The sequence below is a fragment of the Triticum dicoccoides genome, chromosome 5A, assembly GCF_002162155.2.
Source record: "Triticum dicoccoides isolate Atlit2015 ecotype Zavitan chromosome 5A, WEW_v2.0, whole genome shotgun sequence".
In the NCBI taxonomy this organism is placed as follows: Eukaryota; Viridiplantae; Streptophyta; class Magnoliopsida; order Poales; family Poaceae; genus Triticum; species Triticum dicoccoides.
In genome coordinates, this window is record NC_041388.1 from 674125997 (window position 1) to 674194155 (window position 68159).

General features: G+C 43.4%; 2 pseudogenes; one reads left to right on the forward strand and one right to left on the reverse strand.

Moving 5' to 3' along the window:
* Nucleotides 1-29918: 29918 nt before the first annotated feature.
* Nucleotides 29919-31816, reverse strand: LOC119298395 (annotated as a pseudogene).
* Nucleotides 31817-33061: 1245 nt separating this feature from the next.
* On the forward strand, nucleotides 33062-35283 carry LOC119298397 (annotated as a pseudogene).
* The last annotated feature ends 32876 nt before the right edge of the window (nucleotides 35284-68159 follow it).

Sequence of the window (68159 nt, forward strand, 5' to 3'; positions counted from 1 at the left end):
GGACCGGCGGTAGGGAGTGTTTTCAGGGCGGGCGGGGCAGCGCACCGCCGGCCGCGGGCGGCGGGGGGCTATTGTTTGGCCGGTGGTGGCTGGCGGCTCAGGGGGTGGAGGTTGAAGATGAACTGCAGGCCATTGATTTCGTATCCAACGGCTGAAAAATCGACTAACCAGAGATGAAAAAGTCGGTCGACTGACTTGTAGCCTCACCTCTAGTGCGTTCTGTTTTGACAATAAAATTCAGTTTCAACAGTTATGTTCAGTTTCCATAGTTAAATTCAGTTTCGACAGTTAAGTTTAGAGATGAGCGGCTAATGTATACATCTAGCAGTTTGTGGTTATGTATTTTACGTCATCTATTGGAGATGCTATTAGAATGCCACTCAGGTTAACGTTGTCTCTCTTGTCCTGCTTCAGCCTCGGCGTCGTATAACTCACCAGAGCTGCTCCAACAATGAAACCCTCCATCACAGCAGAGCAGTACCTCGGGCTCCATCTCCAGACGCCTAAGATCTTCTTCCCCTCCTCTGACAGCCAAGTCAGCCAGAGCATCCTCACTGGCCAACCCAATCACGCTTAGATTGACATGGCTTCGCCAAAGAGGTTGTACACTTCTTGTGGTTTTACTTAATCTCACCATGCTTCTTTGCATCCTATGATCTTCCAATTCTCATGAACTAAACACCCAGATTGCAGAAATCCTGTGTTTTTAAATTCTTTGTTTTGCACGTGCATTCCTATCCTATTCCTGTCTATTTCCTATCCATGCATTATTAGAATCCTCAAATTCAAACAAGCCCTTACACAATTACTTCTGTTACAGATATGTGTCAAAGAAAACCTTGTGTGGTTTGTCCTGCTCCTGCAGTGCTGTGTTCCACCCCAGCTCAGCTGCTCCAACGATGGAAGGGTTCACCACAGCAGGGATCCGCTCTCCAGACTGTCTTTCGTCGCCTCAGATCTTCTTCCCTGCCGCCGGCAGCCACGACAACTGCATTACCATCATCAACTGAGCAGATGACCTTGAGGACTACACGGGTCCGCAAGAGAGGTCGTACTCTTCCGTGTCTTCTTACATTATGCATCGCTTAATATGATGACATGCTACTTTATCATCGTGTTCACCTATTAGACTCTGACTCAGGCCCAAACTTATGCTTAAACTTGAGTTTTCAAATGGTTGTGGGGTACATATTGGGGCAGCAATCAGTTCTATCTGTCTACTATCTGGTTAATCTCGGGTGTCTACTATGAGTTTCATGTTGGGTTCAAACAAACATTAAAGGAGCCATTATTTGTATGTTTTAACTAAAGCTATTATCTGCCTGCTATCATTGGTTTTGGGTCTATCCATAGTTTGCTACCTTCACTCTGGATTTGTGCATGCACTCCTTACATAATCTCACTATGTTTTAGTCCTATGCATGTCAGTTATTGTACACAATGGAACTGAACATGTAGAGCAAAAGAGACGAGCCTTGCATGGCAATAAAATTTCATGCAGACGTCACTCCATGGTGGGCGCAAAGGAAGCCCCCCTCCACCCATTTCGGATCGTAATCAAGAGGAAGATAACTGTTCTGAGGGGGATTCAGAAGCAGAAAACCACTCCTATTTACCCCATGAGGTCTTCGCTCTAACTTGGCATGCTGATGTTGGTAATATCATGCATATGGTGCCTTGCATTGCTTACTGTATACATCAAAGATGTCATCTGCTTAGTTTAGACACGCTTTGTGTCAATGCCACCTATTTAGTTTCTTTATCGTATATGTGATTCATGCAATGCCATCTTGTTTAGCCACGCATCATATATGTGAATTTTGTAATGCCACCCTAGTTAGCCAGTCATCTTATATGTGAATTATATCATGACATTATTTTTTATTACGTGTTAAATTTGTCAACAATTTTAGTACATTCAATTACTCTTCCTGTGCATCAGCCATTCGGCACGGTCATGGAAAAATCTGGAGTGGAAACAATGTTTTCAGAGCAGACAATGCTATCTGACGAAGCACATGTCTTGCTGGTTACAGATAGCTCCTTAGAGGAGGATTCAGAGACAGATGACCAGTCCTCCCCCCCCTCGAGGTGCATGCTCTAACTTGGCAGGGTTATGTTGCTCATATCGTGCGTACGGTATCTTGCATTGCTATGTCATTTGCTTAGTTTAGACATGATTTGTGTGAATGCCACCTGTTTAGTGTCTAATTACCATATATGTGCATTATGCAATGCCATCTGTTTGCAAGACATTATATATGTGAATTATGCAATGCTATCTTGTTGCAAGGCATTATATATGTCAATTATGCAATGCCATGATGTTTAGCCAAGCGTCATATATGTGAATTATATCATGTCGTCCTTTTTTGTATTTCTCATTGCTTTTGTCGACAATGTTTGTATATTCAACTGCTCTTCCTGTGCATCAGCCATTTGAAATGGTGATGGAGAAATATGGAGTGAAAACAAGGTATTTAGAGCACACAATGCTACCTGGTGAAGCAGATATGTTGCTGGTTACAGATAGCTCTTCAGAGGAGGATTCAGAGGCAGATGACCAGTCATATTATCCCCCTAAGGTGTATGCTCAAACTTGGCAGGGTTATATTACTCATATCATGCATATGTCGTATTTCAATGCTTAGTTTTTACATCATATACACGATATTGAATGCCATCTCCTTAGTTGACACATCATATATGCGATTGCCCTCTGCTCACTTCCTTGGTATATAAATCATATATTTGAATTATATCATGCCATGATGTTTACATAGATAGCATGTATCTTAATTATGGCATGCCAAATTGCCCCATGGACCGAACCCTTCTTGGCCTACCTTAATAGACGAGAGCTCCCCGAGGATCAGAATGAGGCTCGATGCATCGTTCGGCGTTCGAAATCCTACAAGGTTCATGAAGGAGAGCTCTACAAGAAGAGCGCGACTGAAATACATCAAAGATGTATCTCCGAAGACGAAGGATGGAAGCTCCTGGCTGAAATCCATACTGGTCTTGGTGGTCACCACGCCGCGGCTCGGGCTCTTGTAAGCAAGGCCTTCCATACTAGTTCCTTCTGGCCAACGGCCCGAGCAGATGCACGGGACCTTGTCCAACATTGTGTGGGATGCCAACTTTTCGCCAATCAAAGCCATATGCCGCCTACCGCCTTACAAACAATCCCCATTACTTGGCCTTTCGTGGTCTGGGGGCTTGATATGTTCGGACCCCTTAAAGGGGGAAGCCATAAGAAAAAATATCAGCTAGTCATGGTATATAAATTCACTAAGTGGATAGAGGCCAAACCAGTTAAAACGGCTGAAGCCGGACCAGTGATAAACTTTATATCCGGTGTCGTACACCGTTACGGTGTCCCACACAACATCATCACCAATAACGGCTCCAACTTTACAGCCGACGAAGTGAAAACATGGTGTATTAACCTGGGCATCAAGCTCGATTACGCCTCCGTCTATCACCCCCAAACAAACGGTCAAGTCGAACGAGCTAATGGGCTTATCATGAGCGGCATTAAGTCTAGACTATTACGGTCTTTAAAAGAGTCGGACAAACACTGGGTCGAGGAGCTCGACTCTGTACTCTAGGGGCTGCGGACCACGCCCAATCGCACTACCGGTTACACACCATTCTTCATGGTGTATGACGCGGAGGCTGTCTTGCCCTGCGACATCATTCATGACTCACCTCGAGTGCGCATGTACGTAGAGAGAGAAGCTGAGCTTGATCGGCAGGACAGTCTAGATGTCCTGGAGGAGGAGTGCGACGTTGCAAAAGCCCATTCCACATTCTATCAACAACAAGCTCAGAGATACCAAAGCAGAGAAGTGCGGGCCAAGACTTATAGTGTTGGTGAACTCATTCTACGCTTGCCAGAAAATAAAAAGGACAAACTCAAGCCCAAGTGGGAAGGTCCCTTCATTATAGATGAAGTTCTCACGGGAGGTGTGTACCGTCTTCATGATGCATCGGATAATCGCTTAGAGCCAAACCCGTGGAATGCCGCCAGACTCCAAAGATTCTACGCCTAGAGCCAGACTCATTGTTCGTTTTCTTATTCTCCTCTTTTCATTTTCTCTCTCTTTAAATTTTTTCTTTAGCTCTATAGCTCATGTGCGGCTAGACCGCACACTTATGAGGTACACATCCTTAAATGTATACGCCCATAATACTTGGGGGCTTCTTTTACAGAAGCTTAATTATTATCATTTTCCGAGCATCAAGCTCACCACATATGTGTCCTTTTATCATATATACCTTTTATTCGCCATTATATGCACCTTTATGACTTAAGTTTTGCCAAGCTGGGTTGCCTGGCTCCTATGCTTATGCCCTATGTTCCCGTTTGTTCGGCTAGGGCATAAAGGGAGCACCTTTGCGATTGTTACAACCGGGTCATCCAGACTTGTACCTCAGACTGGGTGAAGCCGAAAGATAGCGTTCTTAAGGGAATAATCGGTCGGCGGACTAAAGACATTTTACCTTTGTTGCACCACGAACCTCTAGATATTATATATACTGCGATTTTTTCGAGTCACACTTTGGGCATGCACACTAATGCATGTTCACCCAGGGAAAGGAACCCTTAACGGAACTATTCTCTCTGGAAGATGTTTCTTACAATCAACAGGTAATATAACATAGCTAGCCAAATAAATCTTGTCTGTTCAAGCAACTATGACCCATATGCCTAGTTTCCACGCATGCCCCTGTATTAATCGTTGGTCCGGTATTCTGAAACACTCCGCACCTTCGGGACCAGAGGTCGACGCAAAAAGGTCGTCCATGACAATTGTTTTACAATTTGGCTAGGGACAAATTTGTCAATTGAAGTCATAGTCACTTGGACTCAAAAGCTTCTTCCTCTATACCGTCTAACAGGATGTCTAGCTTACAATCCTGTTGTGAAAACTTGGCGGCTATCTTTACTTGGTCATATACCAAGCTCACTGGAATCTTTTGTCCATTTGACCCCCGAGGTCCGACCCGGGCCATATGATTTGGATCAAGTCGGGTGTAACGTGTTTTCACCATGGCCGAGGCCTCTCGTGTGCCGTCCCAGCAAGCCGATTGTCATGGCCGACCAGAGATGCAGATGGCCATAAAGCCTTGGCAACACTCCGCATCACTTGTGACAGCTCGCTCACGCACTTGTGACAGCTCTTGTAGCAGATCGCCTTGAGCTTCGGACATTTCCTCTTCGGGCAGGCCAGTTAGCATACCTGCAGACATATATCTGTTAACTCATTGTTTACCACACTACATGAAGGTAAGTTCAAAAGCATACTGAATATGCCGCCCCATAGCTTCCTGTTCTCTTTTACGGCGTCCACTAGCTGGCCTTGCACGTCTTTTAGCTCTTCGCCCAGCAGGGTGTTGGAATCCTGCAACTTGTTCCTATCATCCCTGGTCCGTGTCAACACACGCTCGCCAGTGGCCAATTGCTTTTCGGCCTGGTATTTACTCGTCTATGCGACCTTCAGTTCCTCTTTCAGTTGATCTAACGATCCTGCCATGGGAAATACAAAAGTGTTAATACTACTGGTGTATGATTAATATTTTTCTGGACAGAGGAGAACATTACCAGGTGGTGCCTCCTTGGATTTCTCCAGTTCGGCGGTAGCAATAGCTAGCTGGGTCCGACACTTTTCCAGCTCATGGGACAGCATGTTGTTCTTCTCCGTGAGTGTCTGATTATACAATGATCTTTAAATCAGTTGTTTCAACTGCTTCAAGTCTTGGGGGCTACTGGTGTATGATTGCCAGTTCTGTACAATGCATACTTACCCGCATATCTTTCAAATGCTAGTCAGTGGCTCTGGCAAGCCCATCCCGAGAAGCTTGGGTGTACGCATCAGCCGAGCTGAAGGCATCGGACGCCTCATTAGTAAAGCTGGGGTCGCGAAGAGTGGCCCTCCGTTGCCAATGATTCATGGCGCTCTCTACTTCAGAATTCGTGACGGATACATCATCCGAATCCCCTAAAGGAGGACAATCCGGCGTCACTCTCGTGTCAGCCCCCGCCCTAGAGGCAGGTTCTGGAACCTAATTGGTGGAGGCATGACCGGCAGGATCCCCAGACATAGTACGGTGAACACTCTTCTAGATAAAACACAGCGGACAATGTCACAGTTTGATGTGACTGCTAGGGGCGTATTCGAAACCATACCTCTTTGATGAAGGCTCGGCCTGGTTGTCATTTTCCATCCTCTTTGAAGATTCGCCCGGCGCAGGCGCCGCTCTCTTACGAGACGCTACTAGTGTAGCATGGCGCGCCGAGCGCCTCCCCTTGGGAGCACGAGACAGTGCGATGGGTGAGGCATAATGAGGAAGCTCTTTCGGAGGAGATGTCTCCTGACTACTTACACATGGAGGCAGGAAGGAGGCTAGGATAATCAGCCATGATGGTCACTTCTGTGCCATCATAGCTCGCCTGGTAGAAGACTCCCTCTTTGAGCTCCACAAATATGTCCGGATCCTCTTCGAATCCGAGATTGAGGTCCCGGTTGTGGTTCTCTCGCCGTGGAGCGGGCCTATGCATCCCCGCGATAACCTTTTGCCATTCCTGTCAAAAATGGACGGGTTAATGGTCATATACCAAGCTCACTGGAATCTCTTGTCCATTTGACCCCTGAGGTCCGACCCGGGCCATATGATTTGGATCAAGTCCAGTGTACCGCGTTTTCACCATGGCCCAGGCCTCTCATGTGCCATCCTGGCAAGCCGATATCTTCCATAATCCAAAGCGGCACCAAGCTCCCTTGAATAGCTTCACAAGCTCCTCCATACATCCTGGAGGAAATACGGATGGCCATAAAGCCTTGGCAACACTCTGCATCGCTTTCTGAGCTCGCTCGTGCACTTGTGTTAGCTCTTGTAGTAGATCGCCTTGAGCTCCGGACATTTCCTCTTCGGGCAGGCCAGTTAGCATACCTACAGACATATATCTGTTAAGTCATTTTTTACCAAACTAAATGAAGGTAAGTTCCAAAGCATACTGAATATGCCGCCCCGTAGCTTCCTGTTCTCTTTTACGGCATCCACTAGCTGGGCTCACACGTCTTTTAGCTCTTCGCCCAGCAGAGTGTTGGAATCCTGCAGCTTGTTCCTATCATCCCTGGTCCATGTCAACACATGCTCACCAGTGGCCAATTTCTTTTCGGCCTGATATTTACCTGCCTTTGCAACCTTCAGTTCCTCTTTTAGTTGATCTAACAATCCTGCCATGGGAAATACAACAGTGTTAATATTACTGGTGTATGTTTAATATTTTTCTGGATGGAGTGTAAGGGCATATTTATCCCTAAGTGTTTTGGTGATTGATGACAATGCATTTGCGGACTAATTGTGTGCCTTGAGTATTCCAGACACTTCATTGCTAGGCACAAGACGATTAAGTGCCCCACGAAGACTGATGAAGACGACGTCTTTTCTATGTTTCTTTTTGGTGGATTTGAGTCGTAGGAAAGCCGTACTATTAAGAGGGTGTCCGCATTGGAAAGGTTTGGGTGGAATCATCACGTACACGTCTCCTTCTTGTCCCCTCCTTTTCCTTGGAGCTTCCTCCGTTTTCTTGCCTCCCTTGTCTGGCTGCTGTGGTTGGTCGTGGTAGTACTGCTCCCAGGAAAACGGTAGTACCGTAGGCATCTGCGGTAGTACCACGCGGTGGCGTGGTAGTACCGCTCCCCTGGAGCCGCACTACCGCTGCCCACCAGGCTAGTGCCGCCCCTTTGCGGTAGTAGGGGCGGATGTAATTTTTTACATCCGCACCTACCGTGGTAGTACCGGTTTCGCCGAGCGGTAGTACCGCGCTATGCAGTCAGGCAGTAGTACCGCCCCTCGGTAGTACTACTATGTCAGGTTTTTGCTACTTCCGTTTCTTTGCGGAAGTAGGCACGGAAGTTCCCTTCCCCCTGGCTGGAGTGTTTGCCTTGTGGTAGTACCGCAATGAGGGGCGCGGTAGTACCGCGCGTGCGGAAGTACCGCCCCCAGCTCCTGCGCGTCTGTTTATCTTTTCTGTTGCTGGGGTTGCGGCAGTACCGTGGGTCGGTACGGTAGTACCGCACAGCCGTGCGGTAGTACCGCTTGGTTGCAAGCAGCAGTACCGCCCGCCCTTGCGGTAGTACCGCTGGCCGCGGGCTGTTTGGTGGGTAATGGTTGGATCCTTTTCTCACACTATATAAGGGGTCCCCTTCTTCCCTGTTGACTCACCTCTTCCACCCCCAAGCTCCATTATTGCTCTAAGCTCCATTTTCGCCCGATCTCCCTCCCTAGCCAACCAAACTTGTTGATTTGCTCGGGAGTGGTTGAGTAGGCCTCGATCTACACTTCCACCAAGTTTGATTCCCCCCACTAATCCCTTGCGGATCTTGTTACTCTTGGGTGTTTGAGCATCCTAGACGGTTGAGGTCACCGCGAATCCATAGTCCATTGTGGTGAAGCTTCATGGTGTCATTGGGAGCCTCCAATTGAGTTGTGGAGATTGCCCCAACATAGTTTGTAAAGGCTCGGTCGCCGCCTCCAAGGGCACCAATCGTGGAATCAAGGCATCTCGCATTGTGTGAGGGCGTGAGGAGAATACGGTGGCCCTAGTGGCTTCTTGGGGAGCATTGTGCCTCCACACCGCTCCAACAGAGACGTACTTCCTCTCAAAGGGAAGGAACTTCGGCAACACATCCTCGTCTCCACCGTCTCCACTCTTGGTTATCTCGTGCCTTTACTTGTGCAAGCTTATTTGTTTCATATATCTTGCTTGCTCGCGTTCCTATCCTTGTTGCATCATATAGGTTGCTCACCTAGTTGCATATCTAGACAACCTACTTTGATGCAAAGTTTAAATTGTTAAAGAAAAGATAAAAATTGTTAGTTGCCTATTCACCCCCCCCTAGTCAACCATATCGATCCTTTCAATTGGTATCAGAGCCTTCTCTTTATTAGGACTTTACCGTCCAAAGAGTATGATTGATACCGTAGACGGTGTGGAGGAACACTCCGGTGTGAATCCGACCTCGTCTACGGGCGATGGGGGAACCTCGGTCTCTCGTGAGGAGTTCAATGTGGCCTTGGAGACATTGAAAACCTCCGTGACGACCAAAGTTGAAAGCATGTTTACTAAATTTCTTGAGGGGCTTAAACTATCCACCGCACTGTTGAAAGTGGGTGACCCCGCTGACAAGGTGACGAATGCTATCCCCGACAAGGGGGAAGCTAGTAGTGAAAAGGCTCCTTCTTCTAGTGGTAAGAATGGCTCCGGCATCTTTGCCCATGTGGAACCACCACTTGTTTATGGTGGACCGGTTCCTTCCACTCATTTGAATCATGCCGGTCCTCCCCCTAAGATTGTGAAAAATGAGGACTTTGATTCTTGGGTTTACCGCTTTAAACGTCATTTAAATCATGTGAACACTAACCTTTGGAGAATCATTAAAGAAGGTTTCTATCTCCATGATCCAAGCAACTTCACTCCTCGAGAAGCCGCGGACAATCAATTCAATGAGAATGCTCTCTTCATCATTCAAGATGCAATTCCACCCGAAGACCTACCTCATCTTCGTCCCTTCGCCTTGGCCAAAGATGCATGGCATTGTGTTGTCTCTCTCTACCAGGGAAGCGCAAGCATTCAACGCTCCAACTATGAAGTGGTGCAAGATGAGGCCGATGATTTTGCAATTAAAGAAGATGAAGAACCTCGTGAGCTTTATCGGAGAGTAACCAAACTCGCGGCCTCACTACGAGATCACGGGAGCAAGGACACGGATGACAATTGGATCAAGCGCAAATTCCTCAAGGAAATGATGCCCTATCACAAGGCCATGTCCTCCGTCATTCGTCAAAGACCGGACTTCCACACTTTGACCTCAAGCGAAGTGTTGGATGAGTTTGTGGCCATGAACATTTTGGACAAGACCACCGACAATGCGGTGCCTCGTTCTCAAAGGGCAAAGAAGTCTAACCTTGCATTGAAGGCCAAGCTCACCGTTGAAGAAGAAGAAGAGGAAGAAGAGGAGATCAACCCCGAAGATACGAAGTATGCGTATCATGAACACATGGCACTTGCTTCAAGGCAATTTTGGAGCAAGAAAAACTCGAGGCCAAACTTTAGCAAAAACAACTCAAGTGGCACGAAGAGCAAGCAATGTGTAAGGACTTGCTACAATTGTGGCAACGTGAGTCATTTTGTTGCGGAGTGCCCGTATGAGAAGAGGGAAGACAATGGTCGCAAGCTCATCTAAAAGGACAAGGCCAAGTCGTTCCCCAACAAGAGCAACTTCACCAAGAAGACTCCTCCCAAGGCATTGGTGGTACAAGAAGAGTACAATGAGGAGGATGATGATGATGAAAGTGATGATTCAATTGCCATGGCCTCCGTTGCCATTGCGACGACTCCACGGGGATCTCTCTTCGACTCACCCAATGAGAGCATCACCGCCAAGTGCCTCATGGCTAAAGCCACCAACAAGGTAACCTCCAACATCAAAACTACCATCATTAATCATCCTTCTCCGATGGATAGCATTAATGAACTTGAGGAAGCTAATGTGGAGGCTAATGAGTTTGAGGCCTTTATGGGCAAACTCAAGGGAAAATCCAAGAAGCACTTTGTTGCTCTCTTGGAACAACTTGGTGAAGCCAATGACATGATCGAGGCTCATGAAAACACCATCACTAAGATGGAAGGGCATAGTCGTGACTATGCCGATGAGATTTTGGATCTTTCCAATGCTCAAGAGGAAGAGCGTGGTCTTCATTTGGCTCTTGAGGAGTCACACAACATTGATCATGCTAAGTTAAAGAAAGATTATGATCATGTCCTCATTGTTTCTCATGTGCTAAACTCCGAGAAGGCCGAACTTGAGGTTGATTTTGCTAGACTCAAAGAGGAGTTTGATCTACTTGACAAGGCTCACAAGGTCTTGAAGGGTGCTCATGCTAGCCTCAAAGAGTCGCATGATCAACTTCAAGTAAAGCTAACCAAGGAAAAAGCCACTTTCCCTCGTATGATGTTAATTGATAATGCAAATGCTACTAACCCGTGTTGTGAGCATGTGCATCTCGTTGAGGAGAACGCTAAGCTAAAGGGGCAACTTGAGAGAGGTCTTGCGACTTGCATACAAGGCAAGAAGAACCTCAACGATCTCTTGATCAACCAAAAGGGAGTTGTGGCCAAGGAAGGGGTTGGGTATGTGCCCGACTCCAAGAACAAGAAGAAGAATGACAAGACCAAACGACCTCCTCCTCTCATGCAAACCTTTGTGAAGGAGGGAGAGAGTGCCTCCGAGGAGAAGAAGAATAACATTGCAAAGGGCGGCAATGTCAAGAAGGGCAATGCCACCCCTCCCATCAAAGCCGGCGATTTTAATCCTTCTTATGTGTTATGCCGTGCTAGTGATGGGCATGTTTATGCCAAATTTGTTGGTTCTCTTCATGAATACATTGAATGGTCTATTTGGGTTCCAAAGACCCTTGTTACTAACATCAAAGGACCCATTACAAAATGGGTACCTAAAACCAAGCATTGATCTCTTGTAGGTGTTTGCTTCCGGTGGGGGATCATGGTTGCTTGATAGCGGAGCTACAAATCATATGACCGGAAGCAAGGACTTGGTGGTGGACATGCACAAGGTTCCATCTATGCCCACCAATGTCGAGTGGGGTGACGCCTCATCTTCTAAGGTATTGGGACTTGGCAAGGTGGTCATCTCTCATGATCTCATGATCGAGAAGGTCATGCTTGTTGAGTCCCTTGCATACAATTTACTTTCCGTTTGTCAACTTGCAATCATGGGCTTTGCCACTTTCTTTGATATCGATACCGTGGCCCTCTTGTGGAGCAAGACTCTTAAAGTAGCCTTTGTTGGGCATGTCGAGAACGGTCTATATGTGATTAACTTTTTGGAGCGACCCACTAAGACCGCGACGTGCCTAATGGCTAAAGTTGATGTGGGATGGCTTTGGCATCGCCGTTTAGCCCACGTCAATATGAGATCTTTGCAAAGTCTCCTCAAGGGGGACCATGCCTGTGGATTAACGAATGTTAATTTTGCTAAAGATCGTGCTTGCAGTGCGTGTATCGAAGGAAAGCTACATGAGAAGGCTCACCCTCCCACAACTATCATTTATTCAAAGAGGCCTTTGGAGCTCCTTCACATGGATCTCTTTGCGCCTCCATCCTTCGATAGTCTTGGAGGTAGGAAGTATTGCTTGGTGATTGTGGATGACTACTCAAGGTACACGTGGGTGTATTTCTTCAAGAGGAAGAGCGAGACCCAACAAACCGTCATTGACTTTGCAAATGAAGCACAACGTCAATACAATGCAAAGATCTTGACAATAAGAAGTGACAACGGCACCGAGTTCAAGAACTACACCTTGGATGAGTTTCTTAGTGATGAGGGGATCAAGCATCAATATTCCGCACCTTACACCCCTCAACAAAACGGTGTTGCGGAGAGGAAGAACCGGACGTTGATGGATGCAGCAAGGACCATGATGGCGGAGTTCAAGTCTCCGTACAACTTTTGGGCCGAAGCCATCAACACCACGTCTCATGCATCCAATCGGCTCTACCTCCGCAAGGGCTTGAACAAGACTCCATATGAGATACTCACCGGTAACAAGCCCAACCTCAAGTACTTCCGGGTGTTCGGGTGTAAGTGTTTCATTCTCAAGAAAGGTGTTCGGTTGTCTAAATTTGAGGCTAGAGCTTATGAGGGTATATTTGTTGGTTATGCTACAAACTCTCATGCTTACCGTGTCCTCAATAAATCCACGGGACTTATTGAGGAGACGTGTAACATGGAGTTTGATGAGAATAACTGCTCCCAAGTGGAGCAAAGTGGCACTTGTGATGTAGGTGATGAAATTCCTCCCCAAGCCATAAGAAGAATGGGTGTTGGCTTTATCCTACCCATTGAGGAACCCCTTGTGGCCGAAGGAGAAGGACAAAGCTCCACTCAAGCGGAGCCATCACCAACCCAAGGCCCACACGCTTCCAAAGAACAACATGAAGGCCCTTATCCTCAAGAACATGACCAAGGGCAAGATCATGCTCAAGACGGTGTTGACACATCAAGTGATGCCCAAGGTCAAGTTCTCTCCTCCGAGCGAGTTCAAGAACAAGAACAAGCTCAAGACGACGCTCAAGATGATCAAGTGACCGCTCCTCGTCTCACCCCTGAGGAGGAATTAGAGCGTCGTGCCGCCAAGGTTGCTTCCAAGCTCTCCACCAAGGATCATCTCATGACGAATGTACTTGGAAGCTTACGAAAGGGGGTAAGAACTCATAGACAATTAGAAAATTATTGTGAGCATCACGCGTTTGTCTCTTGTGTGGAACCCCACAAGGTCTATGAGGCGCTAGAAGATCCAGATTGGCTCAATGCCATGCATGAAGAACTCAACAACTTCGAGCGCAACAAAGTGTGGAGATTGGTGCCAAGACCGACGGGGAACCACAATGTTATCGGAACCAAGTGGATATTTAAGAACAAGCAAGATGCCCATGGGATTATCATTCGCAACAAGGCTCGTTTGGTAGCACAAGGCTACTCCCAAGTCGAGGGTATCGACTACGGTGAAACCTTTGCTCCCATTGCTCGTCTTGAATCTATTCGCATGTTGATTGCCTATGCTTCTCATCATAACTTTAAGTTACAACAAATGGATGTGAAGAGTGCTTTTCTTAATGGTCCCATTAATGAATTGGTTTATGTCAAGCAACCCCCCGGGTTCGAGGATCCCTACTTTCCCGATCATGTGTATCAACTCGATAATGTACTCTATGGCCTTAAACAAGCCCCACGTGCGTGGTATGACCACCTTACCGAGTTGTTACAAGACCGTGGTTTTGAAGTTGGGCCAATCGACCCCACTCTTTTTACTAAGAAGGTCAAAGGGGAGTTGTTTGTGTGCCAATTATATGTTGATGATATTATCTTTGGTTCCCCTAACAAAGCTTTCAATGAGGAATTTGCCGCTCTCATGACCTCAAAGTTCGAGATGTCTTCCATGGGAGAGTTGAAGTTCTTTCTAGGGTTCAAAGTGAAGCAAAGAAGAGAAGGAACCTTCATCAATCAAGCCAAATATACTCAAGACATGCTCAAAAGATTCAAGCTAAGTGATGTCAAGCCAGCTTCCACTCCCATGCCCACCAAGTGCCAACTCGACATAGATCCCTATGTTAAAGCGGTGGATCAAAAGGTATATCGCTCCATGATAGGTTCCTTGCTTTACCTTTGTGCATCTAGACTGGATATCATGTTGAGTGTGGGAATTTGTGCATGTTTTCAAGCCGCACCTAAGGAAAGTCACTATGTGGCAGTCAAACGAATCTTTCGATATTTGTCTCATACCCCAAACTTTGGCCTATGGTACCCAAGAGGAGCAAACTTCAAGCTTGTAGGGTATTCGGATTCCGATTGGGCGGGAGACAAAGTGGATAGGAAGTCCACTTCCGGAGGGTGCCAATTTCTTGGTTGCTCTTTGGTAAGTTGGTCTTCCAAAAAGCAAAGTTGTGTGTCTCTCTCGTCCATCGAAGCGGAGTATGTGGCAGCCGGTAGTTGTTGTGCAGAACTCTTATGGATGAGGCAAACTTTAAAGGATTACGGTGTCATTTGTGACAAAGTGCCTCTTTGGTGTGACAATGAAAGTGCCATCAAGATCTCTCTCAACCCGGTGCAACAGTTCAAGACGAAGCATATTGAGATTCGGTATCACTTCATCCGGGATCACATTAGGCGAGGAGAGATCGAGATCAACTATGTCAACACTCATGATAGCCTTGCAGATATCTTCACAAAGCCCTTGGATGAAGCAAGATTTCGCGAGTTAAGGCATGAGCTAAATATCATTGATTCGAGCAATGTTGCTTGAACCCTTGCACACCCCACCATACTCAACATGTTGTCCTATTTAGATGTAGGCATCGACATAGGGGGAGTGATGTTCTCTCAATGAACTCTCCCTCCACCCATTATGCATAAATTGATCAAGTCTTTCACATTAGCCATGTTTGATGGTACTTGTGCTTCAAAGACAAGTTTTGGTCATGGACCCAAGGATAATTCTTCGTGGTGCCATACCAATTGACTCAAACATAGGTGGCTACGGCCACCGCCCTCTCTTTGGAGAGGTGGTGTCTCATGGTTGTTTCATTTTTCGTGTGCCTTTCTGGCTTTGTGTGTTGCGTGGTCTTGTGGTGTCGTGTTGGCTCGGAGTGTTTGTGCAAAGACCCAGTTTTTCGTGTGCTCGAATCGTGCATCTTCTTGATCTCACGGTACTACCGCGGCTGGCCGCGATACTACCGCTCAGGTGCGGTACTTCGGAAGTACCGCGCCGGGCGGTACTACCGCGTTGGGGCACGGTACTACCGCGCTGTCGAGGGAGTGTGGGGGTTATGACTCGGGCAGGGGAGTTCCAACTCCCCATACCCATTAATTTGTCTCTCTCCCCACGTCTCTCTCTCTCTCACTCAAGAACGGCGCCGGAGGCCCTCGCCGGATCTCCGTATCCGGCCACTCTCCTCGGATTCCGGCCGGTGCGATCGTTCCCCACCACTTCCGCTTGCCATGGACCAAGGATTTTCCCCAAATCCCTCTTTTTCTTGGTTGTTCTCTTGCTTTTAGGTTTTTGGGGAGAAACTTGTTGTTCTTGAGATTTTAGGCCAAATCTATGCAAGAGTAGGATGTAGGAGAGTCGTGATGCGTAGGAATCATACTTGATATGCTGTCTTGTGGTAGCTTTGTCCAACCGTAGTACCGCCGTGGTTTTGTGGGCTTTTCTCAGATTTGAACCTGTTCAGATCTGACATGGTGCGGTACTACCGTGTCTGATGTGCGGTACTACCGCTCTTGCGGTACTACCGCCCGTCAGGTGCGGTACTACTGTGCTAGCTTGTGCGGTACTACCGCTCAACAGACACGGTACTACCGCGCTAGCCGAGGCGCTAAGGTCGTACTACCGCTCCTAGACCCGGTACTACCGTGACCTTGCACGGTACTACCGCGTATAAGAGCGGTACTACTATCTTAGCTTCGCAGCACTTGGCAGTACTACCGTAGGGATCAAATCTCTCTCTAGGCATTTATCATGTGTGCTTTCTGCTTGTTTCTCTTGCTTTGTTGTGGTCTTTGCATTAATCGCTCTTGGCTATTGTGGGTGTTTTGCGTTTTTGTGTCTCAGGTGGTGGCTCTCGCCGTTCCAATGCCAGTCGTGACACTGGCTCCAAGCGTCTGCGCAACCCCCAAGATGAAGCCCCAGAGGGCTCCAATGCCCCCAAGCGCAATGTGAAGACCACTTCCAGCAAGCAAAAGGAACCTGCTAAGGGCATGGACGAGATTTCTGTCTCTGAGTATGTCAAACGCCGGAGGATCAATCCCTATGTGACTCCTCGGGCTGTGCTTAGAGGCACTGAGATGTTCTGGAACAAGCAACCGGTTCTCATCTATCTGGATGTGATCAAGAGCAAGCAGAATACCTTCATGGAGGTCAAGTGGATAGACATGCATCACATGCGGAAGGACAAGTTTCGTGACTATTTTGGAGAGGCTCTGGACTTGGTGGAGCAGTTTGCTATTGAGCCGGTGATCTCTTTTCACCATGACTATGACCCTGAGCTCATCTGTCAGTTCTTTGCCTCAGTATACTTTCATCCCGGGGAGGAGCGAAGGATGACCTGGATGACCAATGGCCGTCAGTTGTCTGCTACATGGAAAGAGTTCATGGATCTGCTGCACATTTCTGATGACGGGCTTCACACCCCCATTGGTGTTCGCCCCCATGCCAACTCTGAGTCTGCCAACAAGAACCTGCTTCAGCCTTTCCTTGTTGAGAAGGTGCTCCCCAATGGCAAGTCAACTTGGGTGTTAAACTCCTTTCTGGATATCATGCATCGCATCTTCCGTAACACTCTGTTCCCACGCATTGGCGACAAGGACAAGGTCCATGCATATCTAGTGGACATGTTGCTCCTGTGTGCAGAGGCATGTTCTTCTCAGACTTAGCCACTTGATGTCTCACACATCATGTGGTGTGAGCTTCGGTTTGCGGTGTTCACTCACAAGGTACCTATCTATGGACCGTACCTGTTTCTGCTGCTCTCCACCACTTGGGAGAAGATGTACCCGGGTGATGAGTTCCTTGCTCCAGACTGGATTCGCCATGAGTCCATCAGCCTCCGCGTCAAGCCCAACTGGGCCAACACCACTACCCGTGCTGAGGCCTCTTCTGCTAGGAGGGCTGCTGGTGAGGAGGCGGCTGCTGCTGAGGATGTTGCTGAGGACCGTGCTGCTAGGTCCACCACTCCTACCTCTGAGCCGTCATGGGCCAAGAAGCTAAAGGACAAGATGAAGACTCTCTTCTGCATGCAGGCAAAGGGACAGTATAGGGCTCACGTGGCAGACAAGGAGAGTCGCCGCCGTGACAAGAAGGTTATGAGGCTCTTTGGGGAGGATGTGTCTGGCGGGTCTGAGGACATCATCACACCTGAGGGGTGGTGGCAAGCAGGGATACAAGTGGACCAGTTCAGAGGATGACTTCGAGGAGACTATCCCCACCGCTGAGTCTGACGAGGAGCATGAGGAGCAATGGGATGACTTCTCTGCCTGAGCCAGCCCGTGTGTGTAGGTGTCCTCTCTGCCTTTTTGGCGTCTCGATGCCAAAGGGGGAGAGAGTGTAGGGATTTGCGTTGTGTCGTGCTTGGTGCGTTTATTTGCTTTGTCTTTTGGACCTCGTTTGTGCTTGGTTGCTCTTGTTTGGTTTGTGCTTTCGAGACCTTTCCTCATATGGTGTAAGACATATGCACTTTATCTATCGTAGTTAACTTATGTGTGTGCTATCTTGTCTAGTGTTAGATATGCCTTGTCTCTATAATATAGGGGGAGCTTTGATCCTAGTATTCGTGTGTCGTGCAGTCCAAAGCACTCATCTACGTGGCACACATCTAGGGGGAGCCCGTCTATATTCTAGAGAGGAGGGGTTTGCATTTACTTAATTTTATTTTCCTTGTGCAAATCCCGTATTGTCATCAATCCACCAAAAAGGGGGAGATTGTAAGGGCATATTTATCCCTAAGTGTTTTGGTGATTGATGACAACGCATTTACGGACTAATCGTGTGCCTTGAGTATTCCAGACACTTCATTGCTAGGCACAAGACGATTGGGTGCCCCTCGAAGACTGATGAAGACGGCGTCTTTTGTATGTTTCTTTTTGGTGGATTTGAGTCGTAGGAAAGCTGTAGTATTAAGAGGGGGTCCGCGTTGGAAAGGTTTGGGTGGAATCATCACGTACACGTCTCCTTCTTGTCCCCTCCTTTTTCCTTGGAGCTTCCTCCGTTTTCTTGCCTCCCTTGTCTGGCTGCTGTGGTTGGTCACGGTAGTACTGCTCCCAGGAAAACGATAGTACCGTAGGCATCCGCGATAGTACCGCGCGGTGGAGCGGTAGTACCGTAGGTGCCCACGGTAGTACCGCTCCCCTGGAGCCGCACTACCGTTGCCCACCAGGCTAGTGCCGCCCCTTTGCGGTAGTAGGGGCGGATGTAATTTTTTACATCCGCACCTACCGCGGTAGTACCGCTTTCGCCGAGCGGTGGTACCACGCTATGCATTCAGGCAGTAGTACCGCCCCTCGGCAGTACTACTGTGTCGGGTTTTTGCTACTTCCGTTTCTTTGCGGAAGTAGGCACGGAAGTTCCCTTCCCCCTGGCTGGGGTGTTTGCCTTGCGGTAGTACCGCAATGGGGGGCGCGGTAGTACCGCGCGTGCGGAAGTACCGCCCCCAGCTCCTGCGCGTCTGTTTATCTTTTCTGTTGCTGGGGTTGCGGCAGTACCGTGGGTCAGTATGGTAGTACCGCACAGCCGTGCGGTAGTACCGCTTGGTTGCAAGCAGTAGTACCGCGCGCCCTTGCGGTAGTACCGCTGGCTGCGGGCTGGTTGGTGGGTAACGGTTGGATCCTTTTCCCACACTATATAAGGGGTCCCCTTCTTCCCCGTTGACTCACCTCTTCCACCCCCAAGCTCCATTATTGCTCTAAGCTCCATTTTCGCCCGATCTCCCTCCCTAGCCGACCAAACTTGTTGATTTGCTCGGGAGTGGTTGAGAAGGCCTCGATCTACACTTCCACCAAGAGATATTTGATTCCCCCACTAATCCCTTGTGGATCTTGTTACTCTTGGGTGTTTGAGCATCCTAGACGGTTGAGGTCACCGCGAAGCCATAGTCCATTATGGTGAAGCTTCGTGGTGTCGTTGGGAGCCTCCAATTGAGTTGTGGAGATTGCCCCAACCTAGTTTGTCAAGGCTCGGTCGCCGCCTCCAAGGGCACTAATAGTGGAATCACGGCATCTCGCATTGTGTGAGGGCGTGAGGAGAATACGGTGGCCCTAGTGGCTTCTTGGGGAGCATTGTGCCTCCACACTGCTCCAACGGAGACGTACTTCCTCTCAAAGGGAAGGAACTTCGGCAACACATCCTCGTCTCCACCGTCTCCACTCTTGGTTATCTCGTGCCTTTACTTGTGCAAGCTTATTTGTTTCATATATCTTGCTTGCTCGCGTTCCTATCCTTGTTGCATCATATAGGTTGCTCACCTAGTTGCATATCTAGACAACCTACTTTGATGCAAAGTTTAAATTGTTAACGAAAAGCTAAAAACTGTTAGTTGCCTATTCACTCCCCCTCCTCTAGTCAACCATATCGATCCTTTCAACGGAGGAGAACATTACCAGGTGGTGCCTCCTTAGATTTCTCTAGTTCAGCGGTAGCAACAGCTAGCTGGGTCCGACACTTTTCTAGCTCATGGGACAACATGTTGTTGTTCTCCGTGAGTGCCTGATTATACAATGATCCTTGAATTAGTTGTTTCAACTGCTTCAAGTCTCGGGGGCTACTGGTGTATGATTGCCAGTTCTATACAATGCATACTTACCCGCATATCTTTCAAATGCTAGTCAGTGGCTCTGGCAAGCCCATCCTGAGCAGCTCGGATGTACGCATCAGCCGAGCTGAAGGCATCGAACGCCTCACTAGTAAAGCTGGGGTCGCGAAGAGTGGCCCTCCGTTGCCGATGATTCATGGCGCTCTCTACTTCAGAATTCATGACGGATACATCATCCGAATCCCCTAAAGGAGGACAATCCGGCGTCACTCTCGTGTCAGCCCCCGCCCTAGAGGAAGGTTCTGGAACCTGATTGGTGGAGGCACGACCGGTAGGATCCCCGGACATAGTACGGCGAACACTCTTCCTGATAAAACACAGCGGACAATGTCACAGTTCGATGTGACTGCCAGGGGCGTATTCAAAACCATACCTCTTTGATGAAGGCTCGGCCTGGTTGTCATTTTCCATCCTCTTCGAAGATTCGCCCGGCGCAAGCGCTCTCTTACAAGATGCTTCTAGTGTAGCATGGCGCGCCGAGCGCCTCCCCTTGGGAGAACGAGACAGTGCGATGGGTGAGGCATAATGAGGAAGCTCTTTCGGAGGAGATGTCTCCTGACTACTTACATATGGAGGAAGGAAGGAGGCCAGGATAATCAGCCATGATTGCCACTTATGTGCCATCATAGCTCGCCTGGTAGAAGACTCCCTCTTTGAGCTCTACAAATATGTCCGGATCCTCTTCGAATCCGAGATTAAGGTCCCGGTTGTGGTTCTCTCGCTGTGGAGCGGGGCTATGGATCCCCGCGATAACCTTTTGCCATTCCTGTCAAAAATGGACGGGTTAATGTCAATTAAACATGACTTAAGGAGAGGATTGAGTAAGGTGGTGGGATTAAAACTTACCCAGTTAGGGGGATTGTACATGGAGAATCCCTCTTGGCGCTTAAGATGGGTAAATTACTCTTTCTCCCCTTTGTACAGATCGGCCAATATTGCGGCCAGGGCAGCAGGGATGTTCGGGACCTTTTGTCCACAGCGTGAGGCGTCATCTTCCCCGTTGTAATGCCACATAGGGAGCCCTATGAATTGGAGTGGCTGAACACCTCGCACTATGAAAGTTTCCATTACCTTGATTATTGATAATCCGGACTGGGCGAGTGTCCTTATCTTGCCCATTAATTGTTGAACTTCCGCGCTATCTTCCTCCTCGAGGCTCCGAGGGCGCCAGCTGTGGCGTTTCCTCAATGGGGCGCTGGAAAATTCGGGAAGGCCCATTCGGACTGGGTCGGGGAAAGCGATATCTTCAATATAAAACCACTCCGAGGGTCACTCTTCGGACGCCTTCTTCGGTGTGCCGGATAGGTATCTGGTCCTGGCTATACGCCATATCTCGGCGCTGCCCACCTCGAATACAGATCCCTTTGGGAGCGAGGGACGAGGTAGAAAAGCTTCCTCCATAACTCAAAATGGGCCTCACAGTCCAGGAATAGCTCGCAAAGAGCAGCAAAACCTGCAATGTGCAGGACAGAGGCCGACGTAAGATTGTGCAGTTGGAGGCCGTAGTACTCCAGGAGACCTTGGAGGAAAGGGTGGATTGGAAATCCGACGCCTCTTAATAAAAAAGAGACGAAGAACACTTGTTTCCCCCTGGTTGGATTGGGGAAATTTTCCGCCAAGGCTTTGCCAGTGAAAGAGGTTAATCCTGCTCGAACGGGGACTCGATCCGTGGGGGGGAGAAATCCCTGCGTTTGGAGCTTAACCAACTGTTCAAGCGATACTGAACATCTTTCCCAATCGCCTTTTTCGGAGCCACAAGGGCGGGAAGAGGAACCGGGAGAGCTAGCCATGTTTGAATGGTTTTTCCTCCTAGCGAGCTCTAAGAATTTTCTGCCTGGTGTGGAAAGGCATCTGAGATCCAATCCCTTTAAATAGATGCCTTTTTTACATGGCTGGGGTGTTATGTGTAAAAAATACTCTGACCTTTTGTATTCGCTCGACACGTGGAAGCGGAAGCAACGGAGGCGCAGAAGCGGAAGGATATGACATTAAATGAAAATCCGGGTATAACTCTTCGGGTCAGATGCTTTGAAGTATTTGGAGGAGGAACCCGCCTTGCAATGTCGAAGACAATCTGCGTGTTGGACACATCATCATTGAAGCCTGGTTCGGGGGCTACTAAGGGAGTCCTGGATTAAGGGTTCCTCGGGCGTTCGGGCTATGTGACGTGGGCCAGACTAATGGGCCATGAAGATACAAGACAGAAGACTTCCTCCCGTGTCCAGATGGGACTCTCCTTTACGTGGAAGGCAAGCTTGGCGTTCGGATATGAAGATTCCTTCCTCTGTAAACTGACTCTGTACAACCCTAGGTCCCTCCGGTGTCTATATAAACCGGAGGGTTTAGTCCGTAGAGGCAATCTTTATCGTACCTGCTAGACAACTAGGGTTTAGCCATTACGATCTCGTGGTAGATCAACTCTTGTAACCCCTATACTCATTAAAGTCAATCAAGCAGGGCGTAGGGTATTACCTCCATCAAGAGGGCCCGAACCTAGGTAAACATCGTGTCCCTTGTCTCCTGTTACCATCGATCCTTAGACACACAGTTCGGGACCCCCTACCCGAGATCTACCGGTTTTGACACCGACACATACCTCCCTGAGCATTTCGAAGACCTCGGGGCAGATATTCAATTACTTCATCTCCTCCTAATTCTTCAGGTTGGCCAACTCCAATGCCTTCTTCTGCTGCAATGTCAAATTGAAACATAAAACAAACTAAGCATCCTCTTACAAACATCTACGAGATCGTTAATATTGAATTGCATAATTGGATTAAAATAACAACACATGATTAAGGGGATTCCGATTTGTTTATCATGATTTTCAAAAAAATCTGAAACAACCTACATTCAAGACTAAGATTCAAAGAAGAAGATTCACCATACAGAGAGATGAAGATTGACATGAACAAGTTCAAATCAATCTGGGGCCTAATGTTGGGGACATAACCCCGTGATATAACCCACCCTGAAAGGGCTGGGTTAGGATGCTGGCTACTCAAGACGACGAGCCTCAGACAAGCCCAGATAAAGATACAAAGCTAAAGAGGCGACTTATCAGATGAGCCAGATTGAGCCCAAGGTCAGAAGATGGTGCGTGGCCCAGAAGTGTAAGTCACCCAAAGGCGGCTTGCCGTGGAAGGCAAGGAGACTTAGGATTAGGGTCGGTCACGAAGCAAGACCCGACACGGACTCTTGTAAACTGGCGGCCTCGACCTGTATATTAAGGCGAGTCTCCGGCATAGATTAGACAGGTTACAATCAATCCAGTACTAGGTCTCGCGATTCCGCTTCCTCGTAAGCGATACTCGAGTAATAAGCAGAAAGGCAGGAGTAGGTTTTTACCTCCATTGTGAGGGGCCGAAACTGGGTAAATCGTGTCTCTCGTCCCGCTCAACCCCGACAAGCTAATCACCATTCCAATGGCCTGATGCTTAAGTCCTAATTCTAGGACATCTGTCATCACAGAACCACGACAGTTCGGGTAGGTCCGATTTAAGTCCTGTAAACAAAATTTTACTCTTTGACCGGTGCTAGAGATGCTTTTATATCGTTTGTTGTCGTGGCCTTATTTGTTAAGCGGTGCGAAAGTCCGTTTCAAGAATACACTGCTACCCACATTGATTATTATTTCTTTTTTTGTGGGTTCATTGATTATTATTTCTGGTAGGGTACTAGATATATACACACGCAACAAATGGTCACGTCACTGCCAAAAACTACATGCATCCATCCCAGGCACAAACAAGCAGTTATTTTCAGTTTGTCATCTTGCACAGATAAGCAATGGACACAACGCTTTTGTTCCGTTGCATCATCCCCGTCACATCACATGCATGTACCCGATAGCTCATTCGGATAAAAGATTAGGGGTGTTTGGTTCCAGGTAGTTTTTTGTGTTGGGATTAGAAAAAGTCCCTAGCAAACTAAACAGGACTTATTTGAAACGTTTTGCTAAAAATCCTTAGAAACACCTTTTGAGAGTCTTTTTAAAAAAGTTCTAGTAACTAGAAAAAGTTCTATGACTAGACAACCAAACACCACCTTAGTCTGATATCTCTCAGATAGCGAGACCCACGATCTAATCCAGCATATTCCACCGATCTGTCAGCAGTCAACACTCGTCACGCACGGCGCGGATGGACACGCAAAGACTTGCGTTCGTCGCCGAGCAGCATGCACATGATTAGCCTGATCATAATGAGAGTATTATAGATAGTATCATACATGTCAACTAAACAATGTTGACGAGGTGGCATAGAATTAAATGAAGAAAGAGATGCTTGAATATCATATCATGATACCGTATCATATTAAATGATGTACTACTCTGTGTCATGCATGGCAATAAATGTAGTCCTATATGATAACAACATATGATACCATGCATTAAGGATGTAGTATGATACACTAGTATCATACGCATGATGTTAGTATATGATACTCCCCATTACAACCAGCCTTAACCAGTACTCCGGTTGCTCGCCAATCCATCGATGACCACGTCGGCAGGCAGGCAGCAGCCCGGCCGACCGAGACAGCTTCGACAGCTTGAAAAGGATAAAGTCCATTTAAAACCCTAAACTTGTAGAGGTTGGGCGAAACGAACCCTCAAGTCGAAATCCTGATCGATTGCACGCTGAACTACGCAATCCCCCTTGCATCGTTTGGCAAACAGGGATTGTCGACGTGGCAAAGGATGGCCGGGATCCGTGGCATTTAGCACGGCGCACATTCTGCTCCCCATTGGGCCGGCCCGCTATAGTCTTTTTTCTATTTCTTTATTCATTTTGTCTATTTCCTTTTTAATCCATTTTACTTCTCTTTTATATTTATTTTTTGTTTTGTAGAATTTGAATTTTGTTCGAAAATTCAAGAAAAATGTTGAGAATTTCAAAAAATGATCACATTCTTTATTTTTGCTTACAATTCAAAAATGTTTACCAGTTCTAATAAATATCCGTGTATTAGGAAATATGTTCGCCTTTCAAAAAATGTTCGATTTCAAATTTTGTTCGGGGGTATGAAAAAAAATCCTATTTCGAAATTTGTTCTCACTTTTTTTAATGTTCCTATTTTCAATTTTGTTCCGGAGTTTCGAAATTTTAAAAATCATGGTGCTTCAAATTTTGTTTGCAATTTTAAAAAAATGTTCCTGTTTTCAAATTTTGTTCTAGAGTTCCAAAATTTTAAAAATGATCGTGCTTCCAATTTTCTTTGGGAGTTTCAAAATTGTTCGCAAATTTTAAAAATATTCATGTTTTCAATTTTTGTTCTTTCGTTTCAAAAAAGTCCCTGTTCTCATTAATGTTCGCGTAGCAAGAAATTGTTTTGGAATTTGAAATATGTTTGCATTTTCAAAATAAATGTTCTTGTTTTCAATTTTTTGGGGGAGTTCAAAAAATGTTGCCGTTTCCAAACATTGTTTGAGCTTGCCAAATTTTACTCACAGTATTTAAACGTGTTTGCGGTTTCATACAACAGTCATGATTTTTTAAATTTTAAAAATGTTCAGGCCCAGTGCGCAGGGCGCCTTGGCCCACCAGCCAGATGAATCCCAGCCACGTCAACGTTTTCATGCTTCAAAGGATGCTAGGTTCGATTTAGACCGAAATTTCATAATTCAGGGTACAATCAACCGGAATTTCGACTAACCTCTACAAGTTTAGGGTTTAAAATAAACTTTTTCCGCTCGGAAACGAAGCGGATAACACAGCGAAGACGCCGGCCGCGCACGCGACGCGTCCACGTTACCAGCAAACAGCTGCGCCCACATATCCCATCGTAGCTTTGCCCGCCGCGGACATCCCCCACTAAACTAGTAGGAGTGGTAGAAGAAACGAGATGGACCGACCACCAGTTTTTGGATTGATTTGAATTGCTTACCACATATATCACATGGTAGACCGACCACCAGCTAGCCCGGCCTGTATGCACAACGCGGATAGGCAAAGCCTCTACACCGAATTCCTTCGGTTGCTACAGGAAATGCTCTAAAATCGGCGTCGTCGGCGGGGTGGGAGCGCGTGCGGCCGCGGTCAACGCGCGCCGCTGTTTTCCAGGGTGAAACCAGCCGCGGATCCAGCACACCCCGCGCAGCTGATCGATCGGCGCGCCCTGACACGGTAACATCCCCTCCAATCTGTCCCGGCGCGGCGGCGCCCGTGAGCCCGAGGGCGCTGCACGTATGCGCGCCCGGCCCGCTCGCGCCGTGCCGTCCCTGTGTGTACTGTGAGGCTGTGAGCTGCCGCTGCCCGTTGCGGTAGACTCATCAGGCCAGGCCTTGGATCATGCGCGTACGCAAAGCATCTCCGTTTGGATATTTGCTGCAGTGCAGCCGCCGGCACTTGCATAAAATTGTTGGACCGACCCGCCGTGGCGACATGGATCATCAAGTGCACGGGGACACGAATAATAATGCATGCGTGCAATTCTGGTCCGTAGTGCGTGCGCGTTGTTTTTTTTTATCTCCATGCATGAGTCACGATCGATCCGAAAGCTCATCAAGATGATCAAGGACCAGGACTAGTTAGGTACTCCCTCCATTTTTATTTAGTTCACGTATTAGTTTTGGTCAAAATCAAGTTTTATAAAGTTTGATAAAGTTTATAGACAAAAATATTAGCATATACAATAAAAAATCAATTTCATGAGAATCATTATTGAATGTACTTTCACATCATATAGATTTGTTATGTTAAATGTTCATATTTTTCCTATAAACTTGATCAAATTTTACGAAGTTTGATTTTAATCAAATCTAGTATGCAGAGTAAATAAAAATGGAAGGAGTACCTCAAATCTGCCAGACAACGAGACCCACACGACCCAGTCCATCTTTCAGGACTCGTCCCTTACGCAACCGGGCGGCATGATCGAGCTAATATTCACGCCCGCCGGTTGCGTCGCCGGCGCAGCGATCACCACGCTGGCCCGGTCGAGACGGCCACGCTGCTTGCGCAGCTCCGATCACGGCGAAAATGCGGGCGGCGCACGCGACGTGCGCACATCTATTGATCCCGTCCTAGCAGCTCTGTCACGGTGGCCCGAGTTGCCAAAACGGCAAAGGTATCTCTCTTTCATTTCATCATCATTATTACTCCCTCCGTTTCTAAATATTTATCTTTCTAGTCAATTCAAATTGACTACCATATATATCCGTATGTAGACATATTTTAGAGTGTAAATTCACTTATTTAGTTTCTTACGTAGTCATTTGTTAAAATATCTAAAAAGATAAATATTTAGGAACGAAGGGAGTAGTAAACAAAAACAAGTTTCATTAAAGAAGGACAAGATCACTGATTATTAGTCCCAATGCCAACTCGCCCTCCGATCCGGCCCAATTGCTTTCGCTCGGTGGTTGGCGCTGCGAGGCAGGCCAAGGCCTCGATCGCCGCCGGCGACAGGCCAAAACCAACATGGACGATAATTGAAAAGCCGCATGCATGCAACCAAAGCTTCGAAAAAGTTAGGCTGCCCGTAATGGAAGTATCATAAATAGTATCATGCATGCCAACTAAGCAATTTAGATGAGATGGCATAGAATTAAATGAAGAAAGAAAGGCTTGAGTATCATATTATAATACCATATTATATTAAATGATGTGCTACTTTGTATCATGCATGGCAATAAATGTAATCCTCTATGATACTCCCTCCGATTCTTTTTACTCCGCATATAAGATTTGGTCAAAGTCAAACTTCACAAAGTTTGACCAAATTTATATAAAAAATATAAACATCTACAATACTAAAACTATATAGTATGAACATACGTTTCATGGTGCATCTGATAATATTGATTTCATATTGTGAATGCTTATATTTTTTAATATAAAGTTAGTCAAACTCTACAAAGCTTGACTTTGACCAAACCTTATATGCAGACTAAAAAGAAACGGAGGGAGTACTAAGAAGGTGTTTGGATACTCTCTAGTCATGTGACTAGTAGTAGATAGACTAAAAGTTTTTAGTCAGGCCCTGTTTGGAAGGTGACTACTACTAGTCAGCATTAAATGTCTCAGTATTAAATTCTTCTCTCTCCCTTCCATTTATCTCTCTTCTCTCCCTTGTGCAACAGCAACTACCGCTATACTCCCGCGCAAGGAAGGAAAGCAGCAAAGTCCTGTTCCTTTTCTCCCTCACGCCATGCAACAGCAGCTCTCAATACCTTTTTTTTCTCTCCTCACGCAAGCAACACAAGCACCGGACTATCCCTCACGAAATTGTCCCATAAGGAAATCAAAACTGTCCACACATAAGAAAACTAAAATTGTCCCATAACGTTACATGTTGGAAACGAAATAAATAACATCAGAAATTTCTCAACGCCTGTTGAACAAACCATCAACAATCGTATCTCTCACTCGATTCATATCCACTGAATCTAGCTCCATTTCTTCACCCCTAGTGTTACGACGTCTCCTCCTCCTTGTTTCCTCAAGGAGAGGTTGATAACTCTCATCATTGTCACACCTATCGAATTCCTTGTCCGCCAAATGACTTTCACGAATAAAATTGTGCAAGGCCATGCATGCCACAATAATTTTTGTTTGCTTGCGTAGAGGATAACTTGGTACTTTGAAAAGAATCCTCCACTTATTTTTCAAGACTCCAAAACAACACTCAATGACATTGCGTAGTCTAGAATGAGTATAATTGAAGTGCTCCTTTTTACCTCTCGGCATGGTGCCTTGATGGAACTCTTGAAAATGATACTTTTGGCCCCTATACGGTGCAAGATAACCCTGTTTGTTGGGGTAGCCCGAGTCAACAAGATAAAATTTCCCTGTTCATGGCAATGCATTTTAGCAAATGTCAATGTAAGGCATAAAACTATTGTACCGAGTATCAAGTTTCATACCTGAAGGTGGATGTGGAAACTTGTGATCAAACCGGCTAAGAGCATCCTTGAATGGCCTCATATCATGGACCGATCCAGGCCACCCCGCAAGCACAAAAGTGAATCTCATGTCGAAATCACACACAGCCATAACATTCTGACTACAGTAACCATGTCTGCTTAAATACTGTGGAACCTTGTTTGGTGGCACCACAACCGGCACATGAGTCCCATCTATTGCTCCAATGCAATCATTGAACCATGGGTACCACTGAGCACCTCTTAACCTTTCATGGACAACTCTAAATTCAGGATCTCGTGGCTTAATGATGTCAATGGAAAGCTTAACCATACATTCCAAAACTTTGTTAAACTTTCTACTGACTGTCTCCATGGACCTGATAAACCGATTCTCAGCATGTCTAACAGATTGGGGAGATCCAACTATATATAAAAAGAGAGCTAAACTCTCAACTGATGACATTTTCTTGGTTGACTTCAGTCCATAAGACTCCACTAGCAGATTATGTAGTTTATCAAACACCGGTGGGTACATCCTAAACATTTTGTAGCAATCTGTTCTGTTTCCTAGAGTTCTCACTACCCATTCATATCCAGACTCTTTAGCTTTTAAAATTCTCCTTTCCCCTTTAACCATGAAACGATCCATGTAGTACATACCAAACATGTGGGCGACCATACCTAGTTTGTTGAGCCTCTGCCGCCTCAATTGAAGTAGTGCTAGCACTCTATTGGTCCTTGTATATTCTTCTTCCTCATCACTAGAGTCATCATCTTCATCAGTCCTGTCCTCATCACTAGACTCATCATCTTGGTCTGTACTGTCCTCATCACTAGATTCATCCTCATTCTGCAAGAAAAGCACAAACAAATAGAAATCATGAAGTCTACAGACATAATGAACATATCATCAACACATGCAAATACACAGATCGGTAGATAATAATTTGTCCAGAAACATAATGATTAAGGCCACATTAGTCCACAAATCATGTCATCCACGACTCAAGACACAAGAGGACACACATGACTCAAGACACAAGAGGACACACATGACTCAAGACACAAGACTAGCTGACACAGATCATTCTGCCTTCATATCTCGCCATCTGCTGCATACATGTTCTTTGCCCTGCACCATCTCTTCAACCATATCAACCTAGCTTCAGGGGTCTTCATGTTCTGGAAGACAGTTCTGTTGTGTTTCTCCTTGAATAAATCACAAGCAACAAAGTACTCAACTGACTCTTCTGATGCTCCACACTCAATGGCAAGGTTCTGACAGTTTTTTACTGACTGAGCACGTTCCTCACTTCTCCTAACCTTTTCATTGCCTTGGTTCACAAGAGCCTGCAAAATAGAGTCTGTTTTCTCACTTTCCTTCTCCAACTTAGTTTCAATGTCCTTCATATATTTTACAAATGGACCCCGAGTTTTGCCTTGAGTACGAGGCATGTTGTCTAAAGTTTTGCTTCTCTTTGAAGGACTATTAGCTATACTCCTTAACTCTGAGCGGCTCCCTCTCTTTTGAGTGTTGGTACTCATAGGGCTCGACACAAAGCCTTCATTGCCATCCAGGTCATCATCATTATTTAACTCCAAACAATCTTCTGTCCCAGGAACATAAGCAGATGAACCATCCACAGCGACCTCATGAAATATCTCATGTAACAGGGGCATATACTCAGGGTTACCATTTCTAAATTTCTTGAGATTTGGTCTGTCCTGAAAAGAAATAATAGAAAGAAATCAGCATATATATCTTCTGTCATTGGAACATAAGCAAAAATGAACACTTGAAGGAGAGGGAGCAAGAATATAAGCAAAAATACCTTGATTTCTTTCTCCCACCAATCTGCAGTTGCCGTCACTTCGCCATCTAAGCCGCGGCCGCAGCCGGTTTGCTGCTGCAACCATACCCAATCATTGTACAAGCCCTTCAAGTTAGTTATTTTGTTCCTGAATTCCCTGCCTGGATGCCACAGCTTTGCCCTTTCCCAATATTTCTCCCTCATATTCTTGTACGCCTGAGGGCTCCAAACTCTACCAGCGTAATTGCCAGCATCTATTTCCTCACAAGCTATTTCACATAAAGTCAATGTATTTCTGTCTGTCCAGTTAGCCTTGCTTTTTGGCCTCTATTAAAAAAATGTATGAGAAAATAGAACAAGTACTATTTCAGATACTGTACTATTTTTGATAAATATGACAGAACAAGTAGCATGAACAAGTATTTTCTTTCATTTGTCCAAACTGAACACCTTGCTGTAGTTTCTACTTTCTACTTTCCACTTAACAAGCTGTAGTTTCTACTTTCTACTTTCCACTCAACATACATTCATTCAAGCAAACACAACAATTGGACAAATATTGTACCTGGATATGCTGGTTCAGCATGCTGTCGTCTTCCTCTGCCTGAACATCTTCTTCAGCTGGTTCATCTTCTTCATCAACATCTTCTACCATGATCGGTGCTGCCTGCCGCTACCTGCCGCTGCCTGAGCGACTTGAACCAGCACCACCTCGTCCCGACGTCGCGACGACCTGCTTGGCACGACGATCTGGGGCCCTCACTGGGGGGGAGACCTTGGTGAGGTGGACGACCCTGCCGATGCGCCACGCCGTCCGTCCGCTGGAGGGGCACACCATGGCCGGCCGCACTCCCGGGATGAAAAAGGTGCGTGTATATGCCCATGTTGGGGTAGGAGGCGGCGATGGTGGAGTTGCCGTTGAGGTCGATGTTCTCCAACCCGATGGGAGCGCGGAGCCCCCCGGCCACCGAGCCGCGGCCGAGCCCCCCGGCCACCGAGCCGCGGCCGAGCACCCTGCCACCGAGCCGCGGTTGAGCCCCCTGCCACCAAGCCGCGGCCGGCGGATCCCCGGAGACGAGGGGGCGTCATCCCCCACCCGTCCTCGTCGATGTGGTGCACCGCAGCACCGGAAGACGCCGTCTGCGAGAAGAAATCGAAGGGGAGTTCGTCGTCGCTGTCCATGGTACGGACGCGGGAGCGCGGCGCAGCGGAGTGCTGCGGGCGCGGCACGGCGGAGCGCTGCGGGCGCGGCGGGAGTACGGACACGGGAGCGGCGCGGCGGAGTGCTGCCGCGGCGGCGGAGTGCGGCGGCGGTGGTGGAAAGGGAAGCGGCGGAGTGGAAAGGGGAGCGGCTGCCCCCTGCTTGCGTGCGAAGGGGATGGGGCGGCAGATGCGTCGCCCGCAACAGGATGGGCCCGCCAATTAATTAGAGGAGAGACTTTAGTCACTTTTAGTTGGGGGTGGGGTGACTAGGGACTAAACTAGTTTTAGTCACCCATTAGTCAGAGGTGTTTGGAGGTTTACTGACTAAAAGTGACTACTACTAGTCTCTAGTCTCCGGTCACTAGTGATCCAAACACCATCTAACATATGATACTATACATTACAGACGTAGTATCATAGACTAGTATTATATGCATGATACTAATATATGATCCTCACTATTACAATCAGCCTTAAAATAACGGGGAGATTCCATTCCATTCTCAGGGTAGCTTGCCATTTTCAGCCTGACCAACCCGATGCAGCCAGCCAGCCGTGACCACATCAAGAGTGGCTAAATTTCGTGTTTTGACCATTTTTAAAATCTGATCAAGATCTGACCCTGCCTTATAATTTTTTTAGAATCTGATCATTTTCTTAACGTCAGGGTCCATGACGGTAGGGTTGCACGTCCTACCGCAAAATAAATTAAGTATGAAACACAGTGCGTGCTCGCGTCTATCGCCGGACACCTTGGCGGTAGAGGTGCACAAGCTACCGTCAGCCTATTTGGCGGCAGGGGTGTTTCCTACCGCCATGGACCCTGACGGTAACAAAAAGATCAGATCCTGACACTTTTACAAACTGAGGTCAAATCTCGATTAACTTTCAGATAAGGGTCAAAACATGAAATTTTGCCACCAAGAGTAACTAGCCAGTTGATGCCAAGGAATGATTGTCGGTTGGGTTTGTCACACCGCATTTAACTCCCAGGTTGTTTCCTTCCGTGGTTCCCCTCCTGCCATTGGACTCTAGCTACCTGCAAGTTGGCCGTGTCGTGTGGACCTGTGGCAGTGCTATTGCTACTGCTAGCTACTGGCCGCGTTGCTTGCTAGGACTGGGACTGGGAGCACAAGCGTGAGGAGTTTGCCGGGAAAGAAATTAAGGGAAGCAAGCATATTCTAGAGCTGGTGCCTAGCTAGTAGAACTTGAGCGGCAGCCGGCATGGATCAGCTTGACGAGCAGTCCTTCCTCGACGAGCTCATGTCGCTGCGCCGGGAGGAGGCGCCGGCGCTGGCTCCGGCTCCGACTCCGTGGCAGGCGTATCCGGGCAGCGCCATGATGACGACGAGCGAACTTCTCTACTATGGTGGCGAGGACGTCGCCGAGGCGAGCAGCAGCATGGACTTGGCCGGACCGTTTCTTCCACAGTCCATGGTGCGCCACCGCATCGGCCGCACGAGGAATTCAACTTCGACTGCCTCATCGAAGTGTGCAACTCTTACAGGAGCTGCGCCGGCGTCGTCCTTGGGCCTGGGGTCGTCCACGGGGCTGGCCAGGCGCTCGCTCAGGATCCACTGCACGACGCCATGGCGGAGGACGACCCGAGCGGCGGCAACCTGCATCGCGGTGGTGGGTCGTCGTCGTCCCCGGTGCCGTTCATATTCGGAGCAGGAGGCGCCGGGGAGAGCTCGGAGATGACCAGGGGTGTCTTCTCCGGAGCCCACCCTAGAAGCAAGCTCAACGGCGGCACCACGTCCAAGAACCTCATGGCGGAAAGGCGGCGCCGGAAGCGTCTCAACGACCGCCTCTCCATGCTCCGCTCCATCGTGCCCAAAATTATCAAGGTGTGTGGCAAGTCGCAACTCGCACTGTCCTGTGACCTAATAATTAGTTAATTAACCTAGCTAGTGATTTCTTAATTTCTATCGAGTACCAGCTATGAATTTGAGTTGTGGACCTCGATCGAATCAATCGATCAATCTGTAGATGGATAGGACCTCGATCCTCGGGGACACCATAGACTACGTGAATGAGCTAACCGAGCGGATCAAAACCCTTGAGGAGGAGATCGGCGCCACGCCGGAGGAGCTGAACCTGCTGAACACGAGCAAGTTTGAAGTCTATATGTTCTTTCATTTGAGAGAAACAAAAAAGAGAAATCTTTTTATTGTAAGTTAGTTGAAGAGCACGGATCTCAAAATAATGTTGGAGGGCTAAAGATAAGAGATTCCATATAGCTCGGCCTACAGAGAAACTTTACGAGATGCCAATGAGGAATTCCACCAAGGTACACACATCGCTCAGGCAGCCACACATCAAATCACCTAGTTCACGATGATGCTCCCTAATTTTGAGGTTCTCTAGTTTATTTAATTGAGGTGTTCAATTTAGATTTGATTCATAATTTTGACCAGGTGTTGCTTTATAATATAAAGCGGGAGAAAATCTTTTTTCGTATAATTTTGACCAGGTCAACAGTATCTCAAGGAGCTCTTTCATTCACTTGAGGACTTCTATTTTAGATTTGATTCACGATTTTGACCGAGTTAGCGATTTTTCAAATTAATTGGCACCAGCCAACCTGCAAACACAACAGTCCCATGGACCCTCTCACCAGTGGCGGACCTACATAGGGGGAAAACCGTGTCATGGCCCGCGGCCCGCCCAGCTCCCAAAGAAAACAATGCAAAGTATGAGCCTGACCAGGCCATTTTGAAAAAAATTGGGTGATATTCTATAGATTGGCCCGACCTGCACTTAGTTTGTAGCTCCGCCACTGCCTCCCACTACTAAAAGAAGCATCATATAGTATATACATGCACCAATGTAAGAAATTTCCTCACATCAGTATGAGTTGATTAGCAGACAACACAAAATCACACCGTTAAAAATGCCCATAGAAACACCGTATTATATATATAAAAATAAAATACACTCCATCTTCCTCACGCGCGAAACCAATTTTTATCTATATGAAATCCTAACAAACAAATGACGCGGTGAAGCGTGCCCAACCCTTCTAGTCTGAACTGATTGTTACCCACCCAGTTTGTCATCGAGAAGTAGGGCAATGGCGAAACGAGGACCGGCATCTGCTATGCCACAAGCCCTGGCGTGCTGATCTTGACGGTGAGTGCTCTAGAGGTGCTGGGGCTGAAAATTGAGCAGTGCGTCGTCAGCTGCTTCGGCGACTTCACCATGCAGGCATCCTGCTCACAAGTCACAAGTGAAATATTAATAGTGTAATTTTTTGGTGGAGCTAAATTTTCCACTAATTTCTTGGCCGAATCCTGAATGTACATGTTTTTTGCACTATTATAATTCAATCGTCGATGCATGGTGTGTGGTGTTTATAGGAGGAAGGGGGGAGCCGAGTGACAAGCACCGACGAGATCAAGCAGGCACTATTCAAGAGTGCAGGCTATGGAGGAAGGTGTCTCTAGATCAGTCGAGCACGCCAATTCATCAAGCATGTAGCAGAACAAGGTGCATGTAATTCTGTAATCGTCAATGAGTTCAGTGTTTGCATATATTTACTTGATATGTTTCGAAAAATATCTGCATGAGTCAACCATGCAGTGTTTATGTTAAATTTTTGAATAGTAGTACTATCTAAAGCTCAGCTTTTTGTGACCAGATTGTAATAGTTGGGCGTGTGTCCGTGAGTGTAATGCATGCATGTATGGAGTGGAATATTGGGATTTGGCCGACATGAAAATATACCAACCTGTTGTTGCATTTGGTTGGGCACTGTTACAGCTTTTTGTTTCTTGTGTATGTTTAGCTGTTTCCTGACAACAATTGTTCGTCAAGTTTTGTCCTGGGCTATACGAACTCAGTGGTGTAGGATTGGGTACATATATGGGCACATATGAACAAGCCCTGCCGAGTACCTCTCGTACTTTACACACAGTGGTCCGTTGATTCCTTCCATGTTTGGAGAATTGTGTGACCGTGCTGTGTGCATTTTACACCAATACTAACATACTGATTTGCACATATACTGTGTTGAAATCGTTATTTCATGGTCTTATCCAAAGCGATACAAACTGGAGACGAACATCCACGCACGGGGATGCAAACTCTCGACTGCTATGTTGATGCGATAGACATTGAGAGAAATTGTGAGTTGAAAAATCGATGAGTGAAATTGAATTTCATGTTAAACCTATAACATTTATAGATGCTCCCTAGTAACTTCTTGGTATAGATACTTTCCACTGCAGCTCCGAGTTAATTGTTCAGACCCAGAGTACAAATATTTTTAAATGTGGAATTGTATGCATACTTCTGTTATAATTCGTGCATGCAAGCTACTCGAGCATCTGTTTTTGCGTGTAATCACCTAGCATAATTATAATAAACCATAATCTGACTATATTGAATAAGTAAAACATGTATAACAGATAGAAAATGAAGATGTATTGGTGTGGAGAATGGTCTATCGTGCATCCTACGTGGACGTTGATGAAGGAAGTACTCCCTCCTTTTCGATTTATTAGGCTCATCTCATTTTTTTGGTTTTTCCATATTATAAGTCTTAGGCTTCACTTCTTTTAACCACATGTTCACATTTCAAGGTGCATTAAATTGATGCTTGCATGGATTAAAAGAAACCAACCAATGCATGTAACCATTCCTACTCATTTAGAGGTCATCCATGCATACACTGTAGTTAATGTAGATTAAAGTATAAGTAATTTTGTAAACTACGAGACAAATTCCTCCACTCACCATCTACCTTGGTTGATGAGATTTCAGATTTAAGCCCTATAAACCGCAAAGGAGGAGTATTAATCCCATCTAGGTCTCTCTCGGTGTGTGCCCCCTAGGTATATTGATACGTCCATTTTGCATCATGTTTTCCTACTGTTATTTATCATGTTTTTATGCATAATCATGCGTTTTGGAGTAATTCTAATGTCTTTTCTCTCATAATATGCAAGGTACACACAAAGACGGAGAATTCCGGCAGCCGGAAATCAGGACCTGGAAAAGCTACATCAGGCCACCTATTCTACACAACTCCAAACAAGATAAAACTTTACGGAGATTTATTATGGAATAAATGAGGAATATTGGAGCCAATAAGTACTAGAGGGGTCCCATCAGGTGGGCACAACCCACCTGGGCACGCCAGGGAGCCCAGGCACGCCCTGGTGGGTTGTGCTCCCCTCGACCCATCTCTGGTGCCTATCTTCTGGTATATAATTCATTTTGACCTAGAAAAAATAAGGAGAGGACTTTCGGGACGGAGCGCCGCCGTCTCGAGGTGGAACTTGGACAGGAGCACTCTTGCCCTTCGGGGAGCGATTCCGCCGGGGGAACTTCCCTCCCAGAGGGGGAAATCATCGTCATCATCATCACCAACAACTCTTCCATCTTGGGGAGGGCAATCTCCATCAACATCTTCAACAAAACCATCTCATATCAAATGCTAGTTCATCTCTTATGTTCAATCTTTGTACCGGAACTATAGATTGGTACTTGTGGGTGATTAGTAGTGCTGATTACATCTTGTAGTTGATTACTATATGGTTTATTTGGTGGAACTATATTTCATTACAAATTATCTTGCTATCAAACTACTCCACTACTTACAATTTCAGCACTTGCAGACATTACCTTGCTGAAAACCACTTGTCTTTCCTTCTGCTCCTCGTTGGGTTCGACCCTCTTACTTATCGAAAAGAGCTACAATTGATCTCGTGTACTTGTGGGTGATCATGGCTATTTTCTAGCGCCATTGTCGGGGAGTGAAGCACCTTTGGTAACTGGAATTTGGTAAGGAAACATTTATATAGCATGCTGAAATTTACTGTAACTTGTTACTATGGAAAACAATCCTTTGAGGGGTTTGTTCGGGGTATCTTCACCACGACCGAAACCACAATTAGCTACCCCTCAACCTACTGCACCTACTGAAAATATTGAATTTGAAATTCCTTTGGGTATGTTAGAGCAACTGCTAGCTAATCCTTATGTAGAAGATGGAACCGAACATCCTGATATGCACTTGATATATGTGGAAGAAATTTGTGGATTGTTTAAGCCTGCAGGTTTACCCGGAGATGAATTTAAGAAGAAGGTTTTCCTTATCTTTGAAGGGAAAAGCATTGGCATGGTATGGGCTATGCGATGATATTGGATTTTGGAATTGGAATCGACTGAAATTGGAGTTCCACCAAAAAAATTATCCCATGCATCTAGTTCATCGTGATCGGAATTACATATATAATTTTTGGCCTCGTGAAGGAGAAGTATCGCTCTAGCTTGGGGGAGTCTTAAGTCAATGTTATATTCATGCCCCAATCATGAGCTCTCAAGAGAAATTATTATCCAGAACTTTTATGCTCGGCTTTCTCGTGATGATCAATCCATGCTCGATACTTCTTGCGCTGGTTCTTTTATGAAGAAGACTATTGAATTCCGGTGGGATCTTTTGGAAAGAATTAAATGCAACTCTGAAGATTGGGAACTCGAGAAGGTAAAGAGTCGAGTATTAAGCTCAAGTATGATTGTGTTAAATCTTTTATGAATACCGATGTTTTTCAAAAGTTTAGCACTAAATATGGACTTGACTCTGAGATTGTAGCCTCCTTTTGCGAATCATTTGCTACTCATGTTGATCTCCCTGAAGAGAAGTGGTTTAAATATCACCCACCTATTAAAGAATAAATTAAAGAACCGGAACTAGCTAAAAGAGAAAACTATACTTTATAATTTTGATCAAGTTGTTCCTACTGCTTATATTGAGAAACCACATTTCCCTGTTAGGATAATGTAACATGCTAAAGTTTCAACTATGGTCAACAAAAGTTATATTAGAACACCTAAACCTGATGAACAAATTAAAGTAGAGCCTAGTGTTGCTATAGTTAAGGATCTCTTGAAAGAAAATATAGATGGACATGTTATTTACTTCTGTAATGAAGCTACTAGAATTGCCAAACCCGATAAAATGGATAATCATAGACCCATTGTTGGCATGCCTGTTGTCTGAGTTAAAATAGGAGATCACTGTTATCATGGTTTATGTGACATAGGTGCTAGCATGAGTTCTATTCCCTTTACTTTATATCAAGAAATTATGAATGATATAACACCCGCTGAAATAGAAGGAATAGATGCCACTAGCTATCAAACTTGCCAATAGAGACACCATCACACCACTTGGGATTGTTAGAGATGTTGAAGTCTTGTGTGGGAAAATAAAATACCCTACTGATTTTCTTATTCTTGGTTCCCCACAAGATGACTTTTGTCCCATTATCTTTGGTAGACCTTTCTTGAACACCGTTAATGCTAAAATAGATTGTGAGAAACAAACTGTCGGTGTTAGTTTTGGTGATGAGTCTCATGACTTTAATTTTTCCAAGTTTAGTAGAGAGCTTCATGAAAAAGAATTGCCTAGTAAGGACGAAATAATTGGTCTTGCTTCTATTGCTGTGCCTCCTACTAATCCACTAGAGCAATATCTGCTAGACCATGAAAATGATTTACATATGCATGAAAGAAATAAAATAGATAAGATTTTCTTTGAACAACGTCCTCTGCTTACACACAATTTGCCTATTGAAACTCTAGGAGGTCCTCCTCCACCTAAAGGTGATCATGTGTTTGAATTAAAACAATTGCCAGACACTTTGAAATATGCTTATCTTCATGAAAAGAAGATATATCTTGTTATTATTAGTGCTAACCTTTCAGAACATGAAGAAAAAAGATTATTGAAAGTTCTAAGGAAGCACCGAGCTGCTATTGGATATACTCTTGATGATTTAAAGGGCATTAGTCCCACTCTATGTCAGCACAAGATTAATATGGAACCTGATGCTAAACCCATTGTTGATCACCAACGTCGGTTAAATCTGAAGATGAAAGAAGTGGTAAGAACGGAAATATTAAAACTTCTAGAAGCAAGTATAATCTATCATATAGTTGATAGTAGATGGGTAAGTCATGTTCATTGTGCCCCTAAGAAAGGAGGTATTACTGTTGTTCCTAATGATAAGAATGAACTTATTCCACAAAGAATTGTTACAGGCTATAGAATGGTAATTGATTTTAGAAAATTAAACAAAGCAACTAGAAAAGATCATTACCCTCTGCCTTTTATTGATCAAATGCTAGAAAGATTATCTAAGCACACACATTTTTTCTTCCTTGATGGATACTCTGGTTTTTTACAAATACATGTTTCTCAACCTGATCAAGAAAAGACCACTTTTACTTGTCCCTTTGGAACTTATGGTTATAGATGTATGCCTTTTGGTTTATGTAATGCACCTGCTACCTTTCAAAGATGTATGTCAAAGAAGTGTCTTCTTTTTGTAGTGCTCTCTAAACATGTGGACATGTTTTTGATTTCGGTTTTTCGCTTGAGGACAAGCGAGGTCTAAGCTTGGGGGAGTTGATACGTCCATTTTGCATCATGTTTTCTTACTGTTAATTATGATGTTTTTATCCATAATAATGCTTTTTTGAGTAATTCTAATGCCTTTTCTCTCATAATATGCAAGGTATACACAAAGAGGGAGAATTCCGGCAGCTGGAAATCTGGACCTGGAAAAGCTATGTGAGGCCACCTATTCTGCACAACTCCAAACAAGCTGAAACTTCATGAGGATTTTTTATGGAATATTTGAGAAATATTGGAGCAAATAACTACCAGAGGGGGCCCACCAGGTGGGCACAACCCGCCTGGGCGTGCCAGGGAGCCCAGGCGCGCCCTGGTGGGTTGTGCTCACCCAGGCCCACCTCTGGTGCCCATCTTCAGGTATATAGGTCATTTTGACCTAGAAAAATTAGGAGAGAACTTTTGGGATGGAGAGCCGCCGTCTCGAGGCAGAACTTGGGCGGGAGCACTTTTGCCCTCCGGCGGAGCGACTCCGTCGGGGGAACTTCCCTCCCGAAGGGGGAAATCATCATCATCATCATCACCAACAGCTCTCCCATCTTGGGGAGAGCAACCTCCATCAACATCTTCAACAACACCATCTCATCTCAAACCCTAGTTCATCTCTTGTGTTCAATCTTGTTACCGGAACTATAGATTGGTGCTTGTGGGTGACTAGTAGTGTTGATTACATCTTGTAGTTGATTACTATATGGCTTATTTGGTGGAATATTATATGTTTAGATCCAATATGCTATTTAATACCCCTCTGATCTTGAGCATGATTATCATTTGTGATTATTTACTTTTGTTCTTGAGGTCACAGGAGAAATCATGTTGTAAGTAATCATGTGAACTTGATATGTGTTCGATATTTTGATAATATGTAGGTTGTGATTCCCTTAGTGGTGTCATGTGAATGTCGACTACATGACACTTCACCATATTTAGGCCTAAGGGGATGCATTTTGGAGTAGCAATTAGATGATGGGTTGCGAGAGTGACAGAAGCTTAAACCCCAATTTGTGTGCTATTCTGTAAGGGACATATTGGATCCAAAAGTTTAATGCTATTGTTAGAATTTATTCTTAATACTTTTCTCGTAGTTGTGGATGCTTGCGGGAGAGTTAACCATAAGTAGGAGGTTTGTTCAAGTAAGAACAACACCTAAGCACCGGTCCACCCACATATCAAATCATCAAAGTGCCGGGCACGAATTAAACCAACATGGTGAAAGTGGCTAGATGAAAATCCCGTGTACCCTCAAGAACGCTTTGCTTATAATAAGAGACAATTTTGACTTGTCCTTTGCCTCAAAAGGATTGGGCTACCTTGCTGCACCTTTGCTACTATTATCGTTACTTGCTCGTTACAAATTATCTTGCTATCAAATTACTCTGTTACTCTCAATTTCAGCACTTGCATACATTACCTTGCTGAAAACCACTTGTCATTTCCTTCTGCTCCTCGTTGGGTTCTGATACGTCTCCAACATATCTATAATTTTTTATTGCTCCATGCTATATTATCTACTATTTTGGACATTATTGGGCTTTATTATCCACTTTTATATTATTTTTGGGACTAACCTATTAACCGGAGGCCCAGCCCAGAATTTCTATTTTTTTGCCTATTTTAGGGTTTCGAAGAAAACGAATATCAAACGGAGTCCAAACAGAATGAAACCTTCGGGAACGTGATTTTCTCACCGAACATGATCCAGAGGACTTGGACCCTACGTCAAGAAACAAAAGAGGAGGCCACGAGGTAGGGGCGCGCCTACCCCCCCAGGCGCGCCCTCCACCCTCGTGGGTCCCCTGTTGCTCCACCAACGTACTCCTTCCTCCTATATATACCTACGTACCCCCAAACGATCAGATACGGAGCCAAAACGCTAATTCCACCCCCGCAACTTTTTGTATCCATGAGATCCCATCTTGGGGCCTGTTCCGGAGCTCCGCCGGAGGGGTCATCGATCACGGAGGGCTTCTACATCATCACCATAGCCCCTCCGATGAAGTGTGAGTAGTTCACCTCAGACCTACGGGTCCATAGTTACTAGCTAGATGGCTTCTTCTCTCTTTTTGGATCTCAATACAATGTTCTCCCCCTCTCTTATGGAGAACTATTCGATGTAATCTTCTTTTTGCGGTGTGTTTGTTGAGACCAATGAATTGTGGGTTTATGATCAAGTCTATCTATGAACAATATTTGAATCTTCTCTGAATTCTTTTATGTATGATTGGTTATCTTTAAAAGTCTCTTCGAATTATCAGTTTGGTTTGGCCTACTAGATTGATCTTTTTGCAATGGGAGAAGTGCTTAGCTTTGGGTTCAATCTTGCGGTGTCCTTTCCCAATGACAGTAGGGGCAGCGAGGCACATATTGTATTGTTGCCATCGAGGATAACAAGATGGGGTTTTCATCATATTGCATGACTTTATCCCTCTACATCTTGTCATCTTGCTTAAGGCGTTACTTTGTTTTCATGAACTTAATACTCTAGATGCATGCTGGATAGCGGTCGATGAGTAGAGTAATAGTAGTAGATGCAGTCAGGAGTCAGTCTACTTGTCTCAGACGTGATGCCTATATACATGATCATACCTAGATATTCTCATAACTATGCTCAATTCTGTCAATTGCTCAACAATAATTTGTTCACCCACTGTAGAATACTTATGCTTTTGAGAGAAGCCACTAGTGAAACCTATGGCCCCCGGGTCTATCTTCATCATATTAATCTTCCAATACTTAGTTATTTCCTTTGCTTTTTTACTTTGCTTTTATTTTACTTTGCATCTTTATCATAAAAATACCAAAAATATTATCTTATCATATCTATCAAATCTCACTCTCGTAAGTGGCCGTGTAGGGATTGACAACCCCTTATCGCGTTGGTTGTGAGGATTTATTTGTTTTGTGCAGGTACGAGGGACTCGCGCGTAGCCTCCTAATGTATTGATACCTTGGTTCTCAAAAAGTAAGGGAGATACTTACGCTACTTTGCTGCATCATCCCTTCCTCTTCGGGGAAAATCAACGTAGTGCTCAAGAGGTAGCAAGAAGTATTTCTGGTGCCTTTGCCGGGGAGTCTATGCAAAAGTCAATATACCAAGTACCCATCACAATCCCTATCTCCCGCATTATATTATTTGCCATTTGCCTCTCGTTTTCCTCTCCCCCACTTCACCCTTGTCGTTTTATTCGCCCTCTCTCTCTCTATCCTCCCTCTCTTTTCCCGTTTGCCTCTTTTTGCCCGCTTGCTTTTTGTTTGCTTGTGTGTTGGATTGCTTGCTTGTCACGATGGCTCAAGATAACACTAAATTGTGTGACTTTACCAATACCAACAACAATGATTTTATTAGCACTCCGATTGCTCCTCTTACCGATGCTGAATCTTGTGAAATGAATACTGCTTTGCTGAATCTTGTCATGAAAGATCCGTTTTCCGGCCTTCCTAGTGAAGATAACGCTACCCATCTAAATAGCTTCGTTGATTTGTGTGATATGCAAAAGAAGAAAGATGTGGATAACGATATTGTTAAATTGAAGCTATTTCCTTTTTCGCTTAGAGATCGTGCTAAAGCTTGGTTCTCGTATTTGCCTAAAAATAGTATTGATTCATGGAATAAGTGCAAAGATGCTTTTATCTCTAAGTATTTTCCTCCCACTAAGATCATCTCCCTTGGAAACGATATTATGAATTTTAAGCAACTTGATCATGAACATGTTGCACAAGCTTGGGAGAGGATGAAATTAATGATACGTAATTGCCATACTCATGGTTTGAATTTGTGGATGATTATACAAAATTTTTATGCCGGATTGAATTTTGCTTCTAGAAATCTTTTAGATTCGGCCGCGGGAGGCACTTTTATGAAAATCACTTTAGGATAAGCTACTAAACTCCTAGATAATATTATGGTTAATTATTCTCAATGGCATACTGAAAGATCTACTAATAAAAAGGTCCATGCGATAGAAGAAATTAATGTTTTGAGTGGAAAGATGGATGAACTTATGAAATTAAATTTGCTAGTAAAAGTGTTTCTTCTGATCGTAAGGATACGCCCTTGTCTACTTTGATGGAAAATAATAATGAATCTATGGATGTGAATTTTGTTGGTAGGAACAATTTTGGTAACAATGCTTATAGAGGAAATTTTAATCCTAGGCCTTATCCTAGTAATCCCTCTAATAATTATGGTAATTCCTACAACAATTCTTATGGAAATTATAATAAGATGCCCTCTGATTTTGAATCTAATATTAAAGAATTTATTACTTCGCAAAAGAATTTCAATGCTTTGATTGAAGAAAAATTTCTTAAGATTGATGAGTTGGCTAGGAACGTTGATAGAATTTCTCTTGATGTTGATTCTTTGAAACTTAGATCTATTCCACCTAAGCATGATAGCAGTGAGTCTCTCAAAGCCATGAGAATTTACATCGATGAGTGCAAAGAAAGAACTGCTAGGATGCGTGCTAAGAAAGATGCCTTTATAAGAGCATGTTCTTCTAGTTCCTATGAAGATAAAGATGAAGATCTAAAAGTTATTGATATGTCCCCTATTAAATCTTTGTTTTGCAATATGAATCTTAATAATGATGGGACTGAATATGATCCACATTTACCTAGAAGGCATTCCAAGAATTCAGAGTTTTTAGATCTTGATGCTAAAATTGATGAAAGTGGGATCGAAGAAATTAAAACCCAAGATATTGCTAAACCCACTATTTTGGATTTCAAGGAATTTAATTATGAAAATTTCTCTTTGATTGAGTGTATTTCCTTATTGCAATCCGTGCTAAATTCTCCTCACGCTTATAGTCAAAATAAAGCGTTCACTAAACATATCGTTGATGCCTTGATGCAATCATATGAAGAAAAACTTGAATTGGAAGTTCCTATCCCTACAAAACTTTATGATGAGTGGGAACCAACTATTAAAATTAAGATTAAAGATCACGAGTTCTATGCTTTATGTGATTTGGGTGCTAGTGTTTCCACGATTCCAAAGACTTTGTGTGATTTGTTAGGTTTCCGTGATTTTGATAATTGCTCTCTAAACTTGCACCTTGCGGATTCCACTATTAAGAAACCTATGGGAAGAATTAATGATGTTCTTATTGTTGCAAATAGGAATTATGTACCCATAGATTTTATTGTTCTTGACATAGATTGCAATCCTTCATGTCCTATTATTCTTGGTAGACCTTTCCTTAGAACGATTGGTGCAATTATTGATATGAATGAAGGAAATATTAGATTCTAATTTCTGTTAAGGAAAGGCATGGAACAATTTCCTAGAAAGAAAATTAAATTACCTTATGAATCTATTATGAGAGCCACTTATGGATTGCCTACCAAAGATGGCAATACCTAGATCTATCCTTGCTTTTTATGCCTAGGTAGGGGCGTTAAACGATAGCGCTTGTTGGGAGGCAACCAAATTTTATTTTTATTCCTTGCTTTTTGCTCCTGTTTAGTAATAAATAATTTATCTAGCCTATGTTTAAGTTGTGTTTTTGTGTTTAATTAGTGTTTGTGTCAAGTAGAACCGTTGGGAGGACTTGGGGGAAAGTCTTGATATCTTGCTATAAAAAACAGAAACTTTAGCGCTCATGAGAACTGCTTCCATTTTTATTTGGAAGGTGCTATTTAGTTAATTCTTTTTTAAGATGATTAATAGATAAATTCCTCACGTCCAGAAATTTATTTTAGAATTTTTGGGGTTCCAGATCTTGCGCTAGCTACAGATTACTACAGACTTTTCTGTTTTTGACAGATTCTGTTTTTCGTGTGTTGTTTTCTTATTTTGATGAATCTATGGCTAGTAAAATAGTTTATAAACCATAGAGAAGTTGGAATACAGTAGGTTTAACACCAATATAAATAAATAATTATTTCATTGCAGTACCTTGAAGTGGTCTTTTGTTTTCTTTCGCTAACGGAGCTCACGAGATTTTCCACTTTAAGTTTTGTGTTGTGAAGTTTTCAAGTTTTGGGTAAAGATTTGATGGATTATGGAACAAGGAGTGGCAAGAGCCTAAGCTTGGGGATGCCCATGGCACCCCCAAGATAATCTAAGGACACCTAAAAGCCAAAGATTGGGGATGCCCCGGAAGGCATCCCCTCTTTTTGTCTACTTCTATCGAAAACTTTACTTGAAGCTATATTTTTATTCACCACATGATATGTGTTTTGCTTGGAGCATCTTGTATGATTTGAGTCTTTTCTTTTTAGTTTACCACAATCATCCTTGCTGTACACACCTTTTTAGAGAGCCATACATGATTTGGAATTTGTTAGAATACTCTATGTGCTTCTCTTATATCATTTGAGTTATATAGTTTTGCTCTAGTACTTCACTTATATCTTTTAGAGCACGGTGGTGGATTTGTTTTATAGAAACTATTGATATCTCATGCTTCACTTAGATTATTTTGAGAGTCTTAAATAGCATAGTAATTTGCTTAAATAATCCTAATACGCTAGGTGTTCAAGATTAGTAAAATTTTCTTATGAGTGTTTTGAATACTAAGAGAAGTTTTATGCTTGATGATTGTTTCGAAATATGGAGGTAATAATATCAAAGTCGTGCTAGTTCAGTAGTTGTGAATTTGAGAAATTTTTGTGTTGAAGTTTGCAAGTCCCGTAGCATGCACACATGGTAAACTTTATGTAACAAATTTGAAACATGAGGTGTTATATATGATTGTCTTCCTTATGAGTGGCGGTCGGGGACGAGCGATGGTCTTTTCCTACCAATCTATCCCCCTAGGAGCATGCTCGTAGTGCTTTGGTTTTTGATGACTTGTAGATTTTTGCAATAAGTATGTGAGTTATTTATGACTAATGTTGAGTCCATGGATTATACGCACTCTCACCCTTCCATCATTGCTAGTCTCTTCGGTACCGTGCATTGCCCTTTCTCATATTGAGAGTTGGTGCAAACTTCTTTGGTGCATCCAAACCCCGTGATATGATACGCTCTTTCAGACATAAACCTCCTTATATCTTCCTCAAAACAGCCACCATACCTACCTATTATGGCATTTCCATAGCCATTCCGAGATATATTGCCATGCAACTTTCCACCATTCCGTTTATCATGACACATTCATCATTGTCATATTGCTTAACATGATCATGTAGTTGACATAGTATTTGTGGCAAAGCCACCGTTCATAATTCTTTCATACATGTCACTCTTGGTTCATTGCATATCCCGGTACACCGCCGGAGGCATTCATATAGAGTCATATCTTGTTTTAAGTATCGAGTTGTAATTCTTGAGTTATATGTAAATAGAAGTGTGATGACCATCATTCATAGAGCATTGTCCAAAAAAAGAGAAAGGCCAAAAAAAAGAAAGGCCAAATAAAAAAATAAAGAAAGGATAATGCTACTATCCTTTTTCCACACTTGTGCTTCAAAGTAGCACCATAATCTTCATGATAGAGAGTCTTTTGTTTTGTCACTTTCATACTAGTGGGAATTTTTCATTATAGAACTTGGCTTGTATATTCCAACAATGGGCCTCCTCAAGTGCCCTAGGTCTTCGTGAGCAAGAAAGTTGGATGCACACCCACTTAGTTTCTTTTGTTGAGCTTTCATACATTTATAGCTCTAGTGCATCCGTTGCATGGCAATCCCTACTCCTTGCATTAACATCAATCGATGGGCATCTCCATAGCCCATTGATTAGCCTCGTTGATGTGAGACTTTCTCCTTTTTTTGTCTTCTCCACATAACTCCCATCGTCATATTCTATTCCACCCATAGTGCTATATCCATGGCTCACGCTCATATATTGCGTGAAAGTTTATAGGTTTGAGATTACTAAAGTATGAAACAATTTCTTGGCTTGTCATCGGGGTTGTGCATGATGAGAGCATTCTTGTGTGACAAAAATGGAGCATGATTAAACTATATGATTTTGTAGGGATGAACTTTCTTTGGCCATGTTATTTTGAGAGGACATAATTGCTTAGTTAGTATGCTTGAAGTATTATTATTTTTATGTCAACATGAACTTTTATCTTGAATCTTTTGGATCTGAATATTCATACCACAATTAAGAAGAATTACATTAAAATTATGCCAAATAGCACTCCGCATCAAAAATTCTGTTTTTATCATTTACCTACTCAAGGACGAGCAGGAATTAAGCTTGGGGATGCTTGATACATCTCCAACGTATCTATAAATTTTGATTGCTCCATGCTATATTATCTACTATTTTGGACATTATTGGGCTTTATTCTCCACTTTTATATTATTTTTGGGACTAACCTATTAACCAGAGGCCTAGCCCAGAATTGCTGTTTTTTTTGCCTATTTTAGGGTTTCGAAGAAAAGGAATATCAAACGTAGTCCAAACGGAATGAAACCTTCGGGAATGTGATTTTCTCACCGAACATGATCCAGAGGACTTGGACCCTACGTCAAGAAACAAAAGAGGAGGCCACGAGGTAGGGGGCGCGCCTACCCCCCCCCCCAGCACGCCCTCCACCCTCATGGGCCCCCTGTTGCTCCACCGACGTACTCCTTCCTCCTATATATACCTATTTACCCCCAAACGATCAGATACGGAGCCAAAACCCTAATTCCACCGCCGCAACTTTCTGTATCCACGAGATCCCATCTTGGGGCCTGTTCCGGAGCTCCGCCGGAGGGGGCATCGATCACGGAGGGCTTCTACATCATCACCATAGCCCCTCCGATGAAGTGTGAGTAGTTCACCTCAGACCTACAGGTCCATAGTTATTATCTAGATGGCTTCTTCTCTCTTTTTCGATCTCAATACAATGTTCTCCCCCTCTCTTATGGAGAACTATTCGATGTAATCTTCTTTTTGCGTTGTGTTTGTTGAGACCGATGAATTGTGGGTTTATGATCAACTCTATCTATGAATAATATTTGAATCTTCTCTGAATTCTTTTATGTATGATTGGTTATCTTTGCAAGTCTCTTCGAATTATCAGTTTGGTTTGGCCTACTAGATTGATCTTTCTTTCAATGGGAGAAGTGCTTAGCTTTGGGTTCAATCTTGCGGTGTCCTTTCCCAATGACAGTAGGGGCAGCAAGGCACATATTGTATTGTTGCCATCGAGGATAACAAGATGGGGTTTTCATCATATTGCATGAGTTTATCCCTCTACATCATGTCATCTTGCTTAAGGCGTTACTCTGTTTTAATGAACTTAATACTCTAGATGCATGCTGGATAGCGGTCGATGAGTGGAGTAATAGTAGTAGATGCAGGTAGGAGTCGGTCTACTTGTCTCGGATGTGATGCCTATATACATGATCATACCTAGATATTCTCATAACTATGCTCAATTATGTCAATTGCTCAACAGTAATTTGTTCACCCATCGTAGAATACTTATGCTCTTGAGAGAAGCCACTAGTGAAACCTATGGCCCCCGGGTCTATCTTCATCATATTAATCTTCCAATACTTAGTTATTTCCTTTGCTTTTTTACTTTGCTTTTATTTTACTTTGCCCCTTTATCATTAAAATACCAAAAATATTATCTTATCATATCTATCAGATCTCACTCTTGTAAGTGGCCGTGTAGGGATTGACAACCCCTTATCGCGTTGGTTGCGAGGATTTATTTGTTTTGTGCAGGTACGAGGGACTCGCACGTAGCCTCCTATTGGATTGATACCTTGGTTCTCAAAAACCGAGGGAAATACTTACGCTACTTTGCTGCATCATCCCTTCCTCTTCGGAGAAAAGCAACACAGTGCTCAAGAGGTAGCAGGTTCGACACTCTTAATTATCGAAAAGAGCCTACAATTGATCCCCTATACTTGTGGGTCATCAATTAGTAAACAACTTCACTTCTTTTTAGAAGCTCAAAGAAATGACAAAAATATATGCACACACAAATACTGTATAAAAGTATTCTGTTCCAACCACAAAACAGATTTCAAACAATCTGTAGTATCATATATAGTTGATATTCTTAAATTACTTGACACATATAGTCAAATTCCTTCCAACCTTATTTCTGTAGTTCTTCTGTTCTTACTTTTTCATATTGAGTTCTTTCTCTTTTGTGCAGCACTTTTCTGAGCTTCAATCTCTGAACGAGACTTCAATCTATCGCCTTTTCTCACAGATTTGTTCCTTTTCACCGCAGGATCTCTCATGGCCTTGTTTACATCATCCCTATCCCTAGAATTATTCCCATCTTCTCGGGTTGCTACCGCTTCTTCTTTCCCCAACAGGTACTTATATGCACAGTATTAACAACATCCAGTAGCTCTTGACACAATACAGAATCATCACTGATGTCAGAACAGACCTCACCAACTCTATTCATAACAATTGCATAACACACAACATTGTGTGATTGGTCTTCTATTTGACTCCCAAGCACTTCAAACTTATGCTTCCTTAACTCGTTCTCCCTAAATTTTCTTGTCCACCTTGCTACTATGTACTTATCAGGGATTTTCAGAAAAATCAAATTGGGTAAATAATCTAAGTATGTGGCAGCACAAAATACCACCCCTCTGAAACTTTCCACATTCACAATCGAATTCATCAGTAGTTCTATCTGTTTGCACAATGAACACTTCCCTATCAATCTCTGGATTCTCATATTCAAAGTTCCTCTTAAGTTCATATTTTTTATCTTTATCAATCTCCTTTACTCCAAAAGCGGTTGCATTCATCATCTCCATCAAGAACTTGCAGTATATTGCTCTAGTGTATATATCTCAGCTCCATGCGTTCAAACCACTGATAACCCCACATTACATGAACTTTTTCATTAGACAAGAATCTATCTTGGTTCTCTATGTGAATCACATTCTCTTGGAAGAGCTCATACTGATGGATGAATGTTTCAATTGCATCCTTCCTCAAGACATAATCCTTCAAATTAGAGTTGAAGCTCTCACTTCTACTAGTTGATCTAGTAAAGGGACATAACACTTCTTGGAAGTAAGCAGGTACAAAGTACTGCCTGTTGTCCCACATGCGCTTAACGTGAGCATGTTTTCCACAACTGTACTTCTCCTCCATTTTCTTTCAAATTCCTCAACTATTAATGATTGCATGATACATTCTTCCATATCCCTCTCCATCCCTTCCTTCAAATGGAAGTAAACTTTCAGATTTTCTCTTGCTTTCTTGCAAACATGCCATATGCAAAATCTGTGAAATGCACCCGGAAACACCTTTGGCAATGCTACTTTCATGGCTGCATCCTGATCAGTGAGGACTACTCTTGGCTTCTTTCCACCCATCACCTCAACAAATGTTTCAAATAGCCACTTGAAAGTATCCGCTTTCTCATCCTGCAAAAGAGCCCAGCCAAAGACAATTATTCTGGAGTGGCCGTTAACTACTATAATCGATGCAAATGGAATATTGTACTTGTTGGTGTTGAACGTTGTATCAAATGAAATAATGTCCCCAAACAGTAAGTAATCCAATCTTGATCTTGAATCTGTCCAAAACAAACTTAGAATTGCATTGGAAGAGTCTCTTTGCACCTTGAATACGAAACCTGGCTTGTCAACTTGAAACTTCTCAATGTAGTTAATAGTATGCTCTATGTAGTGTTCCTTCTCTTTTCACGCTCAACTTGCTTCAAATTATCAAATTTCCTCATAACAAACGTAATATTTCCAAATTCCCCTCCACACAGCTTTCTAAATATGCTCATAATATTTCTAGGCTTTACTCAACTTGCTTCAAATTGTCAAATTTCCTCACAACAAACGTAATAATGAACTCATTATTTATTTATATTGGTGTTAAACCTAATGTATTCCAACTTCTCTATGGTCCGTACCCCCCGATACTAGCAATAGATTCATCAAAATAAGCAAACAACACACAAAAAACAGAATCTGTCAAAAACAGAACAGTCTGTAGTAATCTGTAGGTTTAGAATACTTCTATAACCCTAAAAATTCTGAAATAAATTGGTGGACGTGATGAATTTGTCTTTTATTAATATTCAAAAAGAATCAACCTAATCTCACTCTCCAGTGAAAAATGGCAGCAAATCTCGTGAGCGCTAAAGTTTCTGTTTTTACAGCAAGATCGCAAAGACTTCCCCCAAGTCTTCCCGAAGGTTTTACTTGGCACAAACACTAATTAAAAGCATAAAACCACATCTAAAAAAATTTAGATGAATTATGTATTACTAAACAGGAACAAAAAAAGAAACAAAAATAAAATTGGGTTGCCTCCCAACAAGCGCTATCGTTTAACGCCCTTAGCTAGGTATAAAAACAAGAATAGATCTAGGTATTGCCATCTTTGGGAGGCAAATTATCAATAGAACACTTATAACCCTCAGGAGTTTCCTTATTTTTATTAATGATAAAATTCCTTGGCAAGAAATCAAGAAATTCATTTGTAGAAAAAGGTTCCTTAATGATAGCGAAAAAGTTGGGATGAACACTTATTGCTTTGAGACCCGCATTTTCCTTACTAGAAGATTCACCATTTTTATTATTAGGCACATACATAAAATTGGAAACTCTAGTGGTAGGAGGATTTGGAGTATTTTTCACGAAAGAAAAGGCAGACCCTAAGTTGGTAATAATATCCTCAAGTTTCTCAATTCTTATGGAATCTTGATCGGTCTTTTCGTTAAATATGGGTTCTTTTTCTTTGAAAAAATTCAGAGTAACTCCTACCTTAGATCCATATTGGGTAATCAGGTTTTGGATATTTTTATCCAAATTATCAATCAACTCTACAATGGGAACTTTATTTACAATAATTTCAAGCCTTTGCATCATATGTTCCAAAGTTAAAATAGTTCCATTAACCAAGAGAGGTGGTGGCCTAAACAAATCTATCATAGCATTATAAGAATCAAAAGTATGGCTACCGAAGAAATTCCCTTCGGTAATGGTATCAAGAATTTATCTATTCCAAGGGGTGATGCCTACATAAAAATTGTGAAGAAGAACGGAAGTGGATTGCTTCCTGGTGGATCTATTCTGAGCATTGCAAATTCTATACCAAGCATCTCTTAAATTTTCTGCATCCCGTTGTTTAAAATTGAGAACTTCATGATCGGGAGTACTAACGGTGATAGAAGGGATAGCCATAATAGCAAAACCAAAGATCTAACACACGGACACACAAGAAGCAAGCAAAAAGAGACGAACAGAAAAGATGGCGAATAAAACGGCAAGGGTGAAGTGGGGAGAAGAAAACGAGAGGCAACTGGCAAATAATGTAATGCGAGGGATAAGAGTTTGTGATGGGTACTTGGTATGTCTTGACTTGTGCGTAGATCTCCCCGACAGCGGCGCCAGAAATCCTTCTTGCTACCTCTTGAGCATGCATTAGTTTTCCCTTGAAGAGGAAAGGGTGATGCAGCAAAGTAGCGTAAGTATTTCCCTCAGTTTTGAGAACCAAGGTATCAATCTAGTAGGAGACTACACGCAAGTCCCTCGTACCTGCACAAACAAACAAGAACCTCGCAACCAACGCGATAAAGGGGTTGTCAATCCCTTCACGGTCACTTACGAAAGTGAGATCTGATAGAGATAATAAGATAAATATTTTTGGTATTTTTGTTGTATAGATTGTAAAATAAAGATTGCAAAATAACAATGATAGAAATAGCAAGTTGATAGGAAAATAATATAATAGAGAATAGACCCGGGGGCCATAGGTTTCACTAGTGGCTTCTCTCAAGATAGCAAATTCTACGATGGGTGGACAAATTACTGTCGAGCAATTGATAGAAAAGCGCATAGTTATGAGAATATCTAGTCATGGTCATGTATATAGGCATCACGTCCGTGACAAGTAGACCGAAACGATTCTGCATCTACTACTATTACTCCACACATCGACCGCTATCCAGCATGCATCTAGAGTATTAAGTTCATAAGAACATAGTAACACATTAGGCAAGATGACATGATGTAGAGGGATAAACTCAAGCAATATGATATAAACCCCATCTTTTTATCCTTGATGGCAACAATACAATACGTTCCTTGCTGCCCCTGCTGTCACTGGGAAAGGACACCGCAAGATTGAACCCAAAGCTAAGCACTTCTCCCATTGCAAGAAAGATCAATCTAAGAGGCCAAACCAAACTGATAATTCGAAGAGACTTGCAAAGATATGAAATCATGCATAAAAGAATTCAGAGAAGAATCAAATATTGTTCATAGATAATGTTGATCATAAACCCACAATTCATCGGATCTCGACGAACACACCGCAAAAAGAATTACATCGAATAGATCTCCAAGAGAATCAAGGAGAACTTTGTATTTAGATCCATAGAGAGAGAAGAAGCCATCTAGCTAATAACTATGGACCCAAAGGTCTGTGGTAAACTACTCACACATCATCGGAGAGGCTATGGTGTTGATGTAGAAATCCTCCATGATCGATTCCCCCTCCGGCGCAGCGCCAGAAAAGGCCCCAAGATGGGATCTCATGGGTATAGAAGGTTGCGGCGGTGGAAATAGGGTTTTGTGGTGCTCCTGGATGTTTTCGGGGTATATGGGTATATATATGAGGAAGAAGTAGGTTGGTGGAGCTGCGAGGGGCCTACGAGGGTGGGGGGCGCGCCTAGCCCCCCTGGGCACGCCCTCCTGCCTTGTTGCCTCCTCGCTTCTTTCTTGACGTCCACTCCAAGTCTCCTAGATCACGTTTGTTCCAAAAATAACTCTCCCGAAGGTTTCATGCCGTTTGGATTCCGTTTGATATTCCTTTTCTGCGAAACACTGGAATAGGCAAAAAAAAAACAGCAATTTGTACTGGGCCTTTGGTTAGTAGGTTAGTCCCAAAAATAATATAAAAAGGTATATTAAAGCCCATTAAACATCCAAAATAGATAATATAATAGCATGGAACAATAGAAAATTATATATACGTTGGAGACGTATCACCGCCCCCTTTCCTTATTTACCGGAGGAGGAAGGAAAGAGGATGGGGGAGAAAGGGAAGGGGGAGGCCGAATCCCCCTTTCCATCTCCCTTTCGTTCGGCCCATATGGGGGGCGCACTAGCCCCTGGTGGCTGGTGCGTTTCCCCTCTTGGCCCATTAGGCCCATATCTTTTGCCGGGGGTGCCCGGAACCCCTTTCGGTGACCTAATATGTACCCGGTACCCTCCAGAACACTTCCGATGTCCGAATAGTATCGTTCTATATATATCAATCTTTACCTCTCGACCATTTCGAGACTCCTTATCATGTCCATGATCTCATCTGGGACTCCGAACAACATTCGGTCACCAAATCACATTACTCATATAATACAATATTGTCATCGAACGTTAAGCGTGCGGATCCTACGGATTCGAGATCTCTTTAGACATGACCGAGACACCTCTCCGTTCAATAACCAATAGCGGAACCTGGATACCCATATTGGCTCCTACATATTCTACGAAGATCTTTATCGGTTGAACCGTTATGACAACATATGTAATCCATCAGTATGTTACTTGCTCGAGATTCAATCGTTGGTATCTTCATACCTAGTTTAATCTCGTTACCGGCAAGTCTCTTTACTCGTTCCGTAATACATCACCTCGTGACTAACTCCTTAGTCGTTTTCTTGCAAGCTTATGATGTGTATTACCGAGAGGGCCCAGAGATACGTCTCCGATACTCGGAGTGACAAATCCTAATCTCGATGTATGCCAACTCAACAAACACCTTCGGAGATACCTGTAGAGCATCTTTATAATCACCCCAGTTACGTTGTGATGTTTAATAGAACACAAGTCATTTCTCCGGTATTCGGGAGTTGCGTAATCTCATAGTCGAAGGAATATGTATTTGACATGAAGAAAGCAATAGCAATAAAACTGAATGATCATTATGCTAAGCTAACGAATGGGTCTTGTCCATGACATCATTCTCCTAATGATGTGATCCCGTTATCAAATGACAACTCATGTCCATGGTTAGGACACCTTAACCATCTTTGATCATCGAGCTTGTCTAGTAGAGGCTCACTAAGGACATGGTGTTTGTTTATGTATTCACAGATTTATTAAAGTTTCCGATCAATACAATTCTAGCATGGATAATCAAATTTTATCATGAATAAGGAAATATAAAATAACAACTTTATTATTGCCTCTAGGGCATATTTCCTTCAGTCCAACCAGTGAACCGGCAAGCGAGCCATCTGTCACGCTCGGACATGGATTTCATTTTGGCATGTACGGTTTGTTGAACTATGATTTGATTTCCTTTGTTTCAAACTATTGAATTCAGACAATTTGTACTATATGACCGCGTGCATTGATTGCATGGATTTGAGGATTGACATTTAAGGTATGTGGACATGTGACGCAAGATACGAGGGGCCAATCGGTGTTGTACGCGGTCGTATGGGGGAGCATCTATAGCCGGGTGCCTCAAACCGATCTCAAACGCCTGGACGGCCCGCCCGGTCACTGACCGGTCATGTTTTTCTGAGCCTACCGGGCGCCTCAAACGGCCCTCAAACACCCGGGCTGTCCGACGCCCCTCATATTCATCCCAAAATATGGGCGGATATGGGGGCGCCCGGGCGCGCATGGGCATGCCCGCCACGTCGGCCCGGCCCACCCCGACCCAGCTCCGTCCCCACAAATATCCCAAATCCCGAAACCCTAGCTCACTCCACTCCAAGTCCGTCTCTTCTTCTTCCCTTTGATTTCTATGATTCGATCCACTCCAACCACTCCGGTGACTGTGGCGACCTCTGTTGGAAAAGGGAGTGCCTAGGAAGTGCTTAGGCATGCCTAGGCGCTAAGAAATGGCCAAACGCCTTGCCTAGGGCATAAATGGAGGTCTAGGCAGGGCAAGCAAGGAATTGCCTACCCAAGCAAGAAATCATGCCACATATTGCACGGATATGCCAAATGGGGTATATTCCAATGGCAGTAGACGATAATTAACTTATTTATATGCCCTAAACTAATATCAACACCCATATAATAATCGCAAATACACTACGAGTAAAAACTATATTACCACCTAGGCCATGCCTAGGGCGCTTAGGCATCGCCTAGGCACTAGGCAAAGGCCAACCGCCTCGCTTACGCCTACCGTTTTTTCTAACCTTGGTGGCGACCATGTCGAGCGCCGACAGCCGCTCCTCCTCTGATTCCCACAAGGATCTAGACCTCCGCATTGCCCTCGAGAGGTCCAAGGTGGACACGCATGGCTCCTCATGTGGGTATACCGCTGGTCGCGTACGACGGCGGAGATAGACGCTTACTGGCTCCGCGGGAAGAATGCGAAGGCTCTCCGGCTAGCTATCGAGCAGTCCGAGCGCGAGGCTAGGGAGAAGGCGATAGAGGCAGCTCGGCTGGCGAAGCTCAAGCAGTAGCAAGACCAGGCCGTCCGACGCCTCAAGGGCCTCATCATCGTTTCCTCCTCCTACAATGACAATGAAGACTCCTCATTCGATGACTCGGATGATCCTCCACCCGCCATCGACGATTACAGCTGTGCTGGCGACCAGAAGGGGAAGGGGCTGGCCGGAAGTAGTGAAGATCCGCTTTTCTTCAATTTAATTTCAAGTTTTAGATGTAGACTCAAGTTGTCTGTCGTTTATGTGAACTTTGGTGGTCGTTTGAATATCCGATCTTTTGGTAAAAGTATTGTGCTTGTTTGTGCCCGTTTGCTGATCTACATAGTTTGATCAATGTTGCATGGTTTAGTATGGATATAGGGGATCAGATATAAGACACACGGATGTGAACAACGCTATTTGAGAAGTGCCTGATCACTGCCAACGGACGCGTTCGGGTGTGTCCGTGAGCGTTTGAGGTGTCATATTTGTCCTCTGCGATTGTAGATGCTCGATGATTAAATGGGGGACTAGGCAACCAAGCATGGTCTTATGGCACCAACTTATAGAAGGAGCCACACTACCGCATCTCTCTTGGGATATTTCTTTGTAGGAAAAGACAGTATGGAGTACATCTTTTTTTTGTGGGTGAGTATGGAGTACATCTTATATACAGAAACCATACTACCAAACACAAATAGTAAAAACAAACTCTGATCTCATAATGAGCAACGTCATCAAAATGTTGGAACCGTTGGATTTTCTATCCTAGTCCACCAACCGCAAGATCTAAAACAAACTCTTCAACATGCAACATGTAATAGTCTTTTTTGTTTTGTTTTGAAAGAGACTCGGATCTATTATAAAGGTTCATCAGAAGTACAAAACACCTCAAACATAATAAAAGTTACATTAATGTCTCTAGACCACCAAGCCACCATTGTTGCCATCCGAACGAGCAGTCGACAAGGTGGTGTTGCCGCTCCCATACCGGAGCTGGCCTGACATGATCGATGATAATTGGGAAATCTTTGTGCATCTGCCCCGTAAGGATCAGCAGCCCAGAGCTCCAGTCATGTGAAGTCGACTCTAAATCAATGGTGTTGAATCCTGGCTTTAAAGTTCCCTCTAAGAATTGTCTTTTACTTCTTGCAAATACTTCTCACATGTTTTTGGATTTGATGCAAATGTAATATTTAGAAATTATAGAACAACATGGGTACCATCTAGTGAGTTTATATAATATGTATGACATCAATGTGACTCCGTACAGACGTCCCGTTAGTGACAGGTAAGGAGAAGCGAAACATACCTATGTGATGAGTCATTGTAACTACTGATGATGTTGTGTTATGTACTTTCTCTGTAAACTAATATAAAACATTTTAGATCAATAAATTAGTAATCTAAAACAAAACATAACTCAAAGGACTAGATTTTTTGGGTAGGAGCATGATCAAAGTCAAGTCATGGACTTGGCACAGTGGTTGTATTTTCTTGGATTCATTTTAGTCTTTTAGACACTACTCTTCCTATGGTATGACGTGTCTGTCAACTTTGAGGTTTCTATGACACTTCATCAATCTCAAGATCTGGCGCACAGTGAAAGAAATATGCCCTAGAGGCAATAATAAAGTTGTTATTCATATTTCCTTATATCATGCTAGAATTGTATTAACCGGAAACTTGATACATGTGTGGATACATAGACAAAACACAGTGTCCCTAATATGCGTATACTATACTAGCTCATTAATCAAAGATGGTTAAGTTTCCTAACCATAGACATGTGTTGTCATTTGATGAATGTGATCACATCATTAGGAGAATGATGTGATGGACAAGACCCATCCGTTAGCTTAGCATAATGATCATTAAATTTATTGCTATTGCTTTCTTCATGACTTATACATATTCCTTTGCTATGAGATTATGCAACTCCCGTATACCGGAGGAACGCCTTGTGTGCTATCAAACATCACAACATAACTGGATGATTATAAAGATGCTCTACAGGTATCTCCGAAGGTGTTTGTTGGGTTGGCATAGATCGAGATTACTATTTGTCACTCTGAGTATCAGAGAGGTATCTCTGGGCTTGATATGTCTCCAATGTATCTATAATTTTTGATTGTTCCATGCTATTATATTATATATTTTGGATGTTTAATGGGCTTTAATATGCTCTTTCATATTATTTTTGGGACTAACATATTAACCGGAGGGCCAGTGCCAGTTTCTATTTTTTTTTTGCCTATTTCAATGTTTCACAGAAAAGGAATACCAAACGGAATGAAACCTTCGCGATGATCTTTCTTGGACCGAAAGAAAACCAGGAGACTTGGAGTGGAAGTCTGGAACTTCGTGAGGCGGCCACAAGATAGGAGGGCGCGCCCAGAGGGGTAGGCACGCCCCCACCCTCATGGGCCCCACGGAGCTCCACTGACATACTTCTTTCACCTATATATACTCTTATACCCTAAAAACATCAGGGGAGCCACGAAACCACTTTTCCACTGCCGCAACCTTCTGTACCCGTGAGATCCCATCTTGGGGCCATTTCCGACGATCTGCCGAAGGGGGAATCGATCACGGAGGGCTTCTAAATCAACACCATAGCCTCTCTGATGAAGCGTGAGTAGTTTACCACAGACCTTCGGGTCCATAGTTATTAGCTAGATGGCTTCTTCCCTCTCTTTGATCTTCAATACAAAGTTATCTTCGATGTTCTTGGAGATCGATTTGATGTAATATTTTTTTGCGGTGTGTTTGCCGAGATCCGATGAATTGTGGGTTTATGAACTTGATTATCTATGAATATTGTTTGGTTCTTCTCTGAATTCTTATATGCATGATTTGATATCTTTGCAAATCTCTTCGAATTATCGGTCTAGTTTGGCCTACTAGATTGATCTTTCTTGCAATGGGAGAAGTGCTTAGCTTTGAGTTCAATCTTGCGGTGTCCTTTCCCAGTGACAGTAGGGGCAGCAAGGCACATATTGTATTGTTGCCATCGAGGATAAAAAGATGGGGTTTATGTCATATTGCTTGAGTTTATCCCTCTACATCATGTCATCTTGCTTAATGCGTTACTCTGCTCTTATGAACTTAATACTATAGATGCATGCTGGATAGCGGTCGATGTGTGGAGTAATAGTAGTAGATGCAGAATCGTTTCGATCTACTTGACACGGATATAATGCCTATATTCATGATCATTGCCTTAGATATCTTCATAACTATGCACTTTTCTATCAATTGCTCGGCAGTAATTTGTTCACCCACCGTAATACATGCTATCGTGAGAGAAGCCACTAGTGAAACCTATGGCCCCAGGTCTCTTTCTTATTATATTGCATCTCTTTTATTGTCGTATCTCATTTACTATTTTGCAATCTTCACTTTCCAATCTATACAAAAAAATACCAAAAATATTTATCTTATTATCTCTATCAGATCTCACTTTCGCAAGTGACTGTGAAGGGATTGACAACCCCTTTATCGCGTTGGTTGCGAGTTTTTTGATTGTTTGTGCAAGTACTAGGTGACTTGTGCGTTGTCTCTTACTGGATTGATACCTTGGTTCTCAAAAACTGAGGGAAATACTTACGCTACTTTGCTGCATCACCCTTTCCTCTTCAAGGGAAAACCAACGCATGCTCAAGAGGTAGCTAGAAGGATTTCTGGCGCCGTTGCCGAGGAGATCTACGCCAAGTCAAGACATACCAAGTACCCATCATAAACTCTTCTCCCTAGCATTACATTATTTTCCATTTACCTCTCGTTTTCCTCTACCCCACTTCACCTTTGCCGTTTTATTCACCCTATTCCGTTCGCCTCTTTTCTCTTGCCTCTGGTGTGCCTGTTTGCTTTGATGGCTTTGCCAAAAGGCGTTGATCCTCACCTTAGAAGGTTGGAAGAAATTGAAAACAACGTTAGAAGTTTTATGTCTTTGCAATTTGAGCATAATAATTTCTTCATAAATGAGCTTAAAGAACAAAAAAGTTTTATGGAGTACATGAATAAAGAGCTTGATGATATGTCTAAAGAATTTTATGGTTTGAAATCTCAGTTTGCTCATCTTGAAAATTGAGTGGGCCAAATTTCGGATAAGCAAGCCACCTTAGTTAATAAGATGGCCGATAAACTGGAAGATCTACATGATAATAATGATGAAGATCTAAAAGTGATTGATGTATCTCCTATTAAATCTTTGTTTTCCAATATGAATCTTGATAAAGATGGGACTGGAGATGAGTCAACTTTAGCTAAAAGGTGTCCCAATGATTCAGAGTTTTTAGTTCTTGATGCAAAAATTAATAAAAGTGGTATTGAAGAGGTTAAAACTTTACATAGCAATGAACCCACTATTTTTGATTTCAAGGAATTTAATTATGATAATTGCTCTTTGATAGATTGTGTTTCCTTGTTGCAATCCATATTAAATTCTCCTCATGCTTATGATCAAAATAAACCTTTTAGTAAACATATCGTTGATGCTTTAATGCAATCCCATGAAGAAAAGCTTGAACTAGAAGTTTCTATTCGTAGAAAACTTTATGATGAGTGGGAACCTACAATTAAAATTAAGATTAAAGATTATGAATGCTATGCTTTATGTGATTTGGGTGCTAGTGTTTCCATGATTCCAAAAACTTTGTGTGATGTGCTAGGTTTCTGTGAATTTGATGATTGTTCATTAAATTTGCATCTTGCGGATTCCACCATTAAGAAACCTATGGGGAGAATTAATTATGTTCTTATTATTGCAAATAGGAATTATGTGCCCATAGATTTCATTGTTCTTGATATAGATTGCAATCCTACATGTCCTATAATTCTTGGTAGACCTTTCCTTAGAACGATTGGTGCAATTGTTGACATGAAAGAAGGAAATATTAGATTCCAATTTCCGTTAAGGAAAGTGATACGTCTCTATCGTATCTATAATTTTTGATTGTTCCATGCCAATATTCTACAACTTTCATATACTTTTGGCAACTTTTTATACTATTTTTGGGACTAACATATTGATCCAGTGCCCAGTGCCAGTTCCTGTTTGTTGCATGTTTTTTGTTTCGCAGAATATCCATATCAAACAGAGTCCATACGGGATAAAAACTGACGGAGATTTTTTTTGGAATATATATGATTTTTGGGAAGAAAAATCCACACGCGACGATGCCCGAGGGGGCCATGAGGCAGGGGGGCGCGCCCCAGGGGGGCATGCGTGCCCCTGACCCTTGTGGCCACCCCATAAGGCGGTTGATGCCCTGCTTTCACCGCAAGAAATTAAAGCTAATATCCGGATAGAGATCATGTTAAAATTTCAGCCAAATCGGAGTTACGGATCTCCGGGAATATAAGAAACGATGAAAGGGTAGAATCTGAGAACGCTGAAACAGAGAGAGACAGAGAGACAGGTCCAATCTCGGAGGGGCTCTCGCCCCTCCCATGCCATGGAGGCCAAGGACCAGAGGGGAAACCCTTCTACCATCTAGGGAGGAGGTCAAGGAAGAAGAAGACAAAGGGGCCCCCTCTCCCCTTCTCTTCCGGTGGCGCCGGAACGCTGCCGTGGCCATCATCATCATCACCGCGATCTACACCAACACCTCCGCCATCTTCACAAACATCTCCATCACCTTCCCCCCTCTATCTACAGCGGTCCACTCTCCCGCAACCTGTTGTACCCTTTACTTGAACATGGTGCTTTATGCTTCATATTATTATCCAATGATGTGTTGCCATCCTATGATGTCTGAGTAGATTTTTGTTGTCCTATCGGTGGTTGATGAATTGCTATGATTGATTTAATTTGCTTGTGGTTATGTTGTTGTCCTTTGGTTCCCATCATATGAGAGCGCGCGTGGATCACACCATAGGGTTAGTTGTATGTTGATAGGACTATGTATTGGAGGGCAAGAGTGATAGAAGCTTCAACCTAGCATAGAAATTGATGCATACGGGATTGAAGGGGGACCAATATATCTTAATGCTATGGTTGGGTTTTACCTTAATGAACGTTAGTAGTTGCGGATGCTTGCTAATAGTTCCAATCATAAGTGTATAGAATTCCAAGTCAGGGATGGCATGCTAGCGGTGGCCTCTCCCACATAATACTTGCTATCGGTCTAGTAAAGTAGTCAATTGCTTAGGGGCAATTTCACAATTCCTACCACCACTTTTCCACACTCGCTATATTTACTTTATTTTTTCTTTATCTAAACAACCCCTACTTTTTATTTACGTAATCTTTATTATCTTGCAAACCTATCCAACAACACCTACAAAGTACTTCTAGTTTCGTACTTGTTCTAGGTAAAGCGAACGTAAAGCGTGCGTCAAGTTGTATCAGTGGTCGATAGAACTTGAGGGAATATTTTTTATGCCTTTAGCTCCTCGTTGGGTTCGACACTCTTAGTTATCGCAAACGGTTGCGATCCCCTGTACTTGTGGGTTATTAAGACCTTTTTCTCGTGCCGTTGCCGGGGAGCAATAGCGTGGGGTGAATATTCTCGTGTGTGCTTGTTTGCTTTATCACTAAGTAATTTTTATTTGCTGTTCTTAGTTGTTCTTTATATTTAGTTATGGATAGGAAACACAAAATACCAAAAAAAATAGTTGTACCTACTGAACATGGTTGAAGAACCACTCAAAATCTATCACACTGCTGAAGCTTATTACTTGGATCATCTTCGATCCCTATGTGCTCGTGCTGAAACCCCAACTAGCTTAGTTGAGGGCAAATCTTTAGATGAGCATGCTTGTTATGTGCGATACCAAATATCTGAAAAAGGGAAAATTTTACTAGGTCAAATTCATCGTTTGCAATGCTATGCTTGAAATTTATGCGAAATATATGATATTACTTGTTGTTCTGAAAACCCTAAGAAACACCTTCCCTATCAATGTGAGTTTAGTGATAATGGAATCGTATCTTCGTATGCTAAGTGTGTTTATAGTTACTATGATGTTCAACAAATTGAAGAATTTGTTGCTTTTAAGGGTGCTTATGAAATTGCTTCTTTGATTGAAACATATGATGCTACTCTTTACAAATCTGAAAATTTTAACATACTTAAATATTTCTATGATAATTATGATTCTAATGCCTATGTTGAACCATATATTGAGGACTACATTGCTATCCAAGAAGAGACTAATATTTTGCAGGAGTCTATGGAAGAAGAAATTTATGAAACTGTGAGCTCATTGGATGAAAAAGATGAGGAGGTGAGCGAAGAACAAAAGGAGGAAGAGCGGATTAGCTACCCGTGCCCACCTTCTAATGAGAGTAACTCTTCAACTCATACATTGTTTAATTTCCCTTCATGCTTACCGAGGGATGATTGCTATGATGATTGTTATGATCCCGTTGATTCTCTAGAAATATCCCTTTTTGATGATGCTTGCTATGCTTGTGGCCAAGATGCCAATATGAATTATGCTTATGGAGATGAACTTGCTATAGTTCCTTATGTTAAACATGAAATTGTTGCTATTGCATCCATGCATGATAGTCCTATTATCTTTTTGAATTCTCCCGACTACACTATATCGGAGAAGTTTGCACTTATTAAGGATTATATTGATGGGTTGCGTCTTACTATTACACATGATGATTTTGATGAATATAATATGCATGTGCTTGCTTCTCCTACTTGCAATTATTATTAGAGAGGAACTACATCTCCACCTCTCTATGTTTCCAATACAACAAAATTGTAAGAAACTGTTATTACTATGCATTGGCCTTTGCTTTGTGTGCATGAATTGTTCTTTTATGACATGCCGATGCATAGGAAGAGAGTTAGACTTCATTTTTTGCATGATATATGTTACTTTGTGCTCACTGCTAAATTATAAATCATTGTTAATTAAAATTTGCTTTGATATACCTTGGGATCCGGTTGGATTCACTACTTGAGCACTATATGCGTAGCTTAATGGCTTTAAAGAAAGCGCTACCAGGGAGACAAACCGGAAGTTTTAGGGAGTCATTTATTTCTGTTGAGTGCTTTCATATAGTTTAAAAACAACAAAAATAAAGAGGGGAACCCGAAACTATTTCAAAAAGGAAAGTGAAAGTGAGAAAGACAAGCATTGTTGAAGTGGGAGAGCTCCTTGAACTTTGTTCATGCTCACGGGAACTTTGTGAATCTTGATTACAGAAAATTTTAATAAAAATAATTATCCCCTTGTACAATTCCATTGTATTATAAAAATAATGTGCCAAGGTTTGCCTTTAGGATGTTTACATTTGCTTGATGGTTTGTACGGTGCAGGACAGAAACTTCGGCTGTAGTGCATGATTTTACATTTTTAGCTAGAACATCAAATGGTTCCGATTCTTTTTGCAATGTCTTTCTATACAAATTTTTTATTGTTCCTAATTTTGGTAGAATTTTCAAGTACCAGAAGTATGGTGAATGTTCACATTATTACAGACTGTTCTGTTTTAGACAGATTCTGTTTTTGATGCATAGTTTGCTCGTTTCGATGAAACTATCAATTCATATCTGTGGATTAAGCCATGAAAAAGTTATATTACAGTAGACATAATGCAAAAACAAAATATGAATTGGTTTGAAATAGTACTTAGTGTAGTGATTTGCTTTATTATACTGACGGATCTTACCGAGTTTTCTATTGAAGTTTTGTGTGGATGAAGTGTTTGATGATCGAGAAGGTCTCGATGTGATAAGAAGGAAGAGAGGCAAGAGCTCAAGCTTGGGGATGCCCGAGGCAACCCAACTAAATATTCAAGGAGACTCAAGCGTCTAAGCTTGGGGATGCCCCGGAAGGCATCCCCTCTTTCTTCAACAAGTACCAGTATGTTTTCGGATTCGTTTCGTTCATGCGATATGTGCAATCTTGGAGCGTCTTTTGCATTTAGTTTTCATTTTTCTTATATGCACCATGCTGGTATGCGATAGTCCTTGGTTTATTTATAGAATGCTCTATGCAGTTCACTTATATGTTTTGAGTATGGCTTTATAGAATGCTTCATGTGCTTCACTTATATCATTTGAAGTTTGGATTGCCTATTTCTCTTTACATAGAAAACCGCCATTTGTAGAATGCTCTTTTTCTTCACTTATATTTGTTAGAGCATGGGCATATTGTTTGTAGAAAGAATTAAACTCTCTTGCTTCACTTATATCTATTTAGAGAGATGACAGGAATTGGTCATTCACATGGTTAGTCATAAAATCCTACATAAAACTTGTAGATCACTGAATATGATATGTTTGATCCCTTGCAATAGTTTTGCGGTATAAAGATGGTGATATTAGAGTCATTCTAGTGGGTAGTTATGGATTAGTAGAAATACTTGTGTTGAGGTTTGTGATTCCCGTAGCATGCACGTATGGTGAACTGTTATGTGATGAGGTATTTATTGATTGTCTTCCTTATGAGTGGCGGTCGGGGACGAGCCATGGTCTTTTCCTACCAATCTATCCCCCTAGGGGCATGCGTAGTAGTACTTTGCTTCGAGGGCTAATAAACTTTTGCAATAATTATGTGAGTTCTTTATGACTAATGTTGAGTCCAGGGATTATACGCACTCTCACCCTTCCACCATTGCTAGCCTCTCTAGTACCGCGCAACTTTCGCCGGTACCATAAACCCACCATATACGTTCCTCAAAACAGCCACCATACCTACGTATTATGGCATTTCCATAGCCATTCCGAGATATATTGCCATGCAACTTCCATCATCATCATATACATGACTTGAGAATTCATTGTCATATTACTTTGCATGATCGTAAGATAGCTAGCATGATGTTTTCATGGCTTGTCCATTTTTTGATGTCATTGCTACGCTAGATCATTGCACATCCCGGTACACCACTGGAGGCATTCATATAGAGTCATATCTTTGTTCTATTATCGAGTTGTAATATTGAGTTGTAAGTAAATAAAAGTGTGATGATCATCATTATTAGAGCATTGCCCCAGTGAGGAAAGGATGATGGAGACTATGATTCCCCCAGAAGTAGGGATGAGACTCCGGACGAAAAAAAATAGAAGGCCCAAAAAAATAAAAATAAAAATAAAAATAAAAAAATAAAAAAATGAGAGAAAAAGAGAGAAGGGGCAATGTTACTATCCTTTTACCACACTTGTGCTTCAAAGTAGCACCATGTTCTTCATATAGAGAGTCTCTTGAGTTATCACTTTCATGTACTAGTGGGAATTTTCATTATAGAACTTGGCTTGTATATTCCGATGATGGGCTTCCTCAAATGCCCGAGGTCTTCATGAGCAAGCAAGTTGGATGCACACCCATGATACGTCTCCAACGTACCTATAATTTTTGATTGCTCCATCCTATATTATCTACTGTTTTGGACATTATTGGGCTTTATTATCCACTTTTATATTATTTTTGGACTAACCTATTAACCGGAGGCCTAGCCCAAAATTGCTATTTTTTGCCTGTTTTAGGGTTTCGAAGAAAAGGAATATCAAACGGAGTCGAAACGAATGAATCCTGGGAACGTGATTTTCTCAACGAACAAGACCCGGGAGACTTGGACCCTACGTCAAGAAAGAAAAGAGGAGGCCACGAGGTAGGGGGCATGCCTACCCCC